This window comes from Cavia porcellus, unplaced genomic scaffold, assembly GCF_034190915.1.
Source record: "Cavia porcellus strain 051 isolate PalLab524CR breed Dunkin Hartley unplaced genomic scaffold, mCavPor4.1 scaffold_19, whole genome shotgun sequence".
Taxonomy (NCBI): domain Eukaryota; kingdom Metazoa; phylum Chordata; class Mammalia; order Rodentia; family Caviidae; genus Cavia; species Cavia porcellus.
The window spans coordinates 28,802,200-28,874,288 of NW_026947502.1; the positions used below are offsets into that span (position 1 = coordinate 28,802,200).

The 72,089-nt window shown below is 39.6% G+C and overlaps 1 pseudogene; it reads right to left on the reverse strand.

Annotated features, from left to right (window-relative positions):
* Positions 1 to 27,600: 27,600 nt before the first annotated feature.
* Positions 27,601 to 44,160, reverse strand: LOC100720629 (small ribosomal subunit protein uS3-like; annotated as a pseudogene).
* Between the last annotated feature and the right edge of the window lie 27,929 nt (positions 44,161 to 72,089).

Consider the following 72,089-nt stretch of genomic DNA (forward strand, 5'->3'; position numbering starts at 1 on the left):
CCTCTGGTGTCTATCTGTGGTGTCTAAATGCAGATTCTGTGGCTTTCCCCCTAAGCTTCAGCATGGCTTGCTCTCAGAACATCATAGGTTGTGGAGTACGTCAGGAAGTGCTCCCAGTCAGGAAGCCTAAACTGGTCCTGTAAGCAGCTTCCAAACCTTGTCTTGTATGCATGCCTCACTTTTCCATTTCTCAGTCTTCAGCGGAGACGCCAGCAAGATGTAATGGCTGTGTTTGTGGCACCAAGACTCTTCTGGAGCAACAGCCCCTGCCAGGCTCATTTTTGTTTCTAGAGTTTCCCAGGCACTTCAAATACAGCAGGTCCTGTAGACTTCAAGACAGGTGAGACATGGGCAGCTTGATGAGCTGCTCCATAAGGCAGAAATGCTGGGCACATACTTGAACTCTTTCTCTCCCCAGGGAGAAACCAGGAGTTGAGGGTTTTCTCCTGCTCCTTCTACAGTGAGCTGGGTAGAGGGATGAAGGTGAATGTGTCACTGTCCCAGACCTTGCCTTTTTCCTGCAGCCTTTCCTGTCAGTGCTTAGATTCTGGCAAGATACAACTCCCACCCCCTGACCCCTTGAAAAGCCAGACTTTGGCTACACAGTCCAGTCTTCCCTTTCTCTTTTCAGGAAGAAGCCGAGAGCTGAGGGTATTCTCTCCTTCATGCAGCTATAAACCAGAAGAGGGGTTCTACTTTTTGAGAGACATGGAGTTTTCTAAGGGTTTTGGTTTTGTGCTTGCTGGGGGTGCAATACCTGCATCACGGGTTTTTTAGATTTTTCTGAAAGGGTTTTAGTTCATCTGTTGTGGAGCTGGTGTCTGAAGATTGCCGTTCTACCCTCTACATAGCCTAAATTAGTGGACTTTTCAGAAAGCAAATTGTTCTCTGTAGTGTTAGTGGGTCTCATCCAACCAGTTGAAGACTTAAAGAGAACAAAATCTCAGCCTCTCCAGTAGAAATAGAATTCTTCAGAGGCCTCTCTCTTCATTTGTAGTAGCAGTTTTTTCTTGTTCTATGGCACACAGTGGAACTGCAGCCTCAGTCCCCAGATCTCTAGCGGCTGGCTGGTCCTACAGACTGTAGACGTGTCATAGGCATGTGAGCCAGTTCCTTACAAGAAACCTTTTTATATTGCGCGCGCACACACACAGACACACAGACACACACACACACACACACACACACACACACACCTTCCATTGCAAGCTCAGAATAATACAATGAGTAAAACAACTGAGCAAGTCAAGGCAGAGGCCTGTGCTGCCCTAATGCTTTAAATTCTTTTTTTCTCATGCCTGTAATAAAAATAAAGCACCAATTTCACTTAACAGTATCTTTCACAGGGCAGAAAGGAGGCTTCATTAAATTCTGACCCTTGTGTACACACCCTTTCTGTACTCTGTGTCGCAATGGCATGTGCATGTAAGCAATATTGCTGAAGGTGACTTTGATGGCTCTTTTTGATGATGGAGTTACAAGGTGAGCTAACTGCTTTTCTGGAGGAACACCAGTTGTTGTTCTTGTTTTGAGACAGGGTCTCCCTATGTGGTTTAGACTAGTCTTGAACTTGTAGCGATCCTCCTGCCTCAACATCATGAATGCTAGGATTACAGTTCTTTTTTTCCCCTTTAGAATAACTGTTAGACAGACTATGAATAACTGCTAGACAGACAAAGGAATTTAGCAGATATTATCTTACAATGAATGAAGTGAATCTGTCACTTGAGAAAATAACTAATAGCATGACAGCAAGCAGAAGCACTGAAATGACACCCAGGATTTGGAGGCAGATTTATGTCAATGGGCACTGACTGGGACCATTCTCAAAATATCAGGCCCTGACCTCTGGTGGTCTAGGGCTTACATGGGATAAGCAAGCGGGAAGTACAGAGGCAGAGTAGCTTGTCAGTGGGGGATTGGTTCTTACAATATGCATTGTAGGGACCAGCAGTGCATTGCAGTGACAGCTGTTTCTAAGAGACAGAAGCAACTGGAACTGGAACAGGACCTGTTACCTGGGCAACTAAGGAACTGAAGCACACTGGCTGGGGAGAGGGGCCCATTTTCTATTAGAATAATAATTTTCCAAAGATAAAATTTCAGATTTAAAATAAAAATAAACATTTTGGAAACTCAATGACACTGAGTTTGTCACCTTTTTAATTTTTACTTTGGAGCATGGGGATGGAACCCAGGTCCTCATGAAAGCCAGCCAGGTACCATTGGGATTCCTCCTTAGCACCATACTAGTCATCATCTTCTTTGTACTTAAACTTTTCTGGTGAGATCAATAGCAATAATGATGAATACATTATTTGCATATTATATAACAAAACGTGCCAATTGTTTGGAAGAGCTGTATGATTCAGCGAATCTGTACAAATCGTGTCTAGGTAAAAGGCCCATTCACCATGTAGAATACTGACAACTGCATGGTCACTGGTAAGAAGCCCATTCAAGACCAAGACAGGTCAATGGATCTTAATGCCACAAAAGACAAAATGTTCAATGATACGTTTTCTATCCTACACTGCCACTAACGTTTTAAGACCTGTTACCTGCACAATTTTGTCGCTGTATCAAAGAGAATATCTCTTTGTAAAGGGTGTTGGGATCTTCTTCCCAGGGCTCTTTTTCTAGCCCCTATCTTTGTGATCTTCATATACTTTAACCAAACAATGTATAAATCATAACATGCTGAGAGCAGAAGCAGGCAGGAGAATCCAGCTTCATTCTTAAGCCAAACCTTCAAGAAACTTGCAAATTGTAAATCAATACCACTCTTTCCACCAAATTTTTGCTTGTTTTGGATAAAAGTTATTTTTAATAAAACTTATTATGTATGTACACAATATATTTTGTTATTTTAAAGCAAATTAGAAAATGCTTAGAAGATTTTTTTTTTTGGTTATAAGTATTGTTGGATGTGACCCACATAAAATCTCTTGAGAGTTCTTTTTTTGTGTGTCTTTTTGAGACAGGGTCTCAATATGCAGTTCAGGCTGGCCTTGGGCTCACTTTGTAGCTGAGGACAGCCTTGAACTTGCCACAATGTACCTGCCTCAGCTTCCTAAGAGCTGGTAGAGAGTTCTTAATAATTTCTAAGAATATTGAGGGACTATGATGCCAAATTTGCCTCAGTGATCTGAAGAGACCATTTCAACAGCGTAGTCCAGTTGTCAATGTCCATGTGTGTTTGCTTTGGCTGGGTAGCATGTTGAGTAATTTACCCATACAGTTCTATTCCCTTGTGACTCTTAGTAAATTTCCCTTAGTAAATTTCCCTTAGACTCTTAGTAAATGTCCCTACTTGGACAAAGTATCCAACGCAGAGCTTAAAGCAGGAAAAGTTAATTTTTCCTAGGACTTCAGTCTGTCACTTGGCTCCAAGGTAGAAATAGAATGGTAAAAAACAAGATGGAGGAAGAGATGATCAACCTATGGCAGCCAGGAAGCAGAGCGAGAAGGGAGATGTAGCTAAAAATTCATTAGTGGATAAAGTCACTGATGGGTATAGCAAACCTCCTCCTCCCCGCCACGATCAGATCCCATTGGAAATATGTGCGGCTTTGGGAGGACACTTGAGATCTAAATTATAAGAATAACCTTAGGGGCAAGTGTATTTCCTTGCTTTTTTGAAGTTGCACTTTCCTATGTGACTAGTGTCAGTCCTTGAAATGTGGGCAGATGTGATTGAAGTGGTGACTTCATTGTGCTCATGTGGGTGTTCTCTGGTTTGTCCTCTTGTCCTCCATTCCTCTAAGCAAAGCATGACTCAAGTTGCCCACATGGCCTCACATTGGGAGCTCCATGAAAAAGACCTCACCTGGTCTGTTACATGGCACATCCTGAGCCCTGCTAAGATGAGCTGAACTTCTCACCACCAACCTTCAGACCTAGGAGAATGAAAATAAATGATCGTGGTGATAAGCAAATAAGAGTAGGGATTTTTACACAGCCTTGTTGCAACAGAAAATTTATACTGAATTCCAAAGAAGACTTGTCATGGTCTGACTATCTCCACCAGAATTCATGTTGGAATTTAATTCCCATTGTGAAGTATTAAGTGATGAGACCAAGTGCAACATTTAAGAGGTGATTAAATCATGAAATCTCTGCCATAATGAATGAATTAATCCATTGCTGGATTAAGGGATTAGTGGATTAGTAAGTTAGTAAATTATCTAAAGAGTGGGTCTGTTATAAAAGCCAGTTGGGCTCCTTCTCTTCATGTGTGGCTCACCACGTGATTCCTGGTACTACCCTGGGTCTTTGCAGAGTCTCCACTAGTATGGAGGCCCTCACTATAAATGCAGCATCTGGAACTTCCATCTAGAACCGTATAGAACCGTAAGATCTAAATTTATTTGCTTCATATATTTCCTAGTCTCAGGCATATTCTCTTATAACAAAAGAAAACAGACTCAGACCCTCTCATAATTTCTCATTTTGGGTAGGTGTGGGTGGGTGTGTTGGAGGCAAAGCTGCTACTGCCTTTCTCAGAATGAGTTGGGGGGACAAAATGGGCTGCCATCACCAGGAGCAGGTGGACTTTCCACTCATCTTCTTCTGGTGAGTAAGATCCTTTTGGCCACAGCCTGGTAGACTGGCCCCAAGTCCCTCTGATTGAGCATCTGGAGAATGGGAACCTGTAGAGATGGGGCTGGTATAGGTGCTGGGTCATGTCTGGTGCAGGAGAGAAGCTGAGGACCTGAGCCAGGCCTCCTCAGTTCAGTCCATGCTTCCATTCCCCTGCAGAGGTCCTTAGTAACATTGATGAACAGTTTGTTCTATCATTTTATGGGGTATATCTGCTAGTTTTGAGACTTTCTGATTGACCACTGGAGCTTTTACCTTCAGTAGTCTGCTGAGACAGAGACCCAATATTAGTCTGTTTTCCAGATTCCAAAATTTGATGTTTGTCCTTTTCTGCTCAATTTCTCTTTTTCTTTATGAATTGGTGGCTTTTACATTTGTCATCACCTGGCCATCTTGTGGCTTTTATTAAAAAGTTTGGATGCATTAAACAGACTTAGGACACAAATTCAATCAGGCATCTGGAGAGTGGACTTGTATTATTTTTAACAAATAGTTTTATTGAGATATAACACAGCTAACATACAAATCACTCGCTTAAAGTATATTGCAGACCACTTCCTAAGTGAAACAAGCCAGATACAGAATACACTGCTATTTTATCTTACTTCCATCTGGAACCCAACAAAGTGAAATTCACAGAAACAGGAAGTGGAATGGGTTACCAGGGGTTAGGGTCAGGCAGGAAATGGGAAGATGGTGGTCAAAGGGCACACATTTTTGGTTACCAGATGAATCAGTTTTGAAAAACTAATATACACTGGTAGGGCTTATAGAGACCAACAATGCACTATAAACTTGAAATTGGCTAAGAGAATAACCCTTAAATTCCTTCAGCATCCCCAGCCCCCAGAAAGTGATGGAAGCATATGTTGACTTGATTGTGGTAATAATTTCACAATGTATAAGTACCTGTACCAAAACATGTTGTATATCTTCAATATACATGGTATTCATCAGTGATACCTTCATAACTCTGAAAATTTATAAAACAATTGTGAAAAATTATACTACTCAAAGGCCTTAAGTATATTCACAGAGCTGTACAACTATCAGCACAGTGCAGAATTAGAATATTTTCATCAGTTTCTGAAGAAACTATGCACCCTTTAGTTATTAGTAGTATTCCCCAGCTCTGCCTCCTTCTCAACCATGGGTCTATTTTTATAAACTTAGGTATTCTAAATATTTTGTGCAAGTTGAGTCATATGATATTTGATCTTTTGTGACTGGCTTATCCAACTTAGCATAATGCCTTAATAGTTCATTCATCTTGTAGCATGGATTGGTACTTCATTTCTCTTCATAGCTAAATAATATTCTGCTGTGGGACTAGACTTTCTTTAGTTTATCTGTTCATTCATCATCTGATGGGCAAAATGATCTTAGAAATGTAAATTAAGCTGGGCATTATGGCACATACTTGTAGTCTCAGTACTATGGGAGGTTGATGCAGGATGATCACTGCTTCAAGCTCAGCCTTGGCCAATTTCTGACTTTGAGAGAGAGACCTTGTCTCAAAATAAAGAATAAAAAAATGACTGACATTGTAGCTCAGTTGAAGGCCCTGGAGTCACTTCCCAGCATTGCTACCCCCAAAAAGAAAACATAAATCAGATTGTGTCACTCTCTTCTATAAAACTCTCTGTGGTGATGATCACAAAATCATCATGGTCAGTCCGGCCTTGCAGAAATCTGGCCCCTTCATTCACCTTCCTCATCTCATTTATCACAAGTCTTCTTTGCTCGTTACTCCTGCATCACTCTGGTCTTCTTTTCTGTTCCTTGAAAAGTCTGTTTATTCCCACCTCAGAGACTTTGCAGTTATTTTTCTTCCCTGAGATTGGGAAGTGCATCCTCCTCATCCCTCACGTCATCTCCCAAGACCTTCTGACCTTCTCTACAGAACTTTCTTCTGTGCCCCTCTAGGCCTCTCTCATGATTTCCTTTCCAGTCTTCATCATTGCCTGCCATTATTCAATCTTTCTCTTTGCTTTCTTCATTATCACTTTACCATGTCTGCATTCACTGCAAGGCCTCAAAGAGAGGCAAGAGCTGGATGACACCTTCATGCCTCCATCCTTATGATATGAAGGAGACCTGGCGTAAACTACTTAGTTTTTGTTCAGCAAATGGCTAGATTTAAGGTTATGTCTCAGTCCATATCCTGTAGCTATAACTGAATACCTGAGACTGAACAATTTATTTTTTATAAGTTTATTTATTGTATTTTTGGAGGTTAGGAAATCCAAAGATAGAGGGGTCACATGTGGTGAGGGTCTTCTCACTGAAGAGGACTCTGGTGAGTCCAGGGGAAGCAAGAACATCACATAGCAAAACAGAGCAAGGAGAGCATGGTTTCTTAACACAGCCATTCTTCCACAATCCATTCATCCATTAACAACAGATGGATTAATCCATTCATGCAGGCAGAGCTCTCTAGATCAAGTCACCTCCCAGATATGCAAATACCACCCAGGGGCATCATGCCAAATTTTGTTTAAAGGAGCATTATAGGGAGTATATAGTGCACAAATTTACTTTTTAAAAACATTTCTATTGATGAATAATTAATTTTAATTTTTATGAGTTTTATTATATCAAACAATGTGTATTTAACAGCAAAATAAAATATCAGTAAAATGAAATACTACATTTTTAATATGTAATGAGTGTACAGAGTAAACAGCAACATTTTAGACTATTTACCTGCCTGTAAGATCTAAAAAAACAGCAGCAGAAATAAATTCCTATATGAGCTAAAATGAGAATACAAGCAAAATTCTACTACAGAAATAATCTTTGTTTCAATCATCACACCTAAGGCCGTCTTCACACATGATGACATCATGTTCCATACACGTCTCACTTATACTGACAGCTCATGTGCTTAGTTTTCTTCTTCTGTTTAGTAGGTGGTTCTTGTCACCTCTCTTATCAGGAGCTTCCTATTATATTATTCAATTTGTGCTCAGCAGGAAAATGAAATATCAAAATACTAGTATATACTGGGTGTTTAGCATAAAAATCAATGCTTTCTCCATCAACTTTTTACCTACTAAATCTAAAACATAACAGAAATAAATTCCTATGTGGACTACAACAAGAATATAAATAAAACTGTACCACAGAAATAATGTTTGCTTCAGTTACCACACCAGTGGCAGTTTTGACACAGGAAAACAGCATATTCCTTACATGAGTGTCACACTGATAGCACCTGTGTTTTATTTTCCTGTCTCCTTTGCTATCCTGTTTTCTTTTCTTTCTTTATTTTTTCTTTATTTTTTTTTTTTTTTTTTTTTGGCCTTTTTCCTTTTTATTGGTACCAAGGATCGAACTCTCGACTGCCTGCTTGCAAGGCAGGCGCTTATGCCTCTGAGCTAAATCCCCAGCCTTGGTCTTCCTGTTTTCTTGTGGTGGTCTGCTCAAGAAGTCTTTTGTAGAGTTCTTCAGGCAGATACATATTGTTCTTCTTCTGTTGTAACTGACCATTTATCAATTCCAGTCCAAATTCTCTAAAAAAATTTCTCTGGGATATTTTATACTTGTTATTTTCTTTGTAAACTATAAAATTATTTATATCTGACATGTTTAGGACCCAATAAAACAACCATTGGCCAATGCTTTGGATTTGAGTGACATCATAGTTGCTACATAACTCATCAACATTTCATTTTTTTGTGAAATATGTCCATTTCTAGTTCCATTTGTGCTAAGAATTCACTACCAATATTTTTGTTGTTGCCATTGATGTTTGGTTTTTAGAGAGTCTCCCTACATGGTCTAACATACCCTTGAACTCACTATGTAACACCACTGACCTTGAATTCACAGGATCCTCCTGCCCCAGCTCCCCCACCCCCTCCCAGTGCTGGGGTTACAGGCAGTTCACTATCGATTTTATCAGCATGGTGTAATGTTGACAGTATCAATACTACTTTGTTTTCCTTTACTATACAGGAGGCTAATGTTATGCCTTTCTGAATTTCAAAGATTGTACTGTACATTTCTCTGTTGTGAATTTGTGACATTTTTTTCAGGAGTCTCAGCTTTGTTCTTGAGAACAGTTTCTGTGCTCGTTAACTGGTGGTTTTTTTTTTTTTTTGCATATGTAACGTCAATGGGTAACTTGTGAACCAATTGTTGAATGTGATATTTGGGTTCTTTTTTCAAATAGGTGCAATAGTCTGTTAACAATGTCGTACAATTTATTACTGCATAAATAGAGACCTGGTGACTGAGTTCCAAGAGAAATTTCTAAATTCAGTGTGTAAAATGTCTTTACATCTCCTGGGGCTATATTTTTACACCATATTTGGACGGTTTGTTTGGTATATAGTGCCAAACACAACCATGAATTGACGCAAGTTGACTGTGAATTATCATGTATCCAAGGGGTGTATAAATTGTTTGACAGTTCAAAATAAACCTCCTAAAAATGAGCCAAGTTGTCAGATTTTTTTCCTTTTTTTTCTTCATGGGTTTTATTGTCATTAAAACTAGGCAATATTGGAAAAAAGGCAATCTCTTAAGTGTCATTATTGTTCTAAAATCTCAGTCCCGCATCTGTCATACCTCCTTAGATCTTGCAGTTTCTGACAAGTATGATAAAGTCCTGCTACAAAGTCTTTTAGTTCAGATGGTGATATATCATGATAAGTATATTTGGAAGTATGATTGCTGATGCATATAGAATGTTTTACTTTTATCTCATTATTAGTGTATTTTACAACATCTTATAGTATATCATCTGTTACAAACAATTTCCAACGTTGAGTCACAGTGTTGGCATTTCATCCAATAGATTTTACCCCTGGCAAGAACCTAACAGCATCTTCTTACCTAGTTTTAATAGGTGCTCAGGTGTACGTGACCATTTTACAGTGCTTTGACTCATCAAATATTTACTTATATAACATTTTCTTCCTCATATGAATCAGAGTCTTCATTATGTATTTCTGTATCTGTCATATCCTGCTAATGTCTTTGGCTTACATGGTCCGAGTCATCGTTGGTAGGTGAATCACCTGATGAATCACTGCCAACATTCTCCCAAAGTTATACAAGCAGATTTGCATGCAATATTGTACTACATTGGTCTAATTCTACCAGAAAAATAAAAGGAAAACATGCAATAAAAAGTTATACATACACAAAGATGTACTGTGACGTGTAATGTGCATGAAACTCATTCATTTACATTTTGACATAACTTGCCACTCATCATACCAAGTTGGCGAGCATAAAAATTCCTTCCCTTTATTCTCCCAACACAGCTACTGAGACACACAGCCAGCTACTAGTCCTACTTTACAGGACAAAGAGGCTTTGCAGGTGTGCCTGATGTTATGGACAATGAGCAGGACAGCTTATCTTCCACTGACCAGGTGAGCCCAATCTCATCCCAAGTGTTCTTCAAAAGGACAGTTTTCAAGATGAGGTGTGTTAGGAAAAAGGAAGAAAAGAATGAAGTATGAGCTCAGCCAGACAGATTTATTTCCAAAGAAACCTGAGACAGACTGAATGCTCTCATATGGGCAGTGAGGTCTCTTATGGGGTCAAAAGGAGGTGATTGAAAGGTGGTGATTACCTGCCAAGAACAAAATTTGAGAATGCACAAGGGGTAACATCTGCCCAAGCACGAGACTTGAGAATGTGCAGGACATATTGGTTACTACCAATAGCAGGCCTGATAATGATAGGGGCCACTGGGTGACTTCTGGTCAGCCTAGGATGCAGCATTTGAACTCCTACAGAGTCCATCAGAAAGATAGGAACAGCAGAGCAAGAGTCCAAGACATGTGAGATTGCCAGTTTTGCAGAGGGAAAAAGGATCTGTGTGTCAAGGCATGTGAATGAGCTTGCAAAGCCAGAAAAGGCAGGGAAATGTGTTGTCCTTGAATGCCTCCAACAATAACACTGCCACTGAGACCCATGCCATGCTGTCTTTGTTGCTTTTTTCTCACTGCTGAGACAAAATATCCAACACCCCAAATTGAGAAGGGAAATGTTTATTTAGCTCACAGTTTATGGAGATTTTCATTTGTAATTGGCTGGCTCCAAGGGTGTGGGGAGCAGTTGAAGTTGAAGATTTATCACATGTGAGGAGCTAGTGCAAGGCCAGCCCCAAGAACACAGAGCACCTGAGGTGAGCCAGATGAAAAAGTTGTTAGACAGAGGAGTTTCACCTGACATCAACCTACTGAGTGTATAAATAAATGCATCACATTTATTGCATCACAGTTGTTGGGTGGCTTCTTTTTCTCCCACCAGGAGAAGAGGTGCCACCTGAACTCAGCTTTCTCTATTTTGATTCTTGTCTTCATTTACTTATGGTTCTCCCCCTAGGAATTTCTCAAGAGCTGCAATAGGTGTGGCATTTTTGTTGCCTGAACAGGGATCTAGGGCATGGGAAAACTTGTCATACAGTAGGTTAGAGACCATCTCTAATTATGCACACAAAAGAGAGAGAGGTATATTGATATCATCAATAATGGTCCAATTGATATCATCCATATTGATCCCACCATCAGATGCAAAACATGGTGCAAACAGGTTCTCAAGAAAGACAGATGTATTAGAAATGTTTCATGAATTATTGAAAGTGAAAAGTTCAGATGTGAAGTTTTCTCAACTGACAAAATTTCTCACCTTTGTGAAAGAGACATGTTCCCTAAACAAGGAACTGTGAACCCTGAGATATGGAGGTGAGTAAAGCAACAATTGTGTGGCCAATATACTGCTAAGGGGCCTGAATTTATTCCCATATTTATCTTTTCTTTGTGGACCTTGATCAGGGAATGCCTTGATGATTGTATGCCTGTTGAGACAACCATAGAGGATTAGGCTCAGAGCACAACTTAAAACTAAGCCTCCAGCAGAAAATGGATAGTAGATCAATGGTCACTTCCAATAGAATTTGAATTCCCTAGCTTTCCTAAGTCAGATAAGTAAGGAGCACTGGGGAACAAAGGAGACTTTTCCCCATTAGAGGACTGTTTCACTGTGACTTTCATTTCACAGCTGCCCAAAGTAAAACCAGTAACCCCAACTGTGCCATCACTGGCTACTCCTGCTTTGTCAGTTCAGAAAAATTTTGCTGCATCACAGGCTGGGATTTCAACCTTTATAGAATAGAATCATCCTTTCTTTCTCACTTGAAGTTGGTGTTAAAAGAATCCAGGAGGTGGGAGAATCCCTGGAGGGATTCAACATGTCTATCCTGTTCCAGAAGTCCAAGATCCCAATATTTGGAGACAAGCTATATGTGTTCATGAAGCTGTGCCTTTTAAGACACTAAAAGAACTAAACCAAGCAAGTACTACCTATGACCTCACAATCCCTTTTAACTTGGGTTTCATAGGGTTCATAGTACAACAGTTGATGGCCCATTGGAAAGGAATAGCTAAAGCACGTTTAGGCTGGGAGACTATTTATTGTGGAAGGAAAATGTTTTTATTTGTGCACAGATCACGTCACTCACAATGTCTTTCACAATGACATGTTACTTGGTAATATTGATTGGCTCCACTCAACTCTTAAGCTAACAATTCATATTTTAGACCCTCTCTTTTACATTCTCGAGGGGGACCCAGTCCTTACATCTCCAAGAGCACTTACGTCACAGACTAATGCCACCTTGGACAAAGTTAGTGTGGCCCATACTCAACTTTCTAGAGTTCGCCCATCTTTGTCAACATTTGTAATTAATTTCCCAACTCAGCATATGCCCACTGGGATTCCTTGGTAGTCTCAGGGACCTTCACAATAACTACATATTCCACATAAAACCATTACTCTCTTTCATGATGCTGTGGCAGGGCTGATTCCATGTGGTTGCACACATGCGGTTTAGCTCTTTGGTTGTGAGTTGCATTTGGTCACACTTTCCCTTTTATTCTGTTCAACAACAGTGGGTGTGGCAATTTGCATCCTCTTGGAAATCCACATTGGCCAACTTCCCTGGTATGATTGATTGTCATTATCTTTCAAACAAATTAATTCAATTTACTTCCCTCACACCTATTGTCTTCCCTTCAAAAATAAGCTTGGTTCCTATAGTGGGAGGTGTCTCTGTTTTCAAAGATGAGTCCTCTTCTTTCAGGGTAGGTTACGTAATGGCTTCCTCCTAAAGGATAGAAGATATGGGTTTTTCTTCTGCACAAAAGACTGAATTTCAGGCTGTTATATGGGTCTTGCAAAATCATCCACTCCAATTAACCTCTTTTCAGAAAATGTTTATGTTCATGGTGGTGTTCCACACTGAAATTGCCTCTGTAGATTGCTGGATACTGTCACTGTGACTCCCTCATATGCTATTCAACAGGCTTCTGCCTCCCATGCCAGCTTCCATCAACATGCTTTTTCCTTGTGCAAACAGTTCCTTTTAAACTGGGAACAGATTCAACGAATTGTTAAACAATGTTCCTCATGTATCACATATCTTCCCTCACTTCCTATGGGGGTTAATCCCCAAGGGATACACTCTAATCATCTCTGAAAAATGGGTGTCACTCATATTCCTGAGTTTGGCTCTCTATGCTGGGCCCACATTTCAGTGGATACATCCTCAGGATTTGTTTTTGCTTCTGCATCACTGGTAAAGTGGCTAAACACATCATTGCTCATTATATAAGTGCTTTTAGTACTCTTGGCCACCCACAGACACTTAAGACTGACAATAGCCTGGATTATATAAATGAGTGCTACCTTGCAAACAAAACCTTTCCCTTACCACAAGAATTACTTATAACTCTAAAGTTCAAGGAATTGTTGAACTTGCTCATTGTATGCTCAAAATTCAATTACAAAAATGAAAAGGGGACTCCTCCCTATACAATTTATACCACATAATTGACTTCACTTGACATTGTATACTATTAACTTTTTAGATCCCTGTAGGGATGGGACTATAACAGTAAACAGACACTACAATCAGGTAAAGGAAAAAAGTTATAAAGGATCTTGTGGTAAGATCTTCCTACTGGACAGTGGAAGGGATCCAGCATGGCAGTCATATGGAGTCAAGGGTGTGCTTGTGTTTTTCCAGAGAACATTGATGGCTTATCTTCATGCCAAAGTGTACTGTCCAGTTGTATCATGGACCCAGAGAAGGAATCATTTCCACCTTTCAAGAAGCTGATGCTCAGTCCTGTGACAGTGATGCCTTGAGCACCATGCCACAGCTGATAGACAGCATGGGTCTAGACCCAACCTGGGGCCAATTAAAGAAACTGACTCAGGATGTCCAGGAGATGGTAACCAAAAATGGAAATTGAAGGTCTGAGTATGTGACAGAGGGTATAGTGATAATTGAGCTGAAAGCTACATGAAAGAGAGGGACAAAAACATTGCCAGTATTCTTTAGACAAAGTAAAATACAAACATACATATATATATATATATATATATATATATATATGATAAATATATATGTATATAAGAGATCTTGTTCCTTCCAAATTCTTCTTGTAAGAGACCTCTGCGAATTGACCTATAAAAAATTCTGACTAGTATATTTATAAAAACAAATTGTTAAAATGGTAAAGGAGTTATTATAATTCAATTTAGCCAAAAATATATTTGAATACGCTCTAATTTTGTAAGAAGATTATCTGTGTGTTTGTTTGTCTGTGCAACCTATTAATAGTTGTTTTTATTTGAGCTCAACAACTTTTCTTTCCTTTTTCCTTGGCATTTTTGGATCATTTTGTTTATACATAAATTTGGCTTAGAGTTTTAAAAAGCATGGATTCACCTAAGTTGCCAGCTGGTCAAAATGATACTGAAATTGGTTTTCTTATGGTCATATGAGTTGTTAAGGTAAATAAATGAGGACACTTAAGGCTCGGGGAATTGTTGGTCAGGGATCTCTTCACTGAATAAAGGAACAGCTACCTGGGAAAGATCCTTCCCAGCCTTTGTTCATCAATAGGAATCTCCAGTGGTCTCCAAAGCCTTATGAGAGACTTCCCACGAAATGTTTTAAAAATAATTATTGTGCTATATTTACATAGATCATTATCAAAAGATTAGGTTTTCTTGAAATGAGACAATGAGGTTTTCTGATTTAAAGATGCTCTGGAACAAAACTAAATTAAGAAACAAAAGTTTGCATATGGCTATGATAATTTATTTTTATTAATCTTATGGTGTATTCCTTCAGTTGTACAAGTCTTCCAAAATATAAAACACAGATTGTTTATGGTGAGAGACCTTTTCTTTCAGATTCAGATCTCTACCTTTAACAAAAATTTATGTGATGTATATGCTATGCATGTGCTTCTGTACTTAGAGATGCCTAGACATTAAGCAGTACAGACAATGTCATAAATTTCTTCAATGACATCCCACTACAGGTCAACATGTTAGGTAAAACTTCCCATGTACTATATAGAGATATTGACTAAAAGTCTATTCTATACTAAGATAGAAAATTTACAATTACATGTGTATACTTACAAGTTGTTCAGATAACTATACTACTAAGTTTTTGATAGTTCATCAAAAAGAATAGTTTGTGCTATCATTGTCTGTTCATTTTTATGCTTTGATTTTGTAATTTGAACAATTTCTAATTTAAAAATATATATCAACTAAAGATGATTTTTAATATTATTTTCTTGAAATTCTATATCATTTCTACCCTTTTTTCCTCTTTTTTAAATAAAAAAGATGGAAAATTTAAGTATGTTACAAAATGTCAACATGATACTCATGCTACAATATTATATATGGCTTTTGATTTCAAATTTTCTGTGTAAAACTGTATAACTGTTGTCTATAAATCTACAGACATTCAACTACTAGAACATCCATGATTGGCAGGAAAATAATGATTCTACTTACTCAAGATGCTTAATATTTGTATAAAATTATAATATTAATCTCACTGCTCCCATTACAATATAATGTCATTAATCTTTTTTTTTTGAATGTTTAAAAAGTGAGGTTTAGAGACCAAAAACTAGAAAGATAGATAGGCTAAGAGTACAGCCAATGTTGACCCAAGCCCTCTGAGGTCAGTGAGGACCTAGGACATAAATAAACCTCTGTTGTATTATCCTATAACTTAGTGAGTCCCTGGTCTTTTGACCAAGGAGGTTGTTGGACCAGAGGAAGGAGATTGATGGTGTATACTGTGCCTACACTGAGTCTCCCAAGTGTTCACAGAAAGCAACTTGGTCAAGCAATGGCTGTGACTCATCAAGACTGACAAGAGAACTGAGAGGCACTGTACATGGCTCAAGATAAATCCTGAGGAGATGTAATTGACCTTGAAAGATAGCAAGAAATCAATTTTAATTAATATGGGTCTTACTTTAACTGACTCTTGAACATCCAGCAGAAAGGTATAACTGGAAGATGTATTTTAAAATGCCATAGTGATATGCTAGCTATAAAAGAAACTCAAATCACTAACACCTTCTGACAATTGCCAGCTATGCTGGTAACTAACTGATGTTATGGATTAATAGACTATAGATTTCAATTGCTGAATACAGAGACCTGAAGTCCTTGAACTGGGAATCTTTAGCCTAAATGAGTGAGCTCACTTGGAATGGAGAGGCTTTGAGAAGGAGAAGGTCCTCTGCAGAGTCCTCCAAATAGCTTCACCTCCAACTGACCATCTATCACTTGCAACTACAAAACAAAGAACGAGATGTGAGGAGTGGCTGAAACTGAGGTTAATCACACGTGTGGGGCTAGGGTGAGGCCAGCGCTGAGAAAATGGAGCCTGAGGCAAGCCATGTGAACAAGTTGTTCCAGTCTTGATAACACGAGGCACGTGAGGTAAGCTAGATGAACAAGATTTTGGGCAGAGGGATTTCACCTGACATCAACCTGCCAAGTGTTTAAATAAATGAGCTGCAGTCATTGGGCAGTGTTTTTTTTTTTTTTTTTTTTTTTTTTCTCCTACCAGGAGAAGAGGCTCCACCTGACCTTAGCTTTCTACACTTTGACTCTTGTCTTTATTTCTTCATGATCCTCTTCCCTGAAGTTTCTCAAGAGCCTTGCACAAGGCATAGTGGTGTGACAAAGGAGCAGCATTTCTAAGTGGCAGAAGACACAAAACCAACAAGAGCAAAAGGAAGAGAGGACAGAAAACCTTTTTTCCTTCTTTGTATTGTAAGCAGGCTACTATCCTGGGATGGGTATAACACTCACATCATTTCCCTACTCTTGCTTGCAAAGGCTCAGGATGTTTACAACGTAAGGAGCTGGCCCCTGCTGATTTACTGAGTCAAACTTTTAATCTCCTCAAATTGACACAATGAGCCAATCATTACAACACCCTGGAGCATAAACAGCTGCCTCAGGGCTATACCCATGGCTGTAGAACTGCTGGGTTACTTGGTTAAGCTTTTATACTTCTCAACTTGACATGATGAATCAACCATAGCTCAGACCTAGGATGTCCAGAACTATAAATGATAAGCATTTACAGTCCCAAAGGGTGTAGGGCTCTGATTACTTGTTACAGCTGCAACAAGGGACTGATGCCTCAGTTCAAGTCTGTTTTCTCTCTCCCCAGTCTAACACTGATGATGTTTGAGAAGGAATATACCTGATTTTTTTTTTCTGGGAATAATTTGTTTGAATTTTCAGTCAGAATTGTTTCAAAGTTAAATTCTAGAAATGTAAATAACTTTATGTTTTACCCACCAGGCTTTTGTCTGATGGAAAATATTTTAGCAATGTATGACTTTGGAATTCTCAGAAATGTTCATTGAACTCTGCTCCATTTCATCAAATGTGCTATTAAAAATCTGAGGAAGAAATAAATTCTGATGTACAGCATAGTCTGGTGACTACAGTTCACAACAATTTTATATATAATTATAAAGAATTAAAAGGAAGGAATTCTAAGGTTCAATACACAGATATGATCTTTATGGAGATAGAAGCGCTAATTGACTTGATTTACTCATAGCACATTGTACACTTGTCAAATTATCACACTGTTCCCTATTAATACATACAATCATTGTATGCTAATTTAACAGCAGAATTTAAAATGTTTACTGTATTACCTTTCAGTTCTGGGATTTTTATTAGTACATGTTTGCAGTACATAATAATTATGTTCACTGAAAGGAACTGGGGCATGTGCACAACACATTTCAATTCCTTCCTTTGTCCCCTTCCCAGGCCTCTTTTATTTTTCCATTATTGAATTTATTTATTTATTTTATGAGACTACAAACTTGAAAACCAAGCTAATAGGCCATAGAATAACTATAACATGTAAGACTATTATACTAAGTCAAGGGGCACTTTTATTCCATACTGGATTACAGTATTTGCTTTCTTTTTCCCTATTATCTGTGTTGATTTTATGCTTTGTATATGTACTACATTTTTTATATAAGAGAAACAATGAAATATTTAATGTTTGAGTTACTTCATTTAACATTATGGTTTCCAAGGTACATCTATTTTCCTACAAATGACTTAAGTATATCATTTTATAAGGCAGAGTTAATGAATATGTTTTAATATATTTATGAAAGAGTTAAATGAATTTTTAATAAACACATTTTTAAATTCATTCATCTTTTGATGGATGCTTCCAAGATTCAGCTATTTTGAATTGTACTGCTACAACATAGATATGAATACCTCACTGTGGAATGCTGTACTTAACTCTTCTGGGAAGATTAGTATTTGTCTGATTTTGTCTATTAATGTTTGTTTTATGAAATTGGGTGCACTTATATTTGGTGCATATATGTTTATAATTGTTAACTTTTCCTTCACAAATATGTGGTGACCTACTTTGTCTTTTATGATCAGATATTTAGCTTGAAATCTACTTTGTCTGAAATTAGGATAGCAACTTCTGATTTCTTTCTGGGTTCCCATTTCATAGAACATTGTCTTCCATCCTTTGATTTTTAATTTATGAGTATCTTTCTTAATTAAATGTGTTTCTTAAGTCCTACATATTGTTGACTTTTCTTTCTGGATTCATTCTGCCAAACTGTGTCTTTTGACTGGGGAATTCAGATGAGTTACATGGAGAGTTATTTTTGAGATGTATTGGTTTATTCTTGTCTTTGCATTGTTTCCCTTTTGTGGATTTCCTTATTTTCCCCTCTTTTGTACCCCAGCAGATGTGCTGATTTTTTTTGGCTTATTGTCATTATTGACTTCATTGTCTTTTTCTAGAATATATTTGTAAGGCTGTGACTGCCTCCTTTGTCAACCAGTGAAAGCAGAGTCATGTCCTGAATTGGACAAAACTGCAGACCCTGAGAGAAAACCACAGACTTGAAATGACAGATAAATTTATTTTCTTTTTCTTTTTTTCTTTTTCCTTTCCTTTCCTTTCCTTTCCTTTTTGTTTTGAAAATTTTCTTATTTTTTCATGAGTGTGAACATTATTTTTAGTTCATTTTGTTGTTATTGTTGTTCTGTTCTGTTTTTGTTTTTCTTCTTTACTTCCCTCCTCTACTGCACTAGTTTCCTGAGGCTTTGTTTTTCTTCCTTTGTCCTTCAGCTTTGCTTCTAAATTCTTGTTATATTATTTCTCTATCTTTTCCTATTTTCCCCTTCAAATTTTCTTTTGTTAACAACTTCTCTCTTATTTTAACTCTCTATATAATTTCTTTCATTTTTCTTTTTTTAAAATTTTATTTAAAGAAAGACTAAACAAAACAGAAAATGTGTAGAAATAATACGTACTTTTAAAGAAAAAATAAATAGTAAGAAATCACCAGTTGATGATTACATATTGTCCTCTTACAAATAGTTGTTCAAGATAAAAAAGTGAAACATACAAAGTGGGGACTTGAACAGCGAGATTGCAAACAGTTCTGTTCAACTATCCAACAAAAACTTAGTAATATGGTTATCAGTCCTATACACTTAAACATACATGCAGTTATCCATATCTTCATTTATGTTGAGAATAAACAAACTTAAAGTAGGCTAAAATGACTCTGAACAAAGAATAATAGTTTTGCTGGATTTCACAGCATGACACTACAGGATCAGCACTAGGTACTGTAGTGTCTCTTTTTCTTCAAAGTATTTGTTCATTTCATCATGCATTATAACATCAGTTCACGCAAACTGTTTATAGGTTCTATGCAGGCATGAGTCTTAACATGTATTTCTCTCCTTTCCATATTAGAGGGAGAAACAAAACAAAGCAAGACAAAACAGAACATATTCCTATAGACACATGAAATGAAAAAGACATATAAAACTACTGTATAAGGAGTTTTACAATGGTTACTGTGTTGTCTCTTGTTATCTTCAATAGAATTGTCTATATCATCAGACATAGTATAATTGAACATAGCAATACATGACAATATTAATAAAAACACAACTTTGTAGATAGTGTAAAGCTTCAAAAACAGGTAGTAATCAAACCAGAATGGGTATCGTAGTGAATCTTGTCATCTTCAGTGTAGTTACCTGTACTCTCAGACTTGATACTATCAATCATAACAGTTTTAAATAAAATCTATTGATACCAAACAGCAATCAAACAAACCAGATTTAACTAAGATCAGTCATGATAAAACAGTATAAGTTATACAGGGCTCCAGATTAAGTTAATAGGAAATTAAAGGTGTTATTTTTGGGATAACTGTCTGTGCCCTCAGATCTAGTGCAAGTAGACAAACTGGGACAGAATAAAATCTAAGCAGTGTAGTATGAGTAATATGGTTTTTAAATCCTGATACACAATTAACAATATCTTATGCCATCTTTTTTAAGACTCTCCCTCCCATTTCACTTCCCCAGGGTGCACTGTGCATTTTTGGGTCTCACCAACACCCTCAGTTTTTAGGTTGGGGGGCAACCTGCTACTTACCTATGTGATCCCAAACCTTCTCCCTCCTGGACTTGATCTCTAGTTGTATTCCTTTACCTATTAAAGCCTGTCTTTCCAACTTATCCACAAATACTGGTCTAGTTGCCCCTATTACTCTCTGGTTCCTTGTCACATAGAGCATTGTTTTTTCATATTTTATTTTTGGTCCATAAACCCTTTTTCAGGTTAATTGTATTTTCTATAACAAAGCATCTTGGTGGACCCTATCTCCTGATCTACTCTGTCAGTGTTTCTCTCTCCCTCTCTCTCTCTCTCTCTCTCTCTCTCTCTCTCTCTCTCTCTCTCTGTGTGTGTGTGTGTGTGTGTGTGTGTGTGTGTGTGTATCAAGGCCATCTATATTAGAGATTATAGCCTACCTTCTCTGCCTCACTTCTGTTGTGCTCTTTTTCTGACATTAGTTGTCTGCTTTTCTTCTTCATTTCACTTTCTGCTACATTCATTGAGGCCTCTCTGCCACTGTTACTGAAATCCTGGTACTTTTCTCTCTATCTAGAATGTCTTTCAGTATTCTCTGTAGAGTTGGATTGGTGATCACAAATTCCTCCAGTTCCTCTTCGTCTTGGAGGCATCTTGTTTCTCCATTAATTTCTAGAGACAGTTTTTAAGGGTACATCAATCTGGGCTGGAGGTTATTTTCTTTCAGGGCTTGGAATACTTCACTTCAAGCTCTTCTTGATTTGCTGGTCTGTGTCAAGAAGCCTGCCATGATTTCAATGGGTTTTCCTTTATAGGTAATCTGTTTCTTTTCTCTGATGGCTTTTAATATTTTGTTCTTATGTTGAGTTTCTGGGATCTTGATTATTATATGCCTGGGTGTAGCTCTGTTTTGGTGGTAGGAGGCTGGAGTTCTATATGCCTCATATCTATGAATATCATTTCCTTTCCCTATGCTTGGGAAGTTTTCCTTAATTATTTCTGTGAATAGCCTTTGTAGTTCCTTTGTTTGTACCCCTGCTTCTTCTTTCTTTTTTTTTTTTTACCCCTGCTTCTTCTTTCACATTCTTTTTTCTTGAGTTATAGATCCTCTTGTGATCTTCTAGCCTTTGTATTGTTACTGCCTGTTTCCTTGTTATTTTTAAGAAAGTTTTCCTTTCATGATCCCACATTGCAAACCTGTCTTCCAGTTTGGATAATCTATCCTTCAAGCAATTTTGCCAGCTTTCAATGGAGTTTTTATTTCCTGGTGATCTCTTTGAACCTGTGTCATGTATTCTATGTTTTCTTCATATTCTTTATCGAACATTTCTCTCCCTTTTTTGTGCTCCTCCATTCTTCCATCTGTATTTTCTTGAGAGGTGCTTAGCATTTCTTTTATTAATGTACTTATATCTTGCTTTACTTGGTTAAATATTTCACTTTTGAACTCGTCTGTGAGGTCCCAAAGATATCTCTTTATGTCCACTGCCATGTCTGATATTGCATGTTTGCTGTCCTCAATCTCTTTTGTATTTACCTGTCCTGAATCAACGTTCTCAGGGTTAGGGGCTGGGGACTTTTCTTGTTGCTTCCTCCTCTCATATTTTTTGTTTCTTTCATACAGATGGATAGAGGTGGTCTCAGTCCCTTTCCTTGTTGGTTACAGTTCTTCTGAAGCATGCTGGCTAAGTGATCATGCCCACTCCAGTGTATTATTGAAGTGCAAACAGGGGCAGCATATGCTGGCTTCTCCCCTCCAGGTCAACCTCCTGAGGCCTTCACTGTGTTAGTGTGCACCACATGTAGGGAGTTGGTTTGGGGCAACTTATTGAGTCTCAGCCAGGAATATGACCCAGGCCAAGCACACCCCACCAATCTCGTCTAGGAGGGGAAAAACTGACTGAAGTCACTGCTGTTCCTTGTTCTTGCCAGTCCTGCCTGATTCCAAAATGTCATCCTGTTGGTGCCCCTTTCCTGTGGAAGGGTTTTATTCCTGGCACTCACCGCAGGTAGATCCAGATCCCTTGCTGGCTCCATTCTCCATTGGGCTCACTGACCTCTGACTTCAATGTGACTGCATTTCAGTGCGACTGTGGTTCCAGCAAGTCAAAGCAGTGGGAATTCAGGCATGCGAGAGCACAGAATCATAGCTGCCTCAATAGTAGCCCTGGTATTGCATATTTGACCTGTTCTTTTTACTTTAGTTTCTTCCTGGGTTGAGAGGATCCATCTCCCTCTGTCCAGGACTACCCACGCTGTGTTATTTTTTGGCATCTTAGTTGTCTGTCACAGGGAACTTCTGTATTCTGCTCTTATCTATCCATCATCTTTACCGGAAGCCATTTTTCTCCATATTTTTCTTTTATCACCTATTTCTTGAAATATTTAAAAATCTGACAATGATGCAGAAATTGCATTGTGTTTTGGTCCAGCAGATTTCGTGATCAATATCTTGATTGCTTCGGCTGTAAACATTCATATCCAGGTTGGTCAAGCACATGAACCCTATCAGTCTTTCCTGCCACCTTAGACACCCACAGCTCATGTCTGCCCTCCTTAAGCAGCTACTCCACTCCAGTGAGGCCTCCATGTGCTCTGAAGTGTCTTTGGTGCCTTCAGTGATATTAGACATTCAGTTTCCAACTGAGAGTTCTTCTCTGATGGATCCTGAACAGCAAGCACTTGTCCACTTCCTCTGCCCCTCCTCTACCTATCTAATTTCCCTTCCGGTTGTTCAGCATCTACTTAACAAGGCTGAGGTTCCAGGCACTGTTTCACACACAAGATACACAAGAATGAGAAAGTCTGACAACAAACAAAGCCAAATCTGTCTATACTCTGCCAGATGAATTAAAGTGTGATGGAGGGAAGAGTCAATCAGGGTAAGGAGAATATGCATAGGCTGTGGTTTAGATTGTTGGTTATTTGGATGTTCTCACCATGGAAGTGACATGTGAGCAAAAATATGTAGTAAGTGATGAAGGACCTGAGGGAAGAGAGATGAACAAGTGCAAATGTCCTAAGGCAAGCTTTTATTTGGTGTTTTTGAAGAATGTCATGGAAGCCAATATGACTATAAAAGAATGAGAAGCTCAAAGCCTGAGCTGATTTATATTATGAAATGATGTCTGCAGTGCTGTGTCAGGAATTTATGTGGGAACAAAAAGTAATGGAACAGAGGAAGGTAAGGGGAAAATTACAGAGAAGATGATGACCTGGGTCAGAATTGCAGTGCGTATATATATATACACACACACACACACACACACACACACATTTAAAACATAAAAATAGAACTGTAAACACAAAACTGCCTATATCTATCATTCAGTTTCCACAATGATCAACTTGGGTCATCTTGTTTCACTGATATTCCCCTCCTTCTGTGTTAGTTGACAGCAAATATAAGACATGCAATAATTTAATCTATAAGTATTCCAGTAACCGTCTCCAAAAGAGATCATCTCAATATCTCAATACCATTGCAACATTGAACAAAAAGCAACTAGCACTTCCCAGAGTCTCCTCTCAGTGTTTGAAGGTGGAGCTGATGAGATTTTTGGTAAATTGGATCTTGGATAAGGAAGATGTGTGTCCAGGATACTGCAAGCATTAGAGAGAAATAAACTTTACCTTAAATTTATAGGTCATAAAAGTTTTCACAATGCCCTATAATCACGTATGTGAACATACCTCTGCTGCAGAGACTGTGCTTTAGTTAACTTCGTATGTATTTATTTCCTAATCTCCTCCAGCTTGGCATCTGGAACAGACAAGGAATTCAGTGAGTGTTGTTGAATAAAGTCAGGCACATTTTGGGGACAGGTGTCTTCAGTTTTGATCATAATGTGTGTGCTGCATATTGTCTGTTGATACTTAACACCTCCCACTTTCTAAGCTCTCCTTTCTATTCTGAAAGTATCTGACTCAGTTTAGCTACTATAAGAAAGAATACAAGAGACTAGAAATTGGAGCCTTAGACATTTATTTCTCAAAATTCTGGTGACAAAGTCCATGGTGCTAGGTAACTTGGTTCCAGAGAGGACTCTTTTCCCAGTTGGAGGATGAATGATTTCTTACTACATCCTCATATAGCAGAAAGGGGAAAGGGAGAGAGAGAGAGAGAGAGAGAGAGAGAGAGAGAGAGAGAATGAGATAATGTTAGATCCTGCTTTTGTGAGCGCTGTATAGTACAAGATTGAAGGACTCTAGTTTTCTAGTGGGAACTTTGGGTAGATGCTCACGTAATGGTGGACAACACTGTGGTTCAGTCAGTGGCTTCTGGATACCCTCATGCCCTTGAGGTTATCAATGGTTTTGGTGCTGCAGGCACATGGTAATCACTTCTCTGTGATTCTTACACTTTTCACATTCCTCAAAACTGGCTGATATGAGTTGAATCTCCAAAAATATGTGTTTAAATCCTACCACTAGTACCTCAGAATGTGTGATCTTATTTGGGAATAGTGTTTTTGTAGATGTAATTAGTTGAGATGAAGTCATACTGGAGTAGGGTGGACCTCTAATCCAATGTGGCTGGCATTCTTACAAAAAGAGGTGAGAGACACACAAAGAAAGAATGTCATTGCAATTAGCAAGGGAGATATTCAACTATTGCAGCCACAGATCAAGGAAGGCCAAGGGTTTCTGGCCACCACAAGAAGATAGAAAACGGGGAACAAGGTTTTACCTCTGAATGTCTCAGAGCACAGGTCTCTTGATAGCTTGATTTCAGACATCTAATCTCTGGAACTTTGGGACTGTTTTTTAAGGCCATCTCATTTGTTGTATTTTTTTGTCACAGCTCTAGGAGATGAATACATTCTTGGTCCTTCCTCTGGTTGGGTAAGTGTCAATTCCCTGTGTTAAATCTTTTGTCATTCAAATAGTTAGGGTGGCTTTGGCTTCCTATACAAAACCTATGTGCCTCAGGGAGTATTCTTCACTTTTAGCCTATAGGAAAACCCCCAGAGTTGGAAGGACCAGAGAAACACACTCTCATTCCTAGCTTTCATCATGTATCATGAGGCATTTACAGCAAACTCTAAAGTTGCACCAGAGGAAAATGAATGAAGCCTCTCTGGTCAAATGGGACATTTACTCAGCAGTGATGATGGGACATTCTTGAGGATGTTAACAGAACTGTCAGATAGAACGTATACTTCTTTCTTTCCTCAGAGATTATCATTACTACACCGAAAATATCTTTGTTTTTTGCTTCCAGAGGAAAATGCCTATCTTTTGATCATCAAGAACTCAAATTTAGAAAATTCTTCCTTAGTGCAGAAAATGAATACACCTGCTAAACTTTTGCACATATGAGCTTAGGAACCACTGGAAGTAAGAAAAAGCTCTTTGATAAGATATCATTCAAGAAACCAATACTAGGTTTACCGTCTTGTCACTGGTTTCAGGTTTTCTTTGTAAGGACATGGTTAGCATGCAAAGACCATGCACCATCAGGACTAAAGCCAGCTGTACAGTCACTGCATTTCTCAGTTACAGTTGAAAAAATGAAGGTTAAGGGAAGAGTAGAGACTGCTGCTTATTTACATGGCTGTATTAGAAACCCAGACCTTTCCATCTTTTATTTTGATACAAGTTCTCCTCAAGTTCCAAAGTTGGCCTCAAACTTGAGATCCTTCTGCCTCCTGCCTATAGTTAGGGTTATAGCAATCATCACTCTGCCACGTGATGAAGTTTTAAGACTTTATTCTGTGTCTGGATTCTTTACTTCAGACCACAGCTCACTGAGAACTGAGTTGGTCCATTCTTTAACTTCCAGTACCCATTTACAGAGCAATGAAGAGTCATGTCTGGATCATTCACTTACTTTGGAGTTAGCAATGGGAAACATGGAGAGATGAGTACATTCTGGAGTGAACCTGGAAACATGGAAGGCAGCTGGTTTGGGAGAAATATGGAAAAATCAATTACACTCCAAGAGAGCTTAGCAGGGCCAAGCAGTTTTGTACTAGAGAGTTTAGAGGTAAATACCTTTGGATACCCAGAAGAAGATTCAGAAAGAACAATCAGAATATAGAGCTCTCTTGGCTTCTTACAACTTATCTAATTCAAGACCTTCCAGTAAAATTACCCTATTTTGAAAGTAGCTTAAGTTTTTGCTTCTTGAAACCACTCATTTCTGTGGGATAGTTGTTGATTAAATTACAAATAAAGTTTCTTTTAGTTTATTATACATTTCAAACATTCTGTAATGAACATAGTAATTTTTTAGAAAAAAATCTATATTTAGACACAGTTGGGGAAGTGGGGAGGAGGTGGGTTTGTGGGTTGGACTTAGAGCGTGAAGGGAACAGGACTAGATGCCACAACCACAGGGTTCCAGCTAAGGCTCCTAAGGTGGGAGTGGCCAAAGGGTAAAGCTCAGGTCTCTGGGCTCTGTGGGCATGGAGAAGAGCTGGGCCGTGGGTGTGTGGCTGAAGGGATGCAGGGAAGCTGGTTGGCCAGTGCAGTGCTCTTGGGCTTGCTGCAGTCTTGGGCGCTGATCCTGATCAATGTGTGGAATCCATCGGCAGTGTTGGGTCAAGATTCACCTTTCCCACGTATGTGCCACCCAACACAGAGGAGCCAGAATTTGCTCCTAGCATCTGGCTACGGTGGGACTGTCCCCACTGAAACTCATGTTGAAATTTAATCCCCACTGAGAGGTGGTATGAAGTAGGGTAATTAGGTTGTGAGGTCTCTGGCTTCAAGAATGGGTTTATCCATTCATGTGAGCTAATGAGTTATCTTGAGTGTGGGTTTTTTATAGAAGCCAGTTTGACTCTGTCTCTTGGATACGTTGCTATCACTATGCAATGCTCTGTGGCACTTTTTGAAAACTTTACCAGCACCAAGACCTTGACCAGTTGTGGTTCCTTGACCTTAAACCTCCAGAACTGTGAGTCAAATTGACTTTTACTCTGTATGAAATAGTTCAGTAGTAACCACAGAAAGTAGACTAAGAGACTCTACCAAATTCGTGACTTCCTGGAGCCTCAGAATGTGATTTTTGGAAGTTGAGTTCCTGATGATGTAATAAATATAAAAATCAGGATAAGATCATACTGGAAGAGGATAGGCCCTACCCTAGTGAGAACACTAGCAGGAGTTCAGGACGTAACTCCTGTTCTTTTGTTGTTGTTGTTGTCTGTCTTTGTACAAGATTTATTAAGTGTCTTTACACAGAAGCCTCATTTTCAGATACTGCTGTTAAGGACACTGTGTTATGCTGTAGGGACCATTTGGGGCATGACAGGTGACCCTCACTTCCTACACTTCTGTTCCTAGATGGAAGTGGTGGGTAGGATCTCACCTGTGGGTTCCACAATGCTCATATGATCAGACAGAGGCTTCTTGGGGCTGATTTTACCTGTGGATCCCAGGGCAGCATGAGCTTTGCTTTGCTACCCAGCACACCCTGTCTTAGCGGCACACGGTGCCCAGCAGTGTCACTGGGGATCATCACCGTGACTCAGCAGACCATCCACAGACTTCATGGACTTAGCCCTCAGTCCTCGCAGTTCCTCAGACACCATGACCTCGCAGCCTTTGGCTCACATTCCATAATGAACCGCAGCACACCACAGCAGGCTCTTCAGATAGCCAGCTTGCTAAGAGTTAGTAATGCAGAGATTCTGCCCTGGCAATGCACACAGACCTCTCAGTCCCATGGTTTCAGCATAAAGCTCTACACTGCCCTCAGGGAAGCCACATCTCTTGCGAATTACAGCAGTCAGTTCTCAGATTGTTCATACTTCTCACCAAGAATACTCTGTGTCCTGGCAGCTAAGAGAGATTTCTGTACTGGTTGGCGCAACTTGAACTTCAGCTCCAGAGTATCCATCTTCATCCAGCTCTCCAGTAAGAAACTCGTTCAGGTCAACTGTGACGATGCCATGTGAAGATGACAAATTCTTGTTCTGCCTTAAAAAGAAGCAGAAAAACATACACGGAGACCCAGAGAAGAGATCCATTCATAATGAAGGTAGAGCGATGCTATCTTAGAGCAAGGAACACTAGGATTGGATTGTCCCCAGAGCCTTCAGTGGGTGCATGGTTCTGCTGACACCTGATTTGAGACTTGTTGTCTCCAAAACTGGAGAAGACAACTTCTTATAGCAGTCTTAGAAGAAAATTAATACTGAAGCCTATAAATTTGTCTCTTCTTCCCATTTTTTTCTTTTGTAAAAATCCATTTTGAGTTGTTTCACTATATCTTGTAGGGTTGATGAACATGTGAAGTTCAAAGCTACAACATTTGATAAACAGAAGCAATGATCTGCATGGTGAACGTACTAGCAAGGGCAGCAGGAGAAACTCTTAGGGCCAAGATAATAGAGAAAAGAAATTTTCAGTTCTTGCACACATCAGGTCTGACTAGTAGGGGACATCTGAGAAAAAATTTCCTGTCTCCAGTTCTGTTATAACCCGCTTTTTGATTAGGCCAAAAAGAGAGCACAGGGCAGCACAACTCTGAGCCCTGAGCAGTAGAGTGAGGCCCTGAGCTATGTCACCCATATGAATATTTGGGGTAAATTTGACTTTTGTCTATATTCATTGTAAAGTGAGTGAGGCTGGATGAGAAGGCGACATACCAAAAGACAACTGTCATTTCTACTTCAGGAACTGGGATTAGAATTATAGTTGTTTCCATCTCCTACACTACTAATGTACTCTCAGTTTTGTAATCCAAATATTGCAATTCTTTTTTTTCAATCTACCTCAGAATCTGGAAAGTTATATTTGTAATCCCATAGAGATGTTATTGGAATTCTAGCAAGTCAATTGCAATATACAACCTCCTATGCAACTCATAGTGAGAGTAAAGACATTAAGACATAGTCAAAATCATGGGCAGAGAAGGGATCCTAAGTCCAATTCAAGTGAGGATATAAGGAAAAAGGTCCTGACCCAAGGCCTCTCCCAGAATTCATTATCTTGTGAAGAAGGGAGTGATTCAAGCATGAGTGACAGTGAGAATGGCAGGAACCATATGAATAACTTGAGCTGGCTAGCCAGGTGGGGAAAAGAGCATTTTGCAATATGCAAGGGGAACAATATGCAGGAGAATCAGTATGCACAACTCAATTAGGGTAGCACTTGAATGGATTTGGGAGACTGTTGCTTTAGTTTCTGATATGTAAACTTTTGTGACCTGAGAGGTCATAGCCTCTTACTTGGAGGCTAAGTACCCAGCTGACATTCCGGGAGCTGACTGGTTCTGCTATCCTGCTGTGCTCAATTCTCTAAAGAGAGCACTATTTGAGGAAATAAGAAGCTGGCAAGTTGGCTTTAAGGATTACATATCAGTACCTCAGCTAGCCTTGTTTGCACCACTTAGAGCCAATTGAAGGGAGAAGGCAACAGCATAATCTGCTCTGTACATTTCAGTATATGGAAATCAGATTCGATTTTATTAATGTTGCAGCAATTGTTCTGCATTCAAGGAGAGGTACCCAGGTCGCCTTCTTCTATAGACCAACACCATCCAACAGAAATATGATGTGAGCCTCAAGTTGTGCTTTCAGAATTCCTGGCAGTCACACTGAAAGGTGAAAAGAAATAGAACATTACTTGTAGTACTATATTCTCAAACCTAGTATTTCTATCTTATCATTTCACCACAAAATTAATCCAAAAATTAAGAAAACACTGTCCATTGCTTTATTGACAGGCTCTCACGTGGTCCAGTGTGCCCCTCTGTCCTGTGTGGGCTCAGCAGCAGCATCTGGTTATCAGCAGATGAACAGAGGTTTGCTGGAAGCTTCGCACTCTCTCTTTTCTGCACCCTGATTCATGAGATGTCTCTTCATTTTGAGTCTGCCTGTCATCCACATTTCTCCATCACGCCTCACTCACTGCCCCACCCTTTAAAAATAACAATTCAAGTCATTTTCTCAATGCAGCATGAGATTTCTGAGCTATGATTCACTTCAAATTTCAGCAGAGCTTAAGGGCTTTTTAAATAATGTTGGGAGAAAAGTCAAACAGCCCGAAAGTAAAAGTACAAAAGTCACTAACAAAGCAATTTACATGGAAGGTGATACATTTAAGCAGTGTAACAAAAAAAGCTTAAACAGAGGCAAAATTCCCTCCATTAAATATGGGTTTGGTATTTGGCAGTGAAGGAATGGGAAAATAATACTCCTAGAATGGAGTGAGAATGTTTCCAGGGCTTCTCTAGAGAGCAATTTGACAGCTTCTAATAAAGCTAAGGATGTGCACACCTTATGACCAGCAGCTCTCGAGAGGCTTTCTGTGAAGAAGCCATGGTATGTGAGCATAGGGAAGTATATACAAGTATTATAATGGGGTATCATTATAGTAGAAGAAATTTAGAATTTCCTAAGCATTGTCAAATATAACAGTGCAATACTATAATGTTATTAAGTTGCTATAATGACTATGACATACCAGTTAAAAAGCACTAAAAAAACTTACAGGTACTTGCACAGAAACACTTTTACTGTTAAGGGTGAAAAATAGCCTGAAGTACTCATGTAAATAAATCACACGGAACAATGCTAACATGTTTTTGTGGCTACTCATGCATATGTTCATGATAAGATAGACAAGCTTTTGGTAGGAGTGTTTCAAATTGATGGCAGGGTGTAAGAGGGTGTAAGCATGGTGGTCATGAATGATATCAGTTCATGCTGTCATTTGGAATTATTCAGGGGAAGAAATATTCATTTATTTTTGACGTGAAAATTAATGAGAAGTGTGGACATGGGAGGACCTCCTCCCTTTCTTGGTGATGAAAAATAAAGGCAAAACTGTCTTCTTCCTGGGCTGTCTTCTCTGTTTTCATCTTACCCTCAATCCCTGAGTCTGGGAAGATCCTGATGCTGCTATAATTCATTCTAGGACACTGGACACATTGCCTTCCCTCTCCCTGTCTCAGGTTCATCTCTAAAGTTAGGCCTGATGACCCCTTGCATTTTGCAACTGCAGCGCATGAAGTCGAGCTGATTGAATACACACTGCTGCTTCTAGAGGAAATCTACAGATTCCAGTGACCATGTGTTGCAAATGAGGTTGGCCAAACTTTTACAGTCAAGATAAAGAGTGTCACAAGCAGTGACACTCAAAATAAGATATAAGAGGTTCAGCACTTCATGGAAATACCCTTCAGTGTCAAATGTCACATTGCTGATTCATGACAATGCAGGAGGCCTAATTTTCCCTTTAATTGAGGATAGGTACTGAGATAGTAGATCATGACAAGTAGAAACAATTGGAAAGACTAAAAGTCAAATTCATATGTGTCAACCATAAGTAATATTTTGTGTGTGGGAGAAGCTGAGTTGAATCGATTCCAATTTTGTGCACAGATTTATTCCTGTAAGGGTCTATAAGTCAGGTGGTATCTCTACCTCTGTGGTGTTTAGAGTCACTCATAAAAGGTTTCCAAAGAAGAATGAGACAGCATTTATTGAACAAATACAGGTGATTCTAGAAGCTCCAACACTTATCTTACTGGTTTCTCATAACCTGTGATCATGAGGTAGGTTCCATTTTTATGCCAATATTTGGGTAAGGAATTAAGAACAAGAAAGACACAAAGATGTCCCTAAAATGACATATCTGATTGGGGTGGAAGTTGGAATTTTCTCCACATAGTTTGATATCAAAGTCTATATTCTTTTTTTTTTTTTGGCTTTTTCGTTTTTATCGGTACCAGGGATCGAACTCACGACTGCCTGTTTGCAAGGCAGGGAAAGTCTATATTCTTAAGTAAGCAAATAAGTCAATAGAATTGTCCCTCGGTATTTGCAGAATAAGTACAAGGACCTCTCACTTCATGGATACCCAAATCTGTAGATATCCAACTCCTTTTTGTAAAAATTTGCAATATTTATTTATGTAATGTGTCCTCCTACATCCTTTAAATAATTTCTAGATTACTTTAATATTTAACGCTATGTACTTACTTTAATCAGTTTTCCATCATTACATCAAAATATCTGAAATTTTTGACTTATGAAGAGAGAAAGTTTAATTGGCTCTTGATATTAGAAGTTACACTCCATGTCAGGCAACACTATTGCTCTTAAGTTTCTGGTGGGGATGCCAGTTGGCCATGGAGGAAGTCAATTGCTCACCTCATGGTCATGGAAGGAAAAGAAGAAGAAGGAGTATGGTCTCACAATTTTCTCCCTCGGCTTATTCCCAGTGATACAGGGACCTCCCACCAGATCCTACCTCTTAAAGGTTGCTCCCAATAGTACAACCCAGGGGGACACATCTCTAACACACTGGCCTTTACGGGAGCACTGAAAATCCAAACAACCATATTATTTAAGTAGCCATTATATTGTATTATTTAGGGAGTAATGAAAAGAAAAATTCATTGCACATTCAGTAAAGATTTCACTATTGTATACCTAAGTGCATGTTTGATCTGTAGATAGCTGGATCTCAGATGCTGAACCTGAGAACATGGAATGCCAACGTTACATAATGGCAAATTTTGCTACGAAAGAAAAGAGTAGGCAGACCTGAAGGAGGGAAAATAGAGGATGTAACAGAGTGGAGTGTTTAGGATAGGGTGGTCAGGGGAGATCGCTTTAAAGTGGAATATTTCAAACTGGATGTCTAAACCTGAAGGGATAAAATGTATGCAAAACTGGGTAGGAAGAGGGAAGGAAATAGCAACTACTTCCCATGGTGTGGCTCTGTTCCTGGAGTCCTGAGAATGCTTCCTTCTGTCTGGAATTTACTGGTCGCTCCTATCTCGGAGTCTTATTTTTATCCTCACCTTTGAAGATTGAGCTCATGCTGTGGCTTCTCAGAGAGCCTTATGCTGCTCTGTGCCTTCTCAACCATTGAACATGCCTTTCACTGTTCACATGAGGGACCCAGAACAGTACTTAGTGTGGCACACGTCGGGGACCCATAGCAACTCACAATTAGATTCTGTTGGAGCACCTATTTTCCCTCTATGCACAAGATGCCTTCACATGATACTATGCCATGCCATCATCCAGTAATGCTGATTCCTATTTCCTAATTGAGGGCACTGATAAAGGGGAAGGCCCTTGGCAAGGTAACATTCAGCCTAGGGACAGCACTCAGAACTCATAGAATTGTGTGTGTGTGTGTGTGTGTGTGTGTGTGTGTGTGTGTGTGTGTGTATACAGTTTGGAGGGCTTTTAAAAATTCCTTTGAAGTTATGAAATCTATTCCAAAGGCTAGGAACTAAATTATGCTGGTGGATTCAAGATAGCAGTAGGTGCTCAGCTTAGGCACACTGGACTGAAATGGGAAAAGAATTAAAAGGCTAACAAATGAGAAGGCACACATCATTCTTGGGCTAGAGTCAGATTCAAATTTGCTCTGCTCTGAAGCTCCCCTAACCCTGTTTTCAGAAAGTACTTCCTCACCATTTCTGTCCTGGATTTTGGTATTATGTGCATACCATGGCTGATACTGTGGACTTCAGGTTTAATAAAACCTCTAGAAGGGGCCATTTCAAATTGTGTATCATGGATAAACTTTAGTATAATAATAATTTTCCTTATGAATTCAGGGATCGATAGTCTGTTATATCAAATTACATTAGGTATTACATTTTATTATGTAAGATTATGACTGTGGAACCAGTTTCACTGAAGAGTCATTTCTTCTCTATTCTGGCTTTAGTTTCATCCAATGATTCAAATCTCTTGGCTTCATTATTTCTTCTATATTATTTCTTAACAAAGCAAACAATGAAGAAAGACAACTTCCACTGCTTCAGTTTGCTTGCTGGCTTCTGCCTATTTCTGGGTCCTCTTTACAGCGAGACTAGTTGGAAGACTGTTCTCTGGTCATAGTCTCACATTTGTCCTCTGTTCTCTCTGAAACCAACTCCCTCCAGACTCTTCTCTTGTTTGTCATTGAAGCTCTTCTTGCCAGTCATCAGTGATTTCCATGTTGCTAAATCCAAGAGTTTGTTCTTGGTCTTTCTGTCCATTGGCTTCCCAGAAGAACCTGACAAACTTGATCATACTCTCTCCTGAGTGCAGATTCTTTGCATGACTTCCAGAAGAGTCTATCCTCTTGATTTTCCTCTGTATACTGGCCATGCCTCAATTGTCAGTTCATCCTTTTCTCCCTGCCCACCCAGTGTTGAATTACTGTCAACTTGACCTTTGATCTTGTCAATTTCTGTGTTTATATCAGTTTTACTGATCAGATAATAAAATACAATCTATATTGTGGTGATTGTCACATTTATATTTTTAGCCTTCATCTTAAACCCAGCTATTTATGTCTTGTTAAACCAAGACACACATGTCCAACCATCTGAGGACCCTTCACTTCTCTTCCTGGATATCTGAGAGCCCTTGTAAACTTAGCCATTGAAGCTGCACATTGTGCCTTGTTCCTGTCACCGCAGGTCCAAGAATCTTCTCATACATTCTACTCCATCTTGGTTAATAGAATACCCTCTCATTTGCTCGGCATCTAAATCTTAGGATCATCATTTATTCTTCTCTTTATGTCTCATCCAAGTTTCATGTCTCAGCTAATCTTGATGGCTCTACCCTGAGAATTTTCCCACAATCTGACAACTTGTTCTCAGTCTTGACAAATTCACCATCACTTTTAGCTGACTGACTTCATCAGCTTCCCAAAGAATTTTCTTGATTTTACTCTTACCTTAAAAATACCCTCAACACAGCAGCCAGAGTGATTCTTGTACAATATGAATTAGATCATGTTATTCTCTTTTGCTTAAAAGCATGCAATAGTTCTTAAAACTCCTAATCTCATTCAGAGGAGAAGCCAAAGTCTGTAGCATGTCCCGTTGTCCCATCCCATTAGTTAGAATATAAGATCAACAAATCCAGAGATCATTGTCTTGTTTAGATGATCTCATAGTACTTGGAACATACAGGGTATTCAGGGAATAGACTGAATAAATACAGTAATGCCTGCAGTCATTAGCACTATTATGCTAGTGCTCCCAGATCAAATATGAAGGTGGGAAGGAGTTTGGTACAGTGGTTAGGAGAATAAATTTTGGCTGCCTGGCAATATTCTAGCTTCCCTACTTCCTAGATATAAGGCATGCAGAAGAAGCATGAGAGAAAGCAACAGCACCGCACTTATTTGTAACTCAGTCTTGCCCAGCCCAGTTCCACCAGAGTGAGAGTTCACTTTAAGGAAGAAAACATCAGTGCCTCTTAATGACTAATCATTGATTCAAGGTTCCAGTACATCTCAACTCTATGACAATAAAGACAAAACTTCAACATGAGTTTCTGGGGGATGAATCATATTGAAGCCACAACAGTGACTGCTTGGAACACAATCTCTTTTCAGAATGAAGGTGCTTTGGAACCAAGTACCCAGAGTTGTGCCAAATGTCACAGGTTAAACACTTAGTTCTCCACAAGACTATTCTCACTTCAGACATCAGCATCAAATTCGGGAGCCTCCAAGCTGTCAGTACTTCTCTCCAGTTGGTTATACCTTTAGGAGTTCCCGTTCCTTTCTCAGTTTTTACAATTCACTGAAATAGTTCAAGGAACTCAGGAAAGCACTGTATTATGTATTTGTTTGCATACAAATGAGAATCAGCCACAAGGAGGGCACATGGGGTAAGGTCTGGGAAAATCCCAAACACGAACTTCCATGTCACTTCCTCATCTGTCAGGACTCTCCCAGAACACCGGTGTATGATAACACAAGGAATATGGCCAGACAAGGAAGCTAACTAATGTTCCCATTTTTAATGGGGGTTCATGATGCAACATTAGTGACTGAGTTGTTGGCCAACCCCAGAGGCTTGGTTAATACTATGTGGGTTGCTCAAAGTCTCAACCATGTAATCATAAGGTTGGTCTCTGGCAATGACCAGTCCCAATCTTGCAGCATGTCATTAGTATAAACTCAAGTGTGGTCTCAGGGCCCACCATGAAGAGCAAAGACATTCTTATCATGTGATAAATTCTGACAACTTCTGGGCTATTCACTAGGGAACAATGATAAAAGCCAGTCAAATTCTTCATTACACAGAAGAGTGGAAGGAGCGTGAAGGGAGTCGGCCTTTACCAATATGCCTGGGCCCTTCTTAGCATTGCTACTTGCCTGTCCCCACCAAAGAAGGCACAGCTTTGCATTTTCAGAGCCCAGGTTCCATGTAGAAGCATGTTTCCTCTCTGCAGTTTTAAATTTCTCCATTGTGGCCCTTTACCGTTAATGTTGTCCAGGGCTTTTCATCAACAGCCATCTTCATGAACGGCCCTGGTCATACCCAGTGATTCAGTGTCCATCCCTAAGCTGACCACTCCCTTGCTTCTCTCTCTGGCCTGCATTCCTCACCTGTGCACCAGGTTCCCATCAGCAGTTGTCTGCAAGGAACCTGCTGATGCTCCCATTGGTCAGCCAGTCCCCAGAGGAACTTATTCTTTCCCATGTCAAATTCATTTCTTTTCCATGGAGCTTGCTTTAACGACAGCACCACCTTCTGTCTGACTGCCCAAGCTTGAAGACTTCTCACTCTCCTAATCAACAGAGATTTCAAGGTGCATAGATTTGCCTGAATATGTCTCCAATAAGTGTCCTCTTCCTTCCACACTCAGACCAAGTGGCACATTCTTTGTGTCCCAAAACCCTCTGTGTTCACTTAGCCAAGCCACTGTGTTATGCTATGACTGCCTCCTCTCCTGGGAGAAGGCTCCTCTGACACCTGTGATATAGCCCAATGTACACCATTTGCTCCATATATAATAAATGAATGAATGAACAAATGAATAGTTGAAGGGGAAAAATAAGACTGGACAAAAATGTTGGAAGTTAAATTTTACCCTGCAGTTTTGGGGCCAGATTTTGGGGCAGTGGGAAGTTAGCAAAGGTTTTAGGTCAAAGAAGCAATGTGGTTTAAGGGATGTTCCTGAAGACGAAAGGGTGCACAGTAAGATTACAGACACTTCTAATCTTTAGAGGCTCACAGGAGGTACTACTGGTTGTTTGGAAACAGTTTTCTATAGCTGGTTCAAGGGCCTGTGGTCCAGTTCCAGGGCAGGAGCAGAGCACATGGGAAGAGTACTGCAGAGACTTGTCAGGGTTGGAGAGAAGGGATCAACCAGGATTACTGCAGCAAACAAACCTCTCCCAGGAGCCTGGGAAGACAATGCGCTCAACGGTGGTATAAGCGCCTTTTGAAAACCCCTCGAAAATCACTGGGATAATTGAGGGTTTAGCTTTCTCGAAAACAATGAAAAAATAGGCCATAATTGCTCATTTTAAAAAGAGCTTCATCTTTCTTTCACCAGAACAAAATGATCCTGGTAATTTCCAGTGGGGAGAAGCCGGCCATTATGTCTTGTTATCCCTCTACTCTGGGCTCTCCACATGAAAAACTGGCAACACACTTCCCACCTCCCTGTCTCCCCTTTGCAGGCCTTTCTCTCCCTGCAAAATCTTGTAGCAATTAGCAGGCATTTCACGGCCCATTTCTGTCAAATAATGTGACTTGGCAAAATCTGGTGCCCTTGTAACTGGCTAAAGGCTGTAAATAATTTTCTGCATTCCAGATGGGGAGATATTTTGAAATTTGTGGTGGGTGAGTTGCTGGGAACTAACTAAAACTTCCCCGAATCCTGACTCCTCTCAACCTTAAACTCAGAGAGCAGCAGGGACAGACTCTGCCCTGAATGGGCATCCTGACCCGCCTAGGCATTTATTCCTCCTCCCCTCCTCGTGGCAGCACTGTTCTCTTGGCTTTGCAGCACCTGGCATCTCTGCTTCCTTGGTGTCTGCTGTTGTTGCTTATTCCTCTGTCACCTACATCATCCTTACCTCCAGTTCACCTCTCAATTTTCTTAGAGTCACATTGCCCGCAATCTTAGATAAAACTATCTGAATCCTTATGAGCAGCCCTATTTCTTTCCTGTAGTCTGGAGTCAAGCACCCAGAGCCCTGCCTTTTGTGTCCTTTAGTGCTCATTGGCTTCTGCAACGCAGCACGTCCTGGTGTGGAACTTTCCTTGTTCTGTGGACCATTCTATGGATTAGGCATCCTGTTTCCTACAGGTCCCTATCAATAGGCAGCCTTGTTGCTATCTTTCAGAAAATCAAGCCTGTGAACATTTTCTTACTCCAAATTTTCAATGACTTCTCAAGCATAATCAGATCAAGGTCAAAATCCTTTTAAGACTGAAAGGCTTCCATGAGTATTTCCTTGTACTATTCTTCTTGGCACCATTCATAGCCCTGGGGTTAAAATCCCAGCTTTGCAACAAGTGACACTTTAATTAAAATTTTGGCTTCATCACAAACAAGCTAAAGTCCCTGTTTTACCCCTCCATTCGTGAACCCTCACCCTGTGAAATGAGGGCTTATAATTGTATCTCCTCCGAGTGATGCTGTAAGGATTACATAAGCCAGTTTGTCTCGGACTATTTCTGCAAACATACAGTCTCCCAACATACTCATCTTCATATTATTTTCAGCTTACTAAATATCCTAAAATACTATTTACCATGTTCCTCCTCCATGGACTGCTTGCTGCCTTTGACTCAGAAACCTGATTTCTGTATGGTGGTCAGACCTCATCACCAGTGAGACATCAGATCTATTTGAGCATAGGATTTGGCCACTGGAGGCTGGAAAATAGAAGCTATATCTTTGCCAGGCTTGTTACTTTAAGCATCCCTATCACCTTGCACGATCCTTGGCACTTTTTAGATGTAAAATAAGTATTTGTTGAATAAGTGCATGAATCATTGGGTCAGTGAAAGAATCCATGACACCAGAATAAGTGAATGGTTATGTGAAATTATTGAACCAAGTATGAGTAAGTGCCAAGGCCAATGTTTGTTACTCAGCTGGGCTCATGATAATACACTGTTTTTTTCTTCTCTTTTTCTAATCAAATGATCCTGAAATACTTATGAGAAAATACTAGGAAAGCAGCTAGAGCTGAATTACTTTCTATGGTTTTTCTCCTGGAACTTTGAGAGAGTTGTTTAACCTCATTAAGTTTGTGCTTGCTTTTCTGTCAAATTGCCTGTCAAATATTGTGACGATTCAACCATGCGTACAAAGACCCCAACACATTTGATGTTCATCTTCTTTCTTAAAGTTTACAGAGAGGCTCTAGGTCATTGCAGAATATTGGAAGTTCTTTGTCACTGTGGCCCTAAAAGGTCTGAAGCAAGATGGTGCATTCTGAGAATGACAGTTTGGTGTAAGGATCTGGAAACATCCAAAGAGGATGCTGACATTTTGTAGAGGAACCACCAACCAACAAGGCGGTGCATCAGTGTTGCCACTTCATAAAACTTGCCAGGAGCCACCTGTACAGTAAGAAGGAAGGAAAGACAGACCAAAGGTGAATAATCAGAGAAAAATAGCCCGGTGCTGCACATCAGCCACTAGAGGGCACCATGAACTCTAAAGAATTGGGTAAAGTCTGCTGTAAGAACTGATGACCACTGAGAAGGGAAAACTATTTGGCTTGCAAATTCGTCTTCAGGAATTAAGTGGTCCATGAAGCCATCTGTAAGATCTGATGAGGCTGTAACAGGGCACCTACACTTCTTGTGGAAATGGATCAGGATGAAATTTACAAGCATCTTTCTGAAAGTAGTCATGTGCTATGTGTGAAATATGCCAACAGATGTGTTTCTTTGCATTCTAAATGTGGAACATCATGCAGAAAACGGGAATCATTTTGCTGCACACATGTCACATATAGATGTTTTAAACACATACACTTTTCAAGGTTCTATGTGTAAGTTCTTTGGGTAATAATGCCAAAAGTCTAACCTTGAGGCCTCAGTGAGAGCTAAATGGTCTTTCTGCCCTTCCCTCTTGCCAGACTTTGTATATCGAGGATCTGAGAGTACATGGAATTGGCTGATTCCTTGATCTTGGACTTTTCCTGTGTTTTAAAAAAAATCAAAGTTTTAGTGACTGTGAATTATACCAAACAATGTGCTTTATTAAGACATTTCACACATGTGTATAACATGCTTTGGTTACGTCCGCCCTTCCTTGTTTTCTTCCCTCTCGTCCTGGCCTCCTTCCCTAATCAATTCATGCTTTATCCAAACAAATTAACCATTGTGAAAAAAAAGATGAAAGAAAGGAAGAAGAAAAGAGCACATAAAGGAAGGAAGGAAAGAAAGAAGAGCAAAAAGAGGAAGCAAGAAAGGAAGAAAAAAGGAAAGAAAGTAGAAAAGCTGGACAAATCCCAGGTCTACGTGGATCTTTGATGAGCTGGAAATCTCAAACTCAGTTTCACTGGAAAGAAAACAGGAAGGACTTGGCTAGGTGTGGTAAACGTAATTCTTAACAGGCAGCAAGTGCTCCAACAATACACTTACCCTTGATTCTTTGACTCCTGCTCTAAAACTCCTTCTTAAACTTCAGTCACTCTGTAATGGTAGCTGCAGGTGAGAAGCCTGGAATCTTAGTGTTGTAGCACAATTTGGGTTCTGTTTTAATCATGGAAAGCTTCACTGTTGGGAGCACGGGGCTCTCTGACTCCACACCCAGGAGGAATCCAGACCTGAAGGGTCCCCCATCTTCTGAGGCTGCTCTGGGATTGGCTATCTCATCATTCATTTATGGGACTAGGTTGGGGGAATCACATGGGGACCTTGATAAGAGTTGTGATCTAGCTCTAGAAGCTCTCATCAGACACAGAGTCTGCTGCTGCTTTGATGTTAGACTTCTCAGCTTCCAGAATTGTAAGCAATTTTTGTTATTTATGAGTACCGAGTTTATGATATTTTGTTATAGGAATGGAATAGATCAGGATGACAAAGAAGGCCAGAACAAAAAAAAATTAGTTACCTAGGAAGACTTCACGGTGGAGGTGACCTTGAAACTGAGTTCTCCACACTATCGATGGATTCCACAGGAATGCAATGCCAGGTAGAAGAGGCCTGAGACCTGGGTAAGATAAGTAAGGCATCTTGGGCCCAGAATTTAAGGAGGCACTCTCAGGGCTGTGCAAATGCACACTCAGCTCTTGAGAGTGAGTGTCTCCTTAAATATTATGCTGCAGGCACCTTGATTGCCTCCTCATAAAAAGACCAAGTTCCCTTGTGGAGTTTCAGTTCTAATGGCCTTCACAGATAAACAGATGAATAACAAAAGCAATTTTACATAGAAATAAGAACTATGAAAGGTAACAAGATGCGGTGTGCTTGGGTCTAGCCCTATGCCATGCAAGGGTACTATGTGGATCATTCTCATTATGATGGGAGTTCATCAGAAGGAAAGGACAGAGTTTGGTTCCTATTTGCATTGGACATCTTTATATTGCTCTGTTCTTCATACTAAACTACAGAAGCAGCCTACTTTGGAAGATTGCAAGTTTTAGTACTGCCTGGATAACTTACTGAGACCTTGTTTCATGATAAAAAACAGAAGGACCGAGGATGTAGCTTAGCGTTAGTGTTACGACTTCTATTTGGATTTCTCCCCACCAAAGGTTCATACATTTATAGGTGAGGCTGTGGGAGGTGACTGGACCATAGAGGTGTGATATTGGACTATGGATGTCATGCTGGGTTAGTCTGGTGATTGGTTTAGTATCTTGTTGTGTGTGGATGACAAACTTACTGAAGAGGGAAGACAAACGCTTTGGTGTGGCTGGTACAAACCGTAGACTTGCGGCCTGTATGGAGTTAAGAGGGAAGGAAGAAGGAATTTTAACACTTCCTTCCTGACATACCATGACTTTTCTCTTCTCTCATGCCCCTCTGCCATGTCACCCCGCCTTGGAGCCTGTGGACTATGGACGGAAACCTCAATAAACTGTGAGGCAAAATAAATCTTTCCTCCTTTAACTTGTGGGTGTCAGGTATTTTGTTCCAGCAATTTGAAAATAACTAAATCTATTGGAAAGCCCCTGAGTTTCATTCCTATCACCATCACGAAACAACGGGGTGGGGGGAGGAGGGGGAGAGAGAGAGAGAGAGACAGAGAGAGAGAGAGAGAGAGAGAGAGAGAGACAGAGAGAGAGAGAGAGAGAGAGAGAGAGAGAGAGAGAGAGAGAGAGAGAGAGAGAATTGTTTTATTTATCGTGTAGTTTGGAGGCTGGAAGTCTAAACAGCAAAGTCCAGGCTTTGGTAAGGGCCTTTTTAGATACTTTTCTCGTTGCTGAGACAAATAAGTGCCACCCAAAAGGTTTGCTTGGTTTACAGTTCATAAAGATTTCAGTCCATAGTCAACTGGCTCCAAGGCAGGATGGCATGCAGAGGATAAACAATCCTTTGCCAAGCAGGGCCAACAGAAGGTGGTAAGCAGCATGAAGGTGACAAAGAACCACAATGCCACTCTTTTTGTCCCTTATATTTTCTACTCCCTATGAGCAGGTAGCAGTTGCACGGAGGCACCCTTAATCCTACCCAGAACTATGCAAACAATCAGTGAACTAATTTAGTGTCACACACCCTTTATTCTGGCATCACACACTGCAGATCCAGCCACCTCTGAAAAGTCCCACTATGGATGCATGAGTCCTGGAGGGAATATCTAGACACTAGCCATAGCACTCCTCACTGGCATCACAACTGGGTGATGCCCAGAGTCACAGAGAGAGACACATGTGGTCTCTTTCTTATCTTTAAAACCACTAGAATTTGATCATGGAAGACCCAATGTAATAGCTAATCTAATAAAATCACTTTCCAAAAATTCCACCTCTAATCCTCATAGTCAGAGAGAGCTTCCAGGTGCTTAATATTATTAATGTACAACTTTGGAGATTAAATTACTTGAATTTGGGTGCAGATCACTTTCAAACCATGCCAACTTGGCTGGCAAATGGCAAGTGGATTGACAGGGGCCAGGGCAGAAGCTGGGAGTCACGAAAGAAGTCGTCACCATTGTCAAGGCAAGAAAGGGTGATGGCTTAGACTGGGTTGTAGCTGTGACCTTGGAGGGAGGGATGGAATTGGGAGCTGTTTTGCAATACAGCCAATGACATCCACTGTTGGAGTAGAAGCAAATAATAGAAGGCAGAAATGACCAAAAGGCATCTGAAAAGATGAATCCTTAGTGGGACAAGAATATACCTTTTGAAAGTATTTCTTGGTGGGAAGGGAGGAATAGAGGGTGGCTGGATACCAGTTTGCAAAGTATGGTTAAACAGACAGAGTAAGTTCAAAGTGTTTAGTGTACATGGAGAGTGACCTATTATTTACTTTGTGAATAACTAGAGGAGAGAAATTTAAAGACTCCAAACATAAAGAAGTAATGAGATGGAAATGTGAACTACTCTGGTTTAACCAGTAAGCACTGCATACATGTATGAAAATGCCATCCTGGAGCCAAAAAATACATACCATCATGTATTAATTAAAAATGTGAAAAAGAATTTTAAGGAGCTGAATATGTTAATTATCCTGAGTTAATCACTATATTGATATAGATATATATTGATATAGACCTGATGGTATGTGTATCAAATATCACATTGTTCTCCATAAATCTAAAATTGTATTTTAAATAATAATATCTTTTATTTTAAAAAATCAAATAAAAATTTATAAGTAAAACCATAACTTTCTAGTGCCTGCTGGTCTGTCCTACTCTGTTGTCTGCTGTCTGACTGATGAAACTGAGGCGAGGTTTTGCTGGTTGTCCAAAGTGATTTTTCCTGACAGCACCTGAGCTATCTTGGGTCAGAACCAAGAGATTCTGGGTCAAAAATGAAGGGTATTCCTCAAGCTTCTTGGGGATGGGAAAAGCTTCTCTAAGGCCCTTTATTAGTGAGAAGTTTCCTCCCATGATGCAGAGGGGGTCGCATGTCAAAAGTTTGTGAAGCTTCATTACCCCAAAATTTGAGATTATCCTAATGGGAGTGAGAGAGGGGTGGAGAACCCATTTCCCTAATGGCTAGGGCTCTGTGACAGGAGAAGGAAAAGTCCAAGAATGAGAGTCGCAGTAATCTCCTCTGTGCTTTATCTTCAAATAGCATGTGGGCCCGACAGGAAATGTCATTCTTGAGTGGAGTGGACAGAGGTTCCACTAAGTGGAGTGGGGCATCATGTAGCTTTTAGAGATCCAGCTTTAAAAGTGTTTCCATCCATATTTCAGCACTGGAGGGCAGCTCTGTGCATCTGTGGGTCTGGCTTCTCCGCTGCAGTGTGGTTAAGGATTAGTGGGGCCTGGGCTGGGTCAGGGTAGGAACTCTGCCTCCCCTACCTCTTCTAAGCTAAGTAAACAAGCAGGCAAGGACAGAGGCCAAGGGCATTAAATCTCAATTATCGACGCATCCTAAATACTTCCTGTGAGAACAATTTGTCATTGACATACTTAATTAGACTCTTGACCAATATTTTCCAGATGTGGGGATTTTTAAAAACTCTCAAGCACAGATGTTTTCCATATTTAATGACTGTTGAGGTGAACCTTTGGGAAAAAAGGAATAGAAGAGCTACAGGCCCTGAAATCATGGTTTAGTGAGTAAGAAGGAAGCCCTATTGACCATGGAGGTGTCTCAAAAGTCATAGATATCAGTGGCCAAAGAGGCATACGGGACTAACCCCTGGGGGGTTCAAGTTTTTGGGTCTACCTGCTATAATTTTGGAGCAGCCTTGTGGCATAAAGCATCTTGATCCATTTTGGATCTGTGGACAACAGAAGGAAAAGACTGTGAGCGAGTGGATTCAGAGTCAGCATTTGAACCTTGTGTTCTTAAAGGAAAGAAGAAAATCATTAATAGTATAATACCTTGTGAAGCTTTTAACTTTGAAAAATAGAGTTCATTGCTTAGAGTTGTCAGTAGTTGTTCAAGGCTGGCTCTATGGGAAAGCAAATAAATTGTGCCCGAAGCATTGTTTTTAAGGAGGCAGTCAGTTTTGGGGGCTGATCCCATATTTGCTCAGCCTGAGGACAAGTGCACCCTTAACTACTTCAACCTCTGTACCTCAGTCTCCTCTGGGCCTAAATTGTTGTGGTTGTCATAACCTTGTCTTCTTGTGCTTCTCATTGGATTTACCCAGTAATCAGTAATTGGCCTATCTGCCCTAACTTCCCTTACCTAGTTCTCTGCAAACCTGTGGTCTTTTATGATCAGAGAAACTTTCCCAAAGCTGAAACTCTCAAGACTCTCTGGTGCAGGAAACCATTCAAAAGCTTCCCATGAGTCTTTGGACACTACACATTAATGACTCTATTAGTTACTTTCTCTTGTTGCTGAGACAAAACAACCAATACCTCAAGTCCATAAGGCAGGGTGGCTTGATAGAGGGGCGTCAAAGAGAAGACCAGTTCATGGCATCCAAAAGGTATCCAAAGCAACAAAGGGACTTAATAGCATCTTTCTGCCCCTTATAGCTTACCAGGCTACTTTGGGTGGATAACATTCACACTCTTAGCCTAGCATTGCACCATGAATCAATCCCCACCCGTGACTGCGTGTGGCCTTGGGGGGACATCCAGACACAAACCATTATAAAGACCTTCTCCAGTATGGACTCTGCCAGGTATTGGCCCTCTGTCTTCTTCCCCTTCACTCTGCATTTCCTTTACATTTATTCAATCACTTTGTATAATCTGTGGGTCCACTCTGCATGGCATAGGCTACTACTTCCTTCTGCCCACTCTGCCTCCACCAGGGCTTCTCAACATGGAGAGGAGAGTCTGCCTTTCTTATAAGAGACCCTATTTCTCTGCTCTCTGCAGACTCCTGTTCCCTCTGAGTCCAACCTTATCTCACATACAGGCTGTTCTAGCACCTAGAATGTTTGACTTGATCACTGGGCTGCTACTGACCTGGCTGCCTCTCTCCACAGTGAGGACTAACGTATTCTCCTCTTTTTCATTTGGTTTTTGTCGACACATAATAATTGCACATAATTATGGGGTATGCTGTGGTATTTTGATACATGTAAATGCTATGTAATGATGACCAAATGCTATATAATACTATACAATAATGATCAAACTACTATACAAAAATGATCAAATGTGGGTAATTTACACATCCATTACCTCAAACATTCAATATTTCTTTGTGGTAAAACCATTTGCAATCTCTTCTTGTAGGTATTTTGAAATATATTACAAATTACCTTGGATTATATAATAAATATATAGTGCAAATCAAAATTACATTAAGCCATCATACCATTACTGGTAGAAAGGCCGTTAGGAAAAAAATAGATGCTGCTGAAGATCTGGAGAAAGAGAAAATCTTAGGCACTGTGAAAATCTTAGGCACTGTAGGGGAAATTCAAGCTAATTAGCAATTATGCTAATGGTATAGAGGCATCTCAGAAAAACTAAAAACTGATCTACTGGATGATCCAGCTGTCCCACTTCTGGGTCTGCATCCAAAGGAAACGAAATCAATAAACCAAAGAGATACTTGCAATACTATGCAATAGCCGTGTTATGTTCTTTCCCATTTACCCACAAGGTACACAGATCTAGGTAGTGAATATGTTTGTTAACTGAATTCATGAGACAGTTCAGGCAGGCATTTGTCACCTTCTGCAGATGAGGAAATGGGCTGCTCTGGTGGGGCTGGCAAATTCACTTGCATACTGGCAGCTAGAGAGCTACTGGGCTCACGTGCATCAGGACTCTATAGCCCTCAGCTGGGATTCTTTGATTGCCCTGTGCGAAGTGTCACGTGTTGTGGCTGGGTTGACCTCTGGATGTTTCATAGCAGCAAGATAGGTGTATGCTATTTTTCAGTGAATTAAAATGATCACAAGCTTCACACAAGACAAAGCAAACTCTCTGGAGAATTATTCCCCATCTGGAACTTCGGGGTGAGACTCTGTTGGCTATACTGAGTGACTGAACCACACATCTCAAGGCCTGGCCTTACTCTGACTTCCCACCCAGCGCTGTCTGCATCCTCCTTCTTTATATCCCCATGAGAGGGACGAGAAGGTGGCATTTAGGCATGAGGCAGGAGTCAGTGCTCCGGTTCTTTCCTCCTCACTCAGGCACAGAACCATTGTCTTTCTTATCCGGTGACCTTCCAGTGACTGGAGACTAAAGGAGCAGGGGAATAGGATGGAAAGAGCAGGAAGTCATCATCCATCCACATTTTCTCATGCTGGAAAATGACTGCTTTCATCAGACAGGTTCTATCTCTTCTGTACCCTCAGTTTCTTTGAAATTCTCTAATTGCCAAAATTCATACTTGTTAGGGACAACTTCGCTCAAAGTCACAGACCAGAGACAAATCTGTGAGATTCTTTCTTGCCCAAACCTCTTCAATAAAAGGTGTTTGTCTGTATTTACACACACATGTACATCAAGGCACACCTGTCATTAAAGATTAATCTCCATTGGTTTCTTGAAAAGTACAAAAGATAATCAGACTTGGAATCAGGAGATGTGAGTTCTAATCATGACAGTCTCTTATGTGCTGAAGACCTTGAACAAGCCTCCTCATCTATAAAATGAGTTTTCACAAGTGATTCTGAGTGTAACAAATCTTATTTAAAAAGGCACATCATGTACTTGTCCCTGCACATCCAGGGCACCATGGCACCAAGATTCAAGATGCTTAGGTCTCTTACTAGAAATGGTGTTGTATTGGCACATAACCTGTACACTTCGTCACATATAATTTAAATCATCTCTTAAAAATCTGCATATACCAGTACAACTCAAGCTTTTCCAGTATTTCTCATCTCAGGTTGGCTGAGTTTGTGGATACAGAGAACCAACTGTACACAGAATGAGTGTACATGTTAACTGCTATATACTGTTCAGTGGTATTAACAGGCCACAATATGCCCATTTTCCTATCCACAGGTTTTGAACTGATTCCATTACTGTTCTGCTATGAAGATCCTGGACACAGCTTGTGAGTGTTTCTTTTGCACATATCCCTATGTAACATAGCCACACATCTCCACCATTAGTTAGACAGAGTTGTGGCCCACATTTTTCTGTTCATGCAGAATATGGTGGTTGTCCCTTTAGCTTATAACGCAGCTGAAAAGCATCTCATGATGATGGTGTGGGGCAATGGTTATGGACTAATGTTTCTGAAACATTTTAATATTTTAATAACTGGTGTGGCTGTATTGGACTGTACATAGGAATGGAGTTGCTGGATGATGGAAGTACCCACGTACACATGTACCTCACAAAGTGATACCACGTTTTCAATAGTGGTTGTGCCAATTTACACTTCTACCAGCAGTACAGAAGGTGTCTCACAGATCTGGATCTCCTGCAACACTCAAGGTGCTAAGCTTTATTTATGTTTGCCCAGCAAAGGAGTGGGAGTGGTTTGATTGGGCTTTTGATTTCAAGTCCCTTAGTCAGGTCAAACATCTTTGTATAAATCTAGGCATTAGCCTTCTGTGTTGCATTCTGATTTTTTTTGAGATATTGAGTATGTAACTCAGGACCTCACAGACTAAGCAAGTGCTTTGCCATTGAGTAATATCATTAGTTCTTTTTTTTCCCTTACTGACATATGGTCACATATATTTGCATATCATAATTATAACTTTATAATCAGGTTGATATAGTATACATCCTATATGGACAGTCTTTGACTTACAGTGGTTGAGTTTATGATTTATCAACTTTATAAGGGTGGCAAGACACATGTATGCATAAAATTTTGAATTTTTTTGGTACTGAGGCTCACACCCAGTGTTTTATGTATGCTAGGCAAGCATTCTACTATATAGCTACTTTGTAGTTTTGAATTTCAATTTTTCTCAAGCTGATGGTATCTGTAGAATACTGTGTGGAGATGTGGGATGACAGCATTAAGCCACAGCACCCAGTCAGGCACGGATCACAACAGTGAGCACCTAGGACTCCACAGTGTGCTATGTTGCTAGTATGTTTTGGGTGTAGTATTCAATATATCACAAGAGATACCCATCACTTTGCTCTAACCCAGGCTTTGTGTTTGATAAGTCCGCCTGTACCAGACCCAAAGAAGTATTCAGGGCATGTTTAGGGCGGACGAGATTGATTTGTGATGATTAAAATCATAGGTGGAGTAAATGCATTTTCAATTTATGCGTTTTCCAGCTTATGACTTGGATATCGCCCCCACTGCAAATGGAAGAGAATCTGTGTACATTTACATGTACATTTCATGTCCACCTCTCGCTGTGGCATGCTTGAGTTTGATGCTTGCCCTTCTCATTTCTCAGAGGGGTCTTTGCTCATATTGTGGCTTTCTGTGATGCTGATCTAGTGCATCTCTGAGGCTAGAGATGCACTCACCTTACTGAGCCTGCTCTGCCACCCCAGCCGTACTGAATATCTGTCCCTGCCTTGACTTCTGTCAGGTATGCCTCACATTGACCTGGAACTTTTACAAAAGTTCTGCCCTGACTGCCCTTCTAGTTCTCCAGGTCCCAACTCAAATACCGCTCACTCAGGGAAGCATCCCACCCTCTTCCACCCCAGTAGGAGAACCTGCTATAGTTTCCTGGCTTCTGATCTTTTATTTCTATGTATTTTTCAGTATACAGTCATTTTTATTTGTGCAACTTCTTGATTAATATCTCTTTTCTACATAATGATAAACTGCTTTTTGCTTATGACAGAGTTCGGGACATGTACCTTAATATCTAGCATCTTGGCAGCTCTCCCTCTGCCCCTTCTCTTCTGCCCTGAAGCAGGCTATGACCCCCCGGAAGGGCACTCTCTGATCTTTCCCTCTCTGCTGCCTTGGAGCTTCTCATGTGATGAGCATTCTGCCTGTACACAGAGGAAGAAACGTCACATAGGGGCTCCAAGAGGAATCTGATAAACAATCCTTGTCAAGACTCCTCCATTTAATGCCATTAGTTCCTACCCTTTTTCCTTCAGTTATACTCCCACATGACCATTCATAAAAAACAGGTTTCCCTGTTTCTTTGGATCTTCATTTTTGAAGGTATCAATGTCATAAAAAACTTATAAAAATAAATTCATAGCTTTCTCATCATTCTGTCTTTTATTTATAAGAGTTTCAGCTGTGAACCTTGGATGAGGCTGATGGCTCCAAGCGCATCTGTCATTGGGAATGGCAGTTGGAAAGAGCATGTTGTCTCTTTCTGGGACACTCCTAGCCCATGGCAAGCTGATATGGAAATAGAAAAGCCTGTTGCTCTTGCCTCGATTGGAACCACACTGAAGAACCATGGAAGTTTCTGTATCTTCTGCACTGATCAGCTTTAGGTGAGCTGGAATTATATCTCAGCTCAGCATCTCCCACGCTCAAATCTATTTACAAGTTTTCCATCTACCTGCAGCTTTCCCTAAGTCTATACATGGATATATGTGTATACGTTAAATGGAAATTGTATGTATGTATGTGTGTATATATATATAATAGAGTACAACAATTATGGATGCCACTTCTTTTTTAAACAAAATGTATTTTGAATAATTCCATTTCATGCACATATTCAGTTTACAATTATCTAGTATCTCCAAACATGGAGAATTGATTTGGGTCCCAATTTCTGCTACTTCAATCAAAGTTGCAGCATATATTTGTATACATGAGTTTGTTTAAATGTATGAGGATATATCTAAGACAAATTCTTGAAAATGAAACATCTGGGTTCAAAAGCATATAATTCCACTCCCTAAAAACAACTATCATAAAGAAATTGATCAATAATAAATGCTCATGAGGCTCTGGGTAAAACTTCTTCACTATTGGTGGGAAGGTAAATTGGCACAATCAGTATGGAAATTAATATGAAGATTATTCAAAAAATAAAACTAGGGCTTCCATTTGTCCTAGCTGTGCCTCCTCTAGGGATCTTCCCAAGAGAATTAAAAAATCACACCACAGTGATATATGTATATGCATTTTTATAGCAGCACATTTTATAATAGCCAAATCTTGGAAACAGTATGTGATATAAATTGAAGGCATCAATGAATAAAGAAAGTGTGGTTTTTGTATACAACGGAGCACTATTCAGCCATAAAGAAAGATTTAGGCAAATGGATGCACCTCAAGACCATAATGTTAAGTGAGATATATCTAACACACAAGCTTAAAAATCACATTGTTTCTCGTGTGAGAAGCTCAAAGGGTTAATAAAGAGCAAAACAGAGGATAGATATTGGGAAGTGGAAAGAACATGTTCAGTAGAAAGGACAAAAGGGAAGGGGAAGGAAATGAGAAAGAAGGAAAAGGGACTTAAAAAAGAATGGAAGGAAAAAAATTTACAGAAGCTTTTGTAAAGGAGGAGAAGAAGGGTTGAAGGAAGTGGGATGGGAAAAACAAGAGTTAAGATTTTAGGTACAGGTAAAACTTCCTATGATGGATGTAATCAATATATATGGCAAATATGTACTAACAAAAGCAAGCAAAAGCATTTTAAAAGTGTGTGTGTTTTAACTTTAATACAATTCAACAAATTGCCTGTCAAAGAAATGGTGCTAATTTATACCCTCACCAAAGAAACTGTCCATTTGCCCATAGAAAACAGTTGGCCCTGAGCATTCATGGGTTTCACATCCATGGCTTTAACAATCATAGATTAAAAAGATTCAAAAAAATTAACTTGGTACTGAACATATACGAAATTTTTCTTGCCATTATTCCCTAAATATTAGAGTGTACTCGCTATTTACATATTATTTGCAGTGGTCATGGAGAAATGCTTTAAATTGTATGATAGGATATACGTTATATGTTGTATGCAAATAAGATGCCATTTTATATAAGAGACCTTAAGGTCCTCTGATTTGGGTCTTAGTGGAGTCCTGGCAACAGCTCCCCATGAGCACTGAAGATGACTCAGTGCATGCACCAGATGAGAGTGTGAACATTTGGTTTGTTGCCAATGACACTTGGTCGATGGCCGGAGCACTCACTTCCTCACTCAGCAATAGGTGGGGCTTTGGAAGAAGTGTGCAGATGGGACCTATACTCTTCCCCTTATTTGAGAAGCTTACTTCTCCTTGGGTGCTATTGCTCTTCCTGTCACAAGGACTTGATTCTCCTTGGCAGAGCAGAGTTTTTGTGCAGAAAGAGTAAGTCCCCATGGAAACCCCAGCCCTGCTGACCCCACAGGAAAGTAGTATTACTTACAGCGTGGAAGGCAGATTAATGCAGGGTAATGATAATGAAAGTCATTATCAGTGTAATTGTAGGTCCTTGGGGTTTAAATTCACATTTTTTCCCGCTTACTCTTCCATAATTTGCACATTTTTATCCTTTGAGTGGAGCCTTCAATAGAGAGACTGATTGCTATGACATGAAAGGACCCTGTCATCCTTTCTCACATTGGGTAGATGGGTACTGCAGAGATGGTTACCACTTCCACACCGAAGAGTTCAGGGTGAATATTTATCTCATATTCTCATGAGAGTCAAGTGGTGCCTTCTCATTCAACACCTGATCAATTATGTGGCAATGTAACAAAATTGCCTTTATTATACAACTTGATTCCTAGCCTCATTCTCATCTGGTCCTTTTCAATACCAAAAATGCCTGATGAAAAGTGTGAGGCTTACCTAATCAGAAACATTGAGAGACTTCTAAAATGTCAGCTCTTCATAAGCTTTAGGAAAACCTCTGGATAATAGAATGGGTTAGACATGGATATTTAAACCATAATAACCTTTAGCGTACAGATACTTTATTCTTTATGACAAAGGTATTTGATATTCTCAACTCTTGCTATTTTTAAAATATGAACTCTCCCAGGTGTTTATGGATGTATTTTTAAAATTCAACTTACTCTGACTTAGTATGTATTGTAACTAATATTCTAAACAGCCTACTTTTGTGTTTCCTTTTGGTAGGTACTTATTTCCAAAATTTATATACTACAGCCACATCTTTCAAGAGACTGATGAATCTAGTCAAAACTGGTGGTCAGAGGGGATACAGAGGAAGAATAATATATAATATGTTTCAAAGAGCATGGGCTTAGGATCAGGGGCAGGAACTTAAATCTCATTAGCTTTATGATATTGTATATGAGCTTCCTTAGCTTCGTAAGTCTACTGCATTACCTTGAAAGGATTTTCTCTCAACTCCAGAAAATAAGTCCTGTCATAGCTTTTTATAAGGGTGTTTGCTTCATGATTTCTCCACCTGCATGGCCTAATTACCTTTCAACATTCTTGCTTCTAATACATTACCTTGGGGCACAGGATTTCAACATATGAATTTTGAAACAAGAGACCAACATTTTAAAATCCATAGCAGGGCCCATTAAACCAAAATCGCAAATTCAATGCTTGAGACTAAGTTTGCTTACTTGTTTGGCCAAACTATGAACCCAAAAGTGTGCTAGACTAAGGTATGCTTCAACTAAGAAAAGCTGAAAATGGTAATCTCCCCTTGCTTTACCATAGGAGAAGTTATCAAAAGTGGGCAAAGATTCAAATGCTAGAGTGAATACATCATGTAAAATCTATACACATTCCCTGGAGGGCTCAGAGCACATGTTCCTCACCATAGCTGTGAGTTAGCAAGAGGACTCTAGTAACCTTAAGACTCTCCATGGTGGCTCAGAAATTAACTGAAACTGAACTGGAACCTCATTTATAATGGGATCCAGGGTAGTAGGAGCCAAGAGGTAGCACTTATCACCAAAGACAAGGTGAACATGATTAGGATAATGGACAGAAAACCAAAGCAGGCACAGACAGTCTGAATGGCAGAGGTTTTTGGTACTGCTTGTTGGTCATTGCATCCCTAAAACTGAAATCAATGGACAGTGCATTAAAGTTTTACTTCAGCTATACGAGCTGCAAAGCTTTATATCTAATGATCAGAACTCTGACTCGAAGATTCAAAAGTGGGATGTTTGAACCCTCAGCTAATTCTCAGACTTGAACTAAGTTTTAGATCCAGTAATCTTTGAATGAAGGTGAGACTGGATCTCTTTGAATAAGAGCCCTCTTATGCCACGGGAAATATATACTGTTGATCTCCCACCTCAATTTTTCTTAAAATGATTTATGGGTATTTATCGGAGTGAGCCCACATGGGAAAGAGGAGTAGGAAGAATTTTCAGGAATTATTGAACAATGAGGTTTAACTGACACTAATTCCTAAAGTTTCCCAAAACATTACCATGGCAAGCCAGTCTAGGTAGAGGCTTCTGAAAACCAGGTGATGAATGGAATTTCTGTCTTAACTTACCCCACAGCATGCCCAGTACTCACCCTCCAGTTCTTTCTCAGTTTTAGCATAGTTACAATGTACACTCTCAGTGACAGTTTGGGTCCTTATATAGCTATGTTCTATGCTCCATGGGCTGAAGGGTATTATGATAGGAAAGAGCAAGTGGGAAACATTAGAACTGTGTCTACTGATGAAAATACCAAACCATATTCTTAGAGGGACTGCAAAATTAGTGCCCTCATCAATGACTTGAAAGATGTAATTGTAGTGATTCCTACTGCAATCCCACATAACTCATCTATCTAACCTGTATAGGAGATCTGTAGACAGAATGACAAAGATTTATTATAAAATTGATTAGATAGTGGCTTCAGTTGCAGCTGCTGTGGTTTTGTTGCTGAAGGAAATTGTCATACTGCTAAGTATCTAGTAAAAAGCAATTGATTATTTACTTCCTTTATCTGCTGGCAAAGACCATTAGAGGCAACTTACTTTCAGACCGCAAAGCCAGAAATACAACTTCATTTGAAGACTGTCCAGAGAATAACTGCTTCTATCCATTCCCTAGTACTAAGTTACAATAAAATCATCAAATATCTTGTCTGTTTTTCCCTTCTGCATGATGTGATGTTAGACCATTGGTGATATTATCTTGATTGGATCTCAAGAACATGAAATAACAACTGGTTTTGGTATATTACTAAGATGCTTACATATAAGAGGATACTAAACAGATGCCAAAACTTCAGGGTCTTGTGACCTTGATGACATTTTAAGGTTCAGTGGTCCAGAACTGTTAAGATATTTCTTTGAAAGTAAAGAACAAATTGCAGCAGCTGGTCTCTCCCATCGCTGAAAAATATACAATGCTTATCAGGACTGTGGATTTTGGAGGCAGTATATATTTAATTTGTGTCCATTCATTGAGTGACCCAAAAATCTGCTAGCTTTGAAGAGGTCCAAAACAAAACAAAATTCTACAGCAGAGACAGCCCCTTGTATTTGCTGCTGTGTCACTTGATCATATGACTCATTATAACCTGTTATCGTTAAAATGTCAAAGTAGAGAGATGTTGTTTGGAGTTTTGGAAGACCCCTATAGGTAAATCACAGATCTTTAGTATCTTGAGCAAAGACATACCTTCTTCTGTGAATGACTCTCCTTTTGATCACCTCTGTGCTGTAGCTGGGCCTTTGTCCTGGGTCTATAAACACTTGATTACATTGGTATGTGATCCAAGCTGCCTTTCACAATTGGATGTTATCTGAGCCACAAAGCCGTAAAATTGAAGGTACACAGTATTATGCCAACATCAAATGAAAACAGACCACAGGAAATCAAATTTAGTCCAGGCATAATACAAAAATAAGATGCATGAGGAAGTGCTTTAGATTTTCATGCCTTTACTTTTGTATTATTACTTTCTTTCTCTCGACCTGCATTTATTTATTTATTTGGAGCAGAAAGCAATTTAATTTTCATAGGCATAGATGTGTGTTACATTAGAGGGATTGATAGTAAGAGACAGCTTCAGCACAAAGGTACAGATTTCATCTCATCAATTTGGGAAGAAATACTTAGAAGGTTTAAATAGGCAAGTCTTTGAATAATTTGATCACTAACTAATAAGGCTTTACTGAACATCAGTTTTGACTTTCAGATTAATTCTTTTTTAAAACTTTTATTTTAAAGAGATTAAGATAAAAGAGGGCATAACAAAGCAGATCAGAACAGAACAATTTAAGCAATAAGTATTTCAGCACAAGACAACCCGATGTAACAGTAGCTACCATAGTGTCTCATTTCTTGAAAGAGTTGAGCATGGCTTCATACACAATAGTATCAAAAATAACAAAATAATATAAAACCATTAAACAGAATGAAAATATTACAGGGTATTCAGAACCAAATAACAGAAAATGAACAATCGCTACTATATTATCTAATTGTCTATAAAAATTTGTTCATACTACCACACATATAAAATCCAATGAGATACAACATGATAGAACCAATGGAAACAGAAAAACAAAAGTATGGTAGGACTTCAAAACAAGATGCTATTAAATCAGCACTGGATATTATAATGTCTTGTTTTCTTCAAAATAGCTGTTCATACCATCACAGACAATAAAATCAAACAACCCAGGATAAAGCCAATGAATTGAATCATTATAAGGCTTCAAAGCAATGTAAAGGGGAATCATGATTACCATCAACTTTTATGTACTCTTACCATTTCTTACACTAGGGAGACTATACAGTATTTATACATGTGAGTTTGATTTAATTTGCTTATGAGTATGGTCTCAAGTTGCAGCTATTTATCTCAATGTGATCGTTCTTTATAGCTGAGTAGTACTCCATTGTATAAAAATACCACAAGTTTTTTATCCATTCCTCAGTTGTTGGACACTTAGGTTGTTTCCAAGATCTGGCTTTTTAAAATTGTGCTGCAATAAATATGTGCTGCAAGCACATATATCACTGTGGTACGATGCTTTTAGGTCTTCTGGGAATATGCCTACAAGCAGAATAGCTCGATCAAATGGGACTTCCAATGCCAGCTTTTTGAGAAATCTCCAGACTGATCTCCACAGTGGTTGCACCAGTCTATACTCCCACCAACAGTGCAGGAGAGTTCCTTTTCCCCACAGCCTCTCCAGCATTTCTTGTTGTTAGTTTTCTTGATCTTGGCCATTCTTTCAGGAGTAAGATGGAATCTCAGTTTTAATTTGCATTTCTCTAATGAGTAATGATGATGAACATTTTTTCATGTATTTATTTGTCATTTGTATTTCTTTTTTTAAAATGTGATATTTAATAAATTTTATTTAAGGAGAAAAAGAAAAAAAACAGAAAAATGGTATAAGTTATACAGAATTTCAAAAAAAATAAACAGTAGGAAATCACTAGTTAATAGATTAAATATTGTCATCTTAGAAATAGTTGCTCAAGTTACAAAATTAAAGCATATAAAGTGGACATTCAAACAGTGAGACTGCAAGTAGTTCTGTTCAATGATCCAACAAAAACTCAGTAATATGATTATCTATCTTATACGCTTAAAAATACATGCAGTTATATCCTTTAGAGCACTTTCTTTTCCTCTTTTTTACAATGACAATTACACATTTTGGATTTTATTACTACCACAGTTTTTACCACTTTTTTTTGAAGAGAATAAAACCAAATGTGACATAACAGAGTCAATCAAATAAAAAAGATGGACATAGTACATAATGTAAAAACAGAATAAAAGTTGATTAACAACAATGGTTACCATAATGCCTCTTGCTATCTTAAAAAGAATTGCCCATATCATCAGTTATAATAAAATTGAATAAAACAGTAAAGAACAAAACCAATAAAACCAAAACATTGGAGACATTACAGGACTTCAAAAGAAGATAATAGTCAAACCAGAATGGGCATCATAGTGAATTTTATTGTCTTCACAGTTTTTGCCTATACTCTCAAACTTGCTACTATCAAGCAAAACAGAATAGAGTAAAATCAGTCAAAACAAGATGGTGAGAGCAATACAGGGTTTCAAATCAAGTTAATAGGAAATCAAAGTGGGTTACTATAATATATCCTGCTATTTTTATTTATTTTTTCCCTTAATTAAAAAGATAAAAATGAATAATAAAAGAATGAGATTGAGATAAAAGAGGACATAACAACAAAACAGCACAAGTCAGAACATAAAATTTCAGCAAAATAGTGTTTCACCACAAGATATCCTGACATAAAAGTAGTTACCATAGTGTCTCTTTCCTTGAAATTTTTGAGTATAACTTTGTATATTGTAACATCAAGCACATCAAGACAATGTAAAACCATTCAAAAGAATGACAGTATTACAGAGTATTTAGAACCTACAGAAAATGAACAATGGTTTCTGTATTATCTCGTCTATAAAAGTTTTTGTTTATATTATCACATATAATAAAATCCAATAAGATATAACATGTTAAGACCAATGGAGACAGAAAAACAAAAGCTTGATGAGACTTCAAAACAAGATGATATTAAATCAGCACTAGCTATTATGATGTCTTGTTTTTTCCAAAATAGCTGTTCATACTATCCAACCTTCTCTGCCTCATTTCTGTTGAGTTCTTTTTCTGTCATTAGTTGTCAGTTTGTCTTCTTCATTTCACTTTCTGCCCCATTGATTGTGGCCTCTCTGCCACAGTTTCTGGAATCTTGGTATTTTTGTCTTTTAGAATGTCCTGCAATATTCTCTGTAGAGTTGAATTGGTGGTTGCAAATTCCCCTAGTTCCTCTTTATCCTGGAAGCACCTTGTTTCTCCATTAATTTCTAGGGACAGTTGTGCAGGACATATCAATCTTGGCTGGAAGTTATTGTCTTTCAAAGCTTGAATTATTTCACCCCATGCTCTTCATGATTTGATGGTTTGTGCTGAGAAATCTGCTGTAATTCTGATGGGTGTTCCCTTGTAAGTGGTCTGTTTCTTGTCTCTGACAGCTTTTAATATTCCATTCTTATATTGGATTTCTGGAATTTTAATTATTATATGCCTGGATGTAGTTCTGTTTGGGTTATAGGTGGCTGGGGTCCTGTATGCCTCATAGATCTGAGTATCTTTACCTTTTCCCATATTAGGGAAGTTCTCCTTGATTATTTCTGCGATTAGCCTTTGCAGTTCATTTGTTTGTATTCCCGCTTCTTCTTTTACATTCTTAATTCATAGATCCTCTTATCATCTTCTAGCCTTTGTATTGTTACTGCTTGTTTTCTTGTTATTTTTAAGAAGTTTTTCCTTTTATGCTCCCACATTACAAATCTGTCCTCCAGTTCTGATAATCTATCCTTAGTTTCTTTCAAGCTGTTATGCCAGCTTTCAAAAGAGTTTTTAGTTTCCTGGTAACCTCTTTGAACCTGCTTCATGTATTCTACATTTTCTCTATTTTCTCCATCAAACAATTCTCCCCTTTTTTTCCCCGTTCTTCCATTCCATCTGTTTTTTCTTGCGAGGTGCTTAGCATTTCTTTAACTATTCTACTTATATCTTGCTTTACTTGGTTAAATACTTCATTTTGAACTCTACTATGAGGTCCCAGAGATATTGCTTTATGTCTATTGGTGCCATGCTTGATATTGCATGTTTTCTGTTCTCATTCTCCTTTGCATTTACCTTTCCTGGATCAGTGTTCTCAGGATTGGGGACTAAGGACTTTCTTGTTGCTCCCTCTTCCCATACTTTTTGTTCCTTCCATACAAGCGTATATAGAAGGACCAGTTTCTTTCTTTGTCAGTTACAGTTTGTTTGAATCATGCCGGCTAGGTGTTCCTGCCCACTGGAGTGTACTAGTGAGACACAGACCTGGGCAGCCTATGCTGGGCTTGCCCCTCCAGGTCAGTCAACCTGCTGAAGGCTTCATTGCATTAGGGTGCCCTGCCAGGCGCAGGGACCTGTTTGGGTTAGCCTACTGGGTCTTGGTCCACGGCATTGCCCAGGTCAAGCGCTCCCCATCAAACCTGCTTGAGAGGGGAATATGTGACTAACGTCACTGCAGCGTCCTGTTCCAGCTAGTCTGCCCAGTCCCAGAATGTCCTCTCTTGGAGCCTCCTAGTCTATGGAAGGGTCCCTGTTCCTCTCACTCACTGCAGGTCGAGGCAGGGCTCTCTGCCAGCTCTGCTCTCAATTCGGTTCACTGATTCCTGCTCTCAGAGCTTTCTCGTCTCTATCCCTGCTGATTCAGATGCAGCAGAGGCGGCAGGAAATTCAAGCTATGGTTTCCTGCTTTGGTACTGAGACTTTAGCTGTTCCAGTCATAGCACCGGGATTGCATTTCTAGTTGGTTGCTCTCAGCTTAGTTTGTTCCTGGGTCAGCAGGGTATATCTCCCCCTGCTTAGGACTCCTCACACCACACCATTCTTAGAATCTAAGCTGGCTATCTCAGAGAGCCTCCATAGCTGCTGTTATCTATCCACCATGTTCTCCTGGGAGTCTCTCTCAGTAGTGATCATCATAGTCTGTGTTTCTCCAGGTTAGTCAGTCACTAATGGAGAGAGTGGTGGTGGTGGGGTTGTTGGCTCTTCTTGTCTTCCTGCCCTCACACTGGAAGGGGCTAGCATCTAGTTCTCCCCCAGCACCACATGCTTGGCACTGACTTACACGGAGGGCTTGGGTTTGGCTTCTTGTTCTCCCCTTCTGCAATCCTTGTCATTTGTATTTCTTCATCTGAGAACTGTGTATTCATCTCAGATGCCCATTTTTGGATTGGGTCTTTGAATTTCAGGGGTCTGATTTTTTTAATTCTTTGTATTCAACCTGCATTTATTTCCCCATACTGAACTCCTTACATGCAGTTGAATAGAGGGGGAAGGTACTATGGTTGGAATGAACATCCCATGACTTATGGCTAAAACTTTAGTTGAATGACCAAAAGCTTGAAAGGAACATGATCAGAAAACTGCTGACAAAAAAATCTGGGGAAGACAGAATTCTACTTGTCAGAGTGTAAAGATGAATACTATGTCAATACTTTCTAATGGGTGACGCGGGGCAAAGAATTCTGATGAGTTCTGCTATTGAGATGTTAGTTATCCTCCTTTCCCAGCTTCTCCTCTCACTGCCCACTGTTATCATGAAAAAAATGATCATGGTCGTAGGGGTGGGGCTTATGTGTGGGTTTACCAATAGGGACTGCCCTTCACCAAGACTGACCTCAGCACAGTTGCTGCTGAGGGACAAATCTGCCAACTGCAGAGCCCAGCATTCAGCTTTGGAGATGACATCATGCCTTGGGGTGACCATTCCATTACATGGGTGAAGAGTGACTACAGAAAACTGCTTCCAACATGAAAGAGGTTATTCTTTGTTACTGGAATAATCACATTATGTTTTTGGTATGGATCTCCCTTTCCATTGTATAGCACTTCTTATGTGTTAAAAATATTTGACTTTTTCTTGAGTGTTGTGCATTTTTTATTAAATGTAACTGTTGTTTTAAATGAGATTTTTCATTAAAATATTATGCCTTAAGTTAATTGTTTTTTTTAAGGAAGGCTACCAGTTTTCCAAACAATAGTTTTTTATTTTATGGAAAAAATGTAAAACAAAATTTCAAAACAAGATTATAACAGAATAACAATAGTCAATACATTTCATAGTATTATCTTTAAAGCAGTTACTCAGAGTACAAGATATGGGCATAAAAAATTCTCCAGTCAATATTAGTGCTAAGCTTCCTTTTTTATGAACTAAGAGACACTAATAGTATAATTAACTTTCATTTGCTCTTTTCCCTTCCTTCCTTTTTCGTTTCCCCCATTCTAGTTACTTTTTTCTTTTTAATTATTTTTTCCAATTTTTTAGTATCTATTGTACATTTTAAACTTTTTTTACTCCTTCAGTTAAATAGTAATTTTTAATGTATTAGTAGTCTTTTATGCTATGAAGAAAAAACATGGGGTTAAAAACTGAATTTATAATACTAGCTTTCCGACTAATAATTTAAAAAATATACTAGCTTTTTAAATCATGTAGAAAACAAAAGTGGATTTTTTTTTTTTTTTTTGTCTTTTTCCTTTTTATCGGTATCGGGGATCGAACTCACGACTGCCTGCTTGTAAGGCAGGTGCTTATGCTGCTGAGCTAAATCCCCAGCCCCAACAAAAGTGGATTTACAAACCATTGTATAATAACACTCTGTTAAATAAACAACTTTTACCGAGATCTTTATTTTCTTTCATGGTTTGAGTCATTATCAAATACCCTTTTATTTCATTATGCAGGGTACCCTTCAGTATTCTCTTGCAGGGTAGATATACTGGTAGCAAACTTCTTCAAGTTCAGTTCACCTGAAATTTCCTAATTTATTCCTTAGGTTTTGAAGGACAGCTGTGTTAGAAAAGGAGTTTTGGTGGCCAGTTCACTTTTTCTCTTAGCATTTTAAATATATCGGTTGCTATGTTGTAGTCTTTAAAGTTTCTAATGAGAAATATGCCAACAATCCTATTCAATTTAGTTCAGTCCTTAAAGCCATCAGTGTGCTTTGGGAGATAGTGACATGAATTTCATAAGTAGGAGTTCTGCTTGCCTATACACAGAGGTCATTTAGAGCTGCTGAGTGATTTTAGCAGAAATCTAGCTCCTCTTTACCCTCACTTTCAGATCATAAAGATAGGCTGAGGAGATTAAGTGGCTTGTTCATAGCCACCAGTTTAAACCATTGTGGTATTCATTATCATCATTCCCCATGCATACAATAAATACATTGTTGTTATGGAGATTCTCTATCATGCATTGCACATCTGACCTCCTCTTATGAACAAGGATCATCAGGTTGAGAGCTTTGGAACATGTGTCAAGATCACTCTGCTGGTAACTGGTAATCAGCAGACGTGACTCAGATCTAGCTTCTCTTTATCCAAGCAGCATGCTTTCTCCTTAATGTTACATAAAGGGCCACACGGATGGTGACTGGAGAGTCTTAAGTAAGACATGTAGCTAGCAGGTTGAGGAAGATTATTCTATTCAATCTTCAGAATAAACCTACTGAGTGGGTACTTTTGTAATCTCCAGTTTCTCTTCCAATGACTGAAATACTCACCCCCAGTCTATTCTAAGACTGGGTCCTTCTCACTCTTTGGGTGTTAATAACAAACTTTTCAGTATGTTCTTTTGAAGCAGGAATGTCCTGCTAGCCTTTATCCATTACTATTTATATCTTCAATGGAACTTAACACAAGTATTTATGATTTGGTTGGTGCTTTTAAAAATCATTGTCTGTAAACCAGACTGACTATAAATTCTTAAAAGGCAGGAACCCACACTACCTTTCCCCATAGTATCCTTAATGTCTATCATACTGCCTGACCTGTAATAGAAACATGATGAATCAAAGAAAGGGAGGCCCAGAATGGTTGAGTAACTTTCTGAAGACCACAAAGCTGCTGAGAGCTAAGCAGAAGAGAGTCAAGCCCAGGTCTACAGATTCCCCATTATACATATTTATTCCCTGCACTAAATGGTTTAACACAGCTAAGCATGCATAGTAAGTACATAATCCTTACTGAACTCATGTGTTTTATTTCTTAAAGCCTATCTCTTTTACCCTAGCCTGGCTAGGATCAAGAAAGCAGGGATTAAATTTATAACTCTCTCTTAGAATAACCACTTTGATTTAAGGCAATAATGAGTCATTACGCCACTGAGTTTAGCTAAATTAACTGCCTTGCGCCCTGTCTCCAGTGGTACTGTGCTGAAATGTTAGAGCTTTTATCCTAGAACATTTACAGAGATAAAGGATAAAAGAGAGAAAAGGTTTAACTGCTCACAGGAGGAATAGAAGACTGGTTATTCCAGCCACAAAGGATTTACTTCACCAGAAAGGAAAAATTAAAATTAAAATATCACAGTGCTAATATGCACAAGTTTAACATTTAGAAACTTATATTATAAAAGTATAAATATATTAAAGACAATTTTGATTGAAGAAGAAGTCTTAGCCTGGGATTGTGGCTCTGTAGCAGGTCATATACTGGGAATAAGGTTAGTCATGTAAGTTAAAGACGTTTGTTTGCTTTGATAAATCTGAAAAAAATCCATAATAAAGAGAAATGGAAATTTGCTTACAGCCCTTCCTTCATGAATACTTAAATACTATCATTATGTTGTAACTTACCAGCAGCTAAATTGCTTCTGAGAAACTTGGCAAATAAAGCTAAGCAAACCTCAGCCCTGAAAGAGCTTCTGAGTCATCAGTCCCCGAGGTGGGAAGGAAGCATTCTGGACTGGAGAACTGAGATCCTCCCCGGGTGGATGCACTGTAGATGTCAACTCTCTTCCCAGTGCTTCCTTCGCTGGGTTGGGCTGCAGAGGGCTCACAGATGTGGGTGAACTTGGCTTAATGACTTGGAGCACAACTGCTACCTGCACCTGCGCCTCTCCCTCTACCCTGTGCCCCCAAGCCCACCCACATCTGTGCTCCCACCTGTACCTGTACCACTGCCCAGCTTTGACTTTTCCTTGACTTCCTCATTCCAGCCCATAAGTAGCATCTGGATTGGCCTGAGTTAATCATTCAGGACTAAGATAATCAGATCCTTGGTTTTTCTGAGCTTCTGAAGGTATGTCATGATAAGGCTGAGTTCCATCTGAAAACAGAATTCAGGTGTGACTGTAAGAAATGGGGCAGGTGGGGATCTAAGGCTAAGAAGCTAAGAATCAAGATTATGCAAGAGAGAATGGATAAGGGATGATAAAGTGAGAGGTATAGACAGAGACAGGTGAAAGGCCAGGGACTGTATACTTCTTTAAGAGAAAGGGAACCTGCTTTCACAGGGCCAAGGGAAATGGACAGCATTGGTCTCTGGCACATATGTGGTCTGGCTTTAATAGGACCCACACTTAGAAAAATCAGTAGAACAGAGAATGGAAAAGCCTATTCACCTGAGTCAGAGGACTTATGTTCAAATCCTGCCTCAACCATTGGATGGCTGTGAGAAACTGATGTAAAAGTGTTATAGCATAGTACCTGACACACAGTGAGTGCTCAACACATTAGCTACAAGCTCTAATCATTAGCCCAGTGTATCCAGACCTGTTCTAGACTCTGCATGGGGATTCCCAGAAGCACACAGATGTTGGCCCTGTGCAGGACTTTATACCTAGGCAGTGTGAATTCAGAAGAAGCAGTAAGCAGGTAGGAAGGTGGCTCAAAGACTGTGGAACTGACTGGGAGTATGGAAATTCCAGATGAGTACTTTTAGGAAGGGCAAAGGTGTAAAGAAAAAATAAAAATGCTAATGGTATGTGAACATGCAATGTTGCATTTCTTTGACTTATTGCCCTTGCCTGTGTTTGCATATCTGCAAATGTTACGTAAAAACAAGCAGATAAGTATGCACCAAAGTACATGCAGAAGTTTTATTGGGGTCATTGAATGAAAGTTAAGAGGAACTTTGATGCCTTATTCACTATAAAATTTATGTCTATATTATTAGAATATTTTACAAGGAGGAACATTCGTTCATTATCAGTGAAAATACAAAATGTGTTTGAAAAGAAACTTGGGATTCTGTTGCGGAATGCCTTGTGTTCCAAGCCAAAGATTTTCCAAGCACCAGAGGGCAAGGAACAGGCTGTGGGCAAAGGGATGGAAGAGTGATAAACAAGGTAAGGAGGGAGAAGGAGAAGGTGAGTCTTCCCCTGCTGTAGGGGATGTTAGAGCAAGAAGCCATGTTCCTGCTCAGGGGAACCGAATACCAGCCCTTTGCCAGATGTCATGGCAAATCTTTATTGTCACTTTGCAAAGTAGGAGTATCCACAGATGGGGAACTTGAGACCCAGGGAATTGAAACCCTCTACTTAAGATACATGGCTTGTAATTAGGGAGACCAAGTGCAAATCCAGGTTACCCTGTGCCCAGGATCCTCTCATTTTTTTTGCAAGGGAAAAACCCGGGGGCAGTCGGGATGTCCCTGCAGTGGTCCAGTTCCACAGACAGCCAGAAAGGGCTTCACTCCTGCCCGCTACTGCATTCACCCCTGCCTGATCTTCCACAGAGACTTGCTAATTACCTTCCACCTTGCCTGGAATTCTCACTGCTTTCCCCTTGCTGTCTCCTCATTTGCACCTCAGTCCTGCTTCAGGGGTTCCTTATCTGTGTTTTCACTTCTTATGACTGCAGTTGCCCAAAGCCAACCACAGGCTAAAATTTTTAAAAATTATAGAAATAAGCAATTAATAAATTCTCTATTGTGGCTCTGAGAAGCATAGTAAATCCTGTCCCTGCTGGGACACGAATCATCCATTTTCCCATCATATTCACAGTGATACTTTTAAGTTTGCCCTAATAGTCTAATACCGGTAGCTCATCCTTGGAGCTCCTCCTACCCTTTGCTATCACTCCATTCTTAGTTTTAGTGCCTTCCTTGCTCAAAGTTGCTACCCAAAGCCACTTAGTTCACTGATGGATTTTTTGGTGTCTGATTCATTTTCTGCTGTTACCCCAACTACATATTTCTAAATTCTCAAATATTTGTGAAGTGCACACCCTTAGAAGAACTTCAAAGGGAAAACTTTTTCTATACTCCGAGCCCATAATGTTTTTAGTAGCAGACACTGAAAAAAAAATAGATCTAAGGACTTGAAAGCAAGTGCTAACTGCTCCCCTTCTAAATCTTTGTGTCAGGGCTCAGCATCGCTGAAGCCATTCCAGGGCTTGTGAATGTGTCTGGAGCTGTCTCTGGTTAAACAGGAAGAGCACTCAAGCAGGGAGAGGAGCTGCCCTTCCCAGTGCACCTTGTGCTGGAGTAGCGAAGCCCCTTCATTGTACCTTACCGTCACTGAAGATGCTCCTTCCTTAGTGATACAGGACTGGGTGTCCTGCTGCCCAACCGAGGCAGGGCCTGGCTTTTGCAGAAAGGAAGTGCTGCTTCTGTCTTTGCTCATGAGATCTCACTGCACTGGAATGCCACATTTTAGCTCTCATTTTAAGATCAAAGTTTCCTCTTGACCTTGTCAACTCTGCACTCCCTTGACCTGGGAAAGTCTTTCACTAGATGCTCACTGGCTTTGTAGACCCTTTCAGGGCCAGGCAAGCACCCCATCAACCCATCTGTGTAAAGTGTCAGGCCAGCAGCTGGAAATTCTTTGTTTTGCTGAGAAAAGAAACTAGGGCCTGAGTTGACATAGCCATGCTGTTGGGTAAGCAAATTTTAATGACTTTACTTCTCTCAGAATTTGGGTGGGGTAGAGAGGTGAAATTAATCTGACTTGTATAACAGTAGTAATGCATACTTACCAAATGTGCAAGGCAAAATAATGTCTTCCCCACATGGTATCAAGGTTCAATTCTTGAAATCTGTGAATATGTTTGATGACACAGAGAAAGAAAATTAAGATTACAGATGGCATTAGGGTTGCTACTCATCTGACTTTAAAATATAAAGTTACACACTATAGAAATGATCCCTGAAAGTATAGCCCCATCTGTGCATCCATGTTCATAATAGCATAATTCATAGTAGCTAAATCTTAGAAAAAACCCAAATGCCTATCAACCAAGGAATGGATAGAAAAAGATGTGGTCTTTTTATTCAATGGAGTAGTACTTGGCCATAAAGAAGGATAGGTTTGAGACTTCTGTAGGTGAATGGATGAAACTTGAGACCATACTCAAAAGTGAAATAAACCAAAGTCATACGTGTAAGCATCATATCGTCTCCCTGCTGTGAGAAACTGAAAGAGTAAGTAAGATCCAAAATATGCAATAGATATTGTAAAAGAGGAAGAAATTTTCAAAAGAGAAAAAGAGTTAGGCTGGATAAAAGAGAAAAGAAAGGCAAAAAGGAAACTAAAGATAATTATACTACTAGTTTCTCTTAGTTCATTGAGAAGAGAGGTTTGTGCTAATAATGTCTGGTGCATTTTTTATGCCCATATCTTGTACTCTGAGTAACTACTTTAAAGATAACAGCACACAATGTATTAACTGTTGTTATTCTCATATTGTTTCATTATGAAGTTTTGCTTTATTTTTTCCATAAAATTGAGTATAATTTACTACAGATTATTCAGATTGGCCCAGTGGAATCAGAGTGGTTCTCCAAAACAGAAAATGAAGGCAGAAGAGATGATAGTGAGGTGTCCAGAGCAGCAGGATTAGCAGTGTTTGGAAGCTGGTTTTCATGTCAGGCGCCACCACAAATTTATGACTCAGGTAGCACCTTTAGAACCTGGAAGATTTGAGGGGTGCAGGGAAGAGTACATGCCTTACCTGTGGAGAATACTGTTCCAAGCTCCCACCCATGGTTTTCAGGCATGAATGGGGACCATTGTTACCAGGTCTCATTTTTCAGAATTCAGCAAAGAAAGACTTATGCAAAATATCTGAATTTTAAATTATTTTGTAAGATGAGCAGAAAACTTGGGTTGTAGGTCACCCGTTGGCAACTACTATTTTAACTACTTCATTCTTCTATCTTTGAAGACGGGATTCTGGTCCTGATTTGAGGATAGGTGAGACACATGATGTTGAACAAATCACTTTTCCATTGTAGCCAATATTCACACCTGCAAAATAAGGGTGGGTACTGCCACTTATCATTTCATCTCACATGAATTTTAGGGTAGCAGATTCAATGTATTCTCCTCATCAATTTGTGAGTGCCTTTTGGAGGGTGATGAACTCTAGGCATCAATTTAAATAGATTTTATTACAGAGTCAGTGAAATGAACATTAACCTGTAACACCTTATGTTTATAGTGTTACGGATTTCAAAAGTTAATAATCACAGTGAAACACAGTCATGCATCATATAATAATAACACTGCAGTAGATAACAGACTGCATTACAACAGTAGTACCAGGAGGTTATAATGACACTGGAAAGTTCCCATCACCTAGTGACATTATAGCCATCACAGTATTCCAACAAGATGCACATTCATGTGCTGGAGGGTGCTGGTGTAAACAAACTGGTTAAAATATGTAAATATACACAAATGCTTGCATTGTGTTGCATATTTCTACATTATTTAGTAAATTATTATGCCCTATAGGTTTGTGCCTAGGAGCTATAGGCTATTTCATATAGCCTAGGAGTATAGTAGGCTTTATTATCCAGACATTGTAAGTATACTCCACGATGTTCACGTAATGATGAAATCACTTAACTGTGTTTCTTTTGTTAAGGCATAACTATACAAATAAAGTCATGAATAAAACTCAGTGCAATTTAAATTAATTAGCATAATGTAATGCGACAGATGCTGCTGTCTTACAGCAACAGCATCAATGCTCCAGATGTGAATAAGGCTCTGAGTGCAGTGTGGCGTGGTGTGCTCTGGGCATAACACGCCTTGAAGGCTTCATGGGTTCATTTCACTGACTGCTGCCTTAGTCACTTGATGCAGCACTGAGACACTAAAGGCAATAAATGCAAAACAAATATACAAGGTTCATTTTGGTTCATGGTTTGCAGAGACTTCAGCTCATAATCAGCTGGCTCCAGGGAAGAAGTGGCAACAGCAAAAAGGCCTGGAATGAATGGGGGAGAGCAGCTGCCCTCATCGTGGTGGCTGGGAAGTAGAGAGGGAAGAGTTGGGAAGGGAGATAAATCCTTTTGGGTCATGCTCACAGTGACCTGTTTCTTCTGAACCACACCACCTCTTAATAACAGATCAGCTGAATCACCCCCATATCCAATCTCCTTTCAAAAGCCCCACCTTTGAGCTCCTGAGACTTGAAGGGGCATTAAGAAATAAGTCATACTGAGGAGCATCTCAGTTACCACACTGCTCTGTGTACATAACTGACATCCTGTTTGTAGGTAAGCCTGTGACACCATTGTGTCCTCACATGCACAAATACATGTCTGGGATGTGGTGTCTGGCTTTGGGTCATCCAACTTCCCAGTGTCGAGTTTTCTGCTCTGCAGCAGTGCGAGGCACTGAAGTCCCATGGCTGTGTTCCTCTCAATGCTGCTCACCCCAATGATTCTAAACAAGCCGCCATGTTAATGCTAATTTTGAGACGATGATCGACAAAACTAAAATACATAATTTTAAATTCTTGTCTTGTTGACAGCTTTGACTTTTTAAAAGAGAACTGCAGATTCTTTGGAATTCATTGCCCCAGATTAAAAATAGTGAGTATAGGACAAGAGGAAAGTTTGCAAATGGCCTGGTTTAAACCTATGCCTCTGCTCTGTCTGGTATCCACTGGCTCATCTCAGGCCTTGTCTTTTGATCACCACATTTACAAAATGAGAATTGACACAGAGGTATTGCTAGGATCAAGCATAATGCTGTGAAAAATACTTGGACTGCAGCCATAGTGGTCTATTTAGGGGTGAAGATTGATGTTTCAGTCCATAGTTGGCTGGTCCCAAGGCAGAGAGACATGACAGAAGAGCATCACAGAGGTGAGAAGAATGCAGGAAGGCAGCAAAGCCATAAAGTAGTGAGGAAGTACAGCAAGCATTGACACCTGCTCTCTTTCTGTCCCTCATATTCTATCCAGATGATCCAGTCTCTGAGGGTGGGTAGCACTCACCCTGGGGGTGGCCCCCGAATCCTACCCAGAACTATACCAAACCAGTCAGTGGATTAATTTAGTAATCACGTACTCTATACCCTTGATCTTAGCTTCATATATTCTAGATCCAGTCACCTCTGGAAAACCCTACCTATTACCACACAAAGCTTTGGGGGAACATCTAAGTACAACTAATCACAACAAATACTATTGGAAATATGATTGCTTTCTTTAAAAAAATTTATAGTTTGTTAATATATGGAAATATTACTGGTTTTGTATCCTGGAATTTTACTGAATTTGTTTATTAGTTCTAACAGTTTTTTCATGAAATTTTTAGAGTTTTCTATACAGTAATATCATGTCATTTTCAAAGAGGACAATCTCACTTTTTTTTTTCTCATTTAGATTCATTTTTCCTTGTGCAAGACCTCTGTCTAAGTCTTGAGTGTTATAGTGAATGAAAGTGACTGATAGAATTTTCGGCATGGAAGGGAACCATCTGATAGGATTTTGGCAGGGCTGAAAAGATAAGAAGTGTTGTAGTCAGGGGTTGTACATAGAGAACAACTAAGATTAGGACATGGAGTTCATACTATTTTTATAATGGTCACCGGAAGTTAACACAAGAAAATGCAGGAAATCTATCCGCAACACCAAAGATATAGATTGTTTAGTCAAGAGCCTAAACCCCTCGGCAATGTCCCACATGAGTCCAGATAAAAACCCAGAGCTCAGGACAACGCCTCCACGAGTCCCACGGGAAGTCCAGAGCCCACAAGAAGGACTCACGCCAGTCTGTTTTACGGATCCGTGCTGGGAAGACCCAAGGGTCAGCGGTGGAAGACAGAAAGTCTATGCCAGCAGGATGAAGGAGCTGTGCTAGTGGGATGAGGGTTCTACGCTGGAGCTAAGAAGTCACACTCACAAGAGAGGGCTATCCTGAAAGGCACCACAGCTGTCCTCAGCGACATGGAGGCCCTGAACTCCTCCGACGACAAGCACAGTTGGGTACATGCCAGGAAGCAGCGTGACGAGTTCATCCTGAAGACCAAGCCGCACATGTCTTCCCCTCTGGAGCCAGGAAGCAATGCTTGATGTGAAGACCAAAGCTTCTTCAGGAGAACCAACAGCTCAGGCAGCAACTCGTAGGAGAACCCACAGTGCCTCCTTAACACCTCAACCCTCTCCATCTCTCTTCTTCTCCACCTATTTATCCTGGCAACCCTCCTCAGGTGGAGCATCTTCTCACAATGCATGCTGATGTAATCCAACTAGTGTTAAGTTTACCACCAGTTCTCAAACCATAACAAGAAGTATGAAATAAAAGCGACCTTTATTTTAAGAATGTGGGGAGAAACCCTTGACCCTCTGGGGTCTGGCATTCGATCCGCCAGACATGTGGTGTGGGGGCATACATGTAGCTTAGGTTTGGGGTGGAGCCTAAGGGGCATTAGTGATGCACAGGTAGCCTATTGTAACTCATCTCGGGTCACAGGTAAATTGCCTAGGGGTGGGGAAATGACCTCAAGATAGAGCCCCTTGGTTCTGCCTTCCAGCTTCACCGGCTACAGTGTTCCATCTGGGCAAAAACTTTCAGTGACCAGAATGAGCATACTTGTTCGGATTCTTTAAGGAAAATC